The sequence below is a fragment of the Myxocyprinus asiaticus genome, chromosome 11, assembly GCF_019703515.2.
Source record: "Myxocyprinus asiaticus isolate MX2 ecotype Aquarium Trade chromosome 11, UBuf_Myxa_2, whole genome shotgun sequence".
Classification (NCBI taxonomy): Eukaryota; Metazoa; Chordata; class Actinopteri; order Cypriniformes; family Catostomidae; genus Myxocyprinus; species Myxocyprinus asiaticus.
The window spans coordinates 22,814,103-22,886,191 of NC_059354.1; the positions used below are offsets into that span (position 1 = coordinate 22,814,103).

A 72,089-nucleotide genomic window follows, 5' to 3' on the forward strand; every position below is an offset into this window, starting at 1 on the left:
TATTTTCAGTGTGCAGATGTATTGGCATTACTTGTGAGCAAACTTCACCATAACAGCACACTCATTGAAAACACAGCATCATGGAATATTAAAGTACATTGGATGCTATGTGATAAAAATCCACAAACTATTGTGCAGCAAAAGAAATTATGAAATTTCCCTGTGACTGTGACTGAAATTCAAGTTATGAACACTACAGAGGATAAACAAATGTTACTTTGAGACAGTGGTGAATTCAGTCATTTAAAATGGAGAAATAAATTACATTAATGAGAAATGAGTGCAGTAATTCACAACCTGGAGAGATTTATTGCTTAGTAATTTTATTTACAATTATTGCTAAGTTGCTTCAGGTCCACATTCATCTCTTTTTCCTCTGCAGAGGACTTGCAGATACATAAAATAGATTCAACCATATATGAAAGAGTATATAACTAATGTCATGAGTGCTGCTTACTAATCATGCCACTTTTAAATCAATTTGTAATGGATTTCTCCTAAATCATCTTTCCTCTTTAAAACATAAAAGGCACACAGATGAGGTGGTATAACAGGATATTTAGTCAGCAAACCCTTATATAGCAAAGACAGCAGGAGATAAGCAATAGCAATACAATAGCAAATATCTATCATTTTAATATAAATACTTTTAGGACCATACAGATGTCAGTTAAGCCAACCAGAAATCATCAGAATCTTTCAATGATGAAAAAGACAGTGTATGTATCTCTTCAAAAGCATAGTTAATTTTCAGGTACATGCACATCCCTTTTGTACAAATAATTGCTAATACTTTCAGATAAACAGAGCTTTAGGAATCTCACCGACTAATAAGTAAAAAAAAAAGGAAGAATAGAAGCTCACTGAATAATCAAGGCTGGCTAAACCACTCAATGTTCATCACTTCTCCAGCAAACCCTTAGTGTTTACAGGTACTTGTCTGTGATTGGTTCCTCCTCAATCTGCTGCAATACAGCAAGGTCACATGGTGGTGGGCTGCCCAGCTGAAGAAAGGCAAAATATATCATCATACAGAATCGAGATCACTAAGTTAACAGCTCGTAATGCAGAGAGATGTTTGGCTTACTTTTGAGTCGCATATAGCAGGAGTTACAGTAAAGCTGTCGATTTCGTATTCTGACTTCTGCTCCAGCTTCTGAGCCTCCCAAATCTGAATTGCAGTCAATACACTGAAACACGACATTAAAGAACACAGTTAGAATGAGAGGATACTCTGTTTAATGCAGTATCGTACATTCACCTACATGAGAAGAGTGAAAGGGTGCCTGATAGACTTCTAGCTTGAGGCATGACAGTACCATGAGAGGAAATTAAATTGGAGTAGTAAACACCATCCAAAAGGACCAGAAATAACCCGACAACAAGATTAGGAGGAGGACAATGCAGTGTAAATGAGAGAATGTGCAGACACAAATGATTGGCATTTGGAGACTGAGGGGGCTGTGCGAAGCATGATTAAGCTCTAGATTAAGCTCTGAATGTACTGAGTAGAGCCACTGGAACAAATTTGGAGTTCTACAGGGATGGGATTTTTTTTTTTTCTTTTGGCACAGATGCAATCAAAAGTAAAATTTTATTGAAAGAAAATCACAAACATTCCATCTTGGCAGAAATATCTTTGCGTAGTCCTGCCTTTAAATGGCAAAAGATGGTTTGCTCTCATTTGGGAGAAACAAATGATGTAGTCTTTTGGAGAAACTGAAGTCACAGGGCGGTGCTGTCAGTGAAGTCATCCATGAAGCAGATAAAAGGTTAGTAGAATCGGCATTTAGATTCATTGTTGCACACAACATCTATTTAAAATAAAGATAAAAGCAGGCAGAGGAGAGTGGGTTAGTCTTTGATGAAGCCAGGCTGGACCTGACCTCTGAGTAGCTCTGAAGTCTCACCTTGAAACAACTCAAATGATAACAGAGTCCCAGGGACTCGATGATCATGGCCGCTCCCTTGCCCAGTGGTGTATTACAGAACGAACAGATTTTCCTGCCACTCACTGACCTAAATTACAAAAAACATGTTCTGAAGGCCCAGCAACACAGACTTGCTTATCAGCCCATGGCTCGTGTGGAGAACAAAAACAGAGACGATGGTTGACACATGATGGCTACAGGATGGAGGAATGTCATTGTACTTGCATCAACTGCGTTAAGAGAACAAATGACAACTTTCAGTAAGCGAGGAATACCTATTCCGAGGTGGAGCTCGAGGCTGTGGCTCTGGTGAAGTAGTTGATGTGGGGGAGGATGGGGACCAGGACTGTCTCAGGGAGCTCATGGATTGAGATGCCTGCAGAGTGGCAGACCCTGGACGCCCACTATGGTTGGACGAGGAGCCAGAGAGGGCCGAGTGAGGTCGGCTGTAGTCTGGTATAGACGAGGTGCTGTCAGATGTGCTCCATGATGACCTCCAGGAAGAACGAGGCATATCAGGTTTGTCAAGAGACTCGCCCCTGCAAGTGAAGTGAGTTTATCAATGTTACTGCTTAAAGGGGTCATGACGTTCACTTATAATATTAGTTAAGCTTTTTGCACAGTCATATTTGTAAAACATGATTTTCCACCCTCATTCTGACCCTCTGTCAGAAACGCTTGGTTTTGGTGCTGCTTCTCTAAGATAATAAACACCCACTGTTATGATTGGCTCACTGCTCTTGACTGAACTGCCATCTCACTGCTCACCACTACTGGGCAGGCTACAGAAGTGATAAGGTAAAGTAGGTGTTGATGTGTTGTTGTGGAGGTGGTCAGGTGCAAATGTCTACCACAGTGTGACATCACAATGTGGAGGAAGTAGAGAATGAGTTGTTTTGGCAGCTTGATTTCAACAAATGCTCTGTTTGCAGTAAAGAGGAAGTTTTGAGTTCTGAAACTTACAGTATGTTTTTATAGTAAAATGACCTCTTATGTCAACAGATCAAGGAAAAATGTATTCCTCATGTCATTACCCCTTTGAAGCTCAAAATTAACATTAGCTACTTTTTCAATAATGCTTAAAAGCATTATTAGCATGTTTTTAGAAACCAAGTACAACCATTGTTTCCACACCTATTGATCAATTCATTTTCATGATTTTTCCATTGCATGATTGTTGGATAAAGATTTAAAAAAATAATTTTATAGATATTTCACACACAAAGAGAAATGTCTTGCCAATTAAATATTTTAAGGCTGAGCATAACTCGAAAAATGGAAATCGAAATCGAAAACACTATGGAAATTCCCATCTATTTTCCATGACTTCATAACATTTGATTAATTTTCATGTTTTCCCCAGGCCTGGAAATCAAAATGTTCAAGTTCCCTGATATTTCCAGGTGCTTCAAAACAGGGGTGCAAACATCCATACAAATTATTTTAATTATTTAATTATCATTTAATCATTTTGAAATGTCTTCATATACTGACCTCCTGATAGGCAGGCTGAAAGGTTCACTCTCAGTGTTGTTTGAAGTGCTCTGCTGGCGAATCCAGCTGTTGTCTGTATGCAAGGGAGTCTTCTTCTTCATCTCATGAAGGATCTGCTGCCTTTCCACCTCAGCCTGAGACAGTGACTCTTTCTTACCAACTTCACCCAGACCACTGCTTGCTGCTGGACCTAACCAAAGAAAGTTTGAGGAACAAACATCATTATGTAATTTCACATCTAGAGCAACTGATTTCAGATAATCTTTCTTAGATTATATATGTATATATAGAGTGACCCTAAAATGTATTTGGACACTTTTAAAAATGAAAAACCTCACCTAAAAAAGCATAAATGTATTTGCTTTATGTAACAAAATTTTAAATCAAGACAATTATTTTAAAGAAATATAGCACTTAAACACTTCAAGCAGGTTTGTTATGTTTGTTAATAAAATATTCCCAAAAACAGGTATTTGGACAATTTCTGAGAATCAAACATTAGTGGAAGATGTCCATAGTTCATATATCCACTAAAAATCACATTGAAACCAGTTGCTTAAAAGTCTTTGAAAAATGGCTCAAAGTTAGGAACATGACGTGAAATGCCAATTGCTTTCATATTTTGTATCTAATGTAATGACATTCAATATAATGATATTCATACATATATGCAGAACATGAGATTTTTTTTTTTAATCAAATGCAAACTGATCACATGAAAATGACACAGGCTCAATTGTATATGAATTTGCATGATATTGCATTGATCAAATTTGCGTAAACTCAGGTCAAGCTGATTGGTTGGGCTGATTGATTGGCATGGTTTTAAGTGGCCCACTCGTGGCCCACCTCTCTCTGGGTCTCTGTATTTCATGGCATTGAGGATGCTCCTCCTCTCAAGCTCTAGCTCACTTGCAGCCAGCTGTCTCTGAATCTTAGGGTTTTTCTTTCGCCTCATTTCCTCCTCCAGCAGCCATCCAGCCAAACCCCTGTGCCTGCCAAACACACCTGCACAAAGCCACACACTATACAGCACTGTACTGTGTGTCATCTAACTCCAATACACCCTTGCAATGTGTAAGTGCTGGCACATTGACAATATGCTCCTGAGGAGTCTGACACGATCCCTAGCATTGCATTACCTCAGTGGTTCTTTATCGGTCATACGCACAATAGACACACAAAAATGGTTAGATAAAAAGATAAAAGCTGCAATGACCTTTAATATCTGGTTTTGTAACCTCATCAAGCTCTGGAGTGGATTTGGACATGGCCCTGCAAAATAAACCATAAGAGATCATACAATTACACAGACAAATATACAGAAAAAAGATCTTATCAGTTTGTTTGGCAGAAGTAACTTTGTATGGGTGCATCAAGGGTGTGTGTGTTGGTTACAGTGTGAATAATTTACATGTTTCCATTGATCATTGTATAAATATTGCTTATTTTGGTTATTGGGGGGTTAACTCTTCCCATCCCCCCTGGAATCTATGGCCCTGGGGTGCATAGCCTGAGAGCATTGCATTCTATTGATATACAACTTTGTTAAATGCAAGTGCAAACAGTCCTATTTACCTGTGCGAGTAGGATATGTCATGGTAAACATTGGTATAGCCATAGGCGTCCACCTTACTGTGCCCGCACAGCAGAATCAGCAGAGGCAAGCAGATGTTCATAGCAGACATTCATTATAGAAAGACATTAATAGAAAACAAATTAGCACTGTGATTAATGCATGGGTACAAACACAAGCAAACAAGCATGTTAATTTAATCAGGTTACTTTGGCATTTAAAGCAGGACTAATATTTATGAAGCATGCTATGAAAAGCAAAACTGACAAACATGCTTGTAAAATTTCATTTTAATCTGACACAGAACTGAAATATGGGACATTTATGCAAATATCATACGAGCAAGAATGCTGAAATTTAGTACAACAGCATGATTGTGAGTGTGATAGTACTTTTATACGTTTCTGTAAACAAGAAGTTATTATTGACTTATATTTTAGACACAATATGGCCAGTTATTTTGTTTTTGTTTCTTGATCATCAAACAGAAATAGTTGCATAAGAAGCCTAAGTTGCATCTCACAGAACAACACACAGACAAATAATATCAACACTCTTAGAACACCGTTTGTCCAGTCAGATTACAGGACCAGAACTAACTGTTGTATCCACCTTTTTTCTGAACACGGAAGTGTTCCATGATTCATAGTGAATGCCTGTTTTAGTTTTCCGGTCTCCAGTGTTTTCACTTGCATTGGTGTAGGTTAAAAGTGGATAATGTGATGTTTAGCATATTACATTTATATATAAAAAAAAAAAAAAAAAAAGCATATAGCTCCATAGTGCTGATACTGAAGTCTCAATGAGCGTCTTTTGACAGTGCCACACTCAAAGTTTAAAGAGTGGGTGGATGACGTAAAGCTATGAAACGAGGTTAGTTATGTTGATCTACTGTGAGTTATGACAGCCAACAACTGCACAAGTTGAGCCTGACTAATTTTTAATCCAACTAAAATAGTTGTTGCTTTCTGTCTGGAACACTAGTATTGGTAAAAAAAAGAAGAAAAAAAAAAGGTATTATTTGGTAGTATTGGTATTGTAACCTGAAACCAGAAAACAGTTCAGTGGCAATTTGAATAATCATGTTGCCATCCAGTGTTTATTTGCAGTGTTGAAACTCACTCTCTCTCCTCCTGAAGCCTCCTCTGCTCTTCCAGTTGCTTCCTCTCCTCCTCATCTCTTCTTCTCCTCTCTTTTTCCTGACGGAGGCACTCTTCCTCTTCTCTCTTCTTCCTCTCTTTCTCAAGGTGCTCTTGTTCCTCCCTTTTTCTTCTCTCTTCCTCTAAACACTGCATTTCCTCCTGTCTTTTCTTCCTCTCTTCCTCCTGCTGGGCCAATCTGGAGGTCTCAAGTTCTTCCCAAGGAGGAGTAGACTGTCTGTAGGGTCTGTGTCTGTCCGTCTCCAGAGACCTCAACTCCTGTTAAACAAGCATTGTATGAAATATGTATGAATATTTTTTTTTTTGGCATTTATGACACGTATTCCAGAATTATAAAGAATATTTTACTTCGAGTCCAGTATAATAGTTAATGAGGCATCCTTACAACAGTGACCTGGATACAACAATTATAATGTTGTATAATAGAATAATATAAATATATAATTATAATGTTACAGTGAAATGTTATGCATACATCCTCATGGTTTCTGGAGCTCTCCTTCAAAAGGTTCTGCTGGGCCTTTCTCCACTCCTCATCAAGTTTTTCTTGGTCCTTCTTGTACTTCTCCTGCAGGTTAGAAAAAAAAAATGAGAAAAGAAAAACAGAGAGAGAGAGAGAGCAAAAACCAATGATTGTAACTAATCTTTGTCTGAAGCAAAGTTATAGTGTAACTTCAGCATTTAACTGTAAAATGTGATGAATAAGTTGCTCCATCATAGCAGTCAAAGAGATTTCAACATTACAAACATCCATCACCATTAAAAATTAGCTGGACAAGTAATACATTTTTAACATGCACTTAAACAAAGAATAAGAATGCCTTATTTGAAAATAAAGATACAGTATCTACATGATGTATGCCTTGCCTTGTTTTTAGGAAACACAACAACAAATCTCTGAGTTTGCATTCCTTGGTTGGCTGAATATAACTTATCTTCTCTAAAAACTAGACACTATACCTTAAATTAATAAAGTTTATATTTAACTCTATAAACTAACTTCAACTCTTTAAAGCCAAATTCATCAGCATGTACAATATTCACCTGCAGCAAACGCTCCTGCTCTTTCTGCCATTTCTCCTGTCGTCTGTGCTCTACCTCTGGGTCCCAGGACCAGTGGGTTGAGGATGTAGAGATGGAGGGCATGGGCAGCTACAAACAGATAGAACATATTAAATCATCATAATAACATCAGAGAACAGCCACTGGGCAAACAAAATATGCTAGAGATTATTTGAAAGATTATGGGATCTTGATCATATTGTCTTGTCTCTGATCTGGGTTTTTTGTTCAAGGCAATACTAAGAACTAAACTACAAAATCAGTCGTCTTAGTCTCATTTTACATATGCAAATACCAGCTCAATCCAAAATATCTACTACACGTGTGAAGGTTACTGTGTTAGGAGCAACTCAACTTACATCTGATATTGCTGTATCAGAGCCACCTGTAAAAAAACAAATAAATAAAAAAGGAAAATTTTATGATTTTTCTTAGATGCATTTGAAACCATGTTTATTTAGAATGAAACCCTCTGGATTATCAGAGCCTGAAGGGAGTACATGAACAGCATTTTATCTCAATATCCGGTAACATCAAATTTGAAACATAACCCAACAGCATCACAAATAAATGTTAAGTCAGTGATGCATGCAATGACTAGGATAAACACAAGCAAATACTTAAATGATACACAAACAAATCAATTTAACAATGCTAAAACAAATCCCGAAGATAATTAACTTTCACCAGTACCCAAATGCAATGCAATGTCACATGCAAAAGCGCTGGCTATTAGTAAAACCAAACCCCACAGTCCATGCCCAGCACAACATGCACTTTTCACATTCAGAACACAATACCAACACACTCCACACTGGTTATTTATTCATTTCCCTGAGCTGCTCCTATATTCAAGGAAGCACAACAAGATTGAGTGTGAGATCAGAAGGTAGAACAGCCTCATATTACTGTCTGTGTCTGCAATGTTTAATTGATACATGTAGGGGAAATCATTACATAACATAGTAGTGCTTTGTATGTTGGTATGGTTCCTGACATGCTGTCTTGCAGACGCCACAGAGCATGTCTACTAAAGTTACTGTATACAAAAAAATTATGCTCAAATCATCTGGACTCTTTAAGGGGTGTTCACACTGACAAAGCAACCAGAAGTTAATTGTTTTCACTTATTGCAACTTAATTGTTACAGTGACCAAATAGCGATACGTCAAATTTGAGCAGAGTTTAACTTAATAGAAATGAGCAATGACGCATTGCAATGACTACCAACAGAAGTGTAGAAAGTGGAGCTCATGTGATCAGGACCCCATTATGAAGCAGAGAAGTATTGTTGCATCCTAAAGGGATGCATCCTGCTTACTATATGCGTCTTACCAGTAAGTAAATAAATGGACATGATTTATTGATTTTAGTTCAAATAATTGTATTACGTGTAAAGACAGAGACCGTGGCCAATGGTCAAATAAAGTTTACTCCCGAGAGACATGAAATTAATATTGGATACTGTAGTTTACTACGAACTCCTAGTAGCAACCAACAGCTGACTTGACCTTCAGTGACTGTATAGCTGTCAGTGTGAACACACTTTTATTTGGCTGCACAGCACAATAATAGAGAGAACTATTTCCTCATCCATTTGCTGTACTATTTAAAGTACTCAGGGCTACTGTAGACAGCATGCCAGCGCTCGAGATGGAGGTGGACACTGCACACTCAACCCCCCTTTACCACAGAGGTAGACCAGAGAACTGACTGTGAGCCCTGCAGAGCCTGAGGGAAGAGCACAGAGGTTATGAGGGGCTTCTGCTAAAGGGATGAAGAGGATGGCAGGATGAAGAGCTAGCCGTACCCAGCCCCAGAAACACAAAGCCTGAATGCACCAGAACTGAACTGATGCCGTTCTATATATTATGTTACCTTGTTCAAAAAACTCTGATCTCCTTTTTAAGTTTTTCAAAGAAATGGATTCAGATTCTACATGGGGGGGAAAAAAGGTTAGAAGCAGGTAACCTGGGGAACTAGATTTAGCAAATTAATCTTGATATTTAGGTCAAAATATTTCTACAAAACTGTAATAAATGTAAATGTGTATACAGTGATTGCATAGCTTATCTTTCTTTCTGTTTTGTTCAAAGGTTATCAAAATAAAACTCATACACATCAAGCTATTAAAGAGGTTGAATCTCTGAAAAAGATTTACAAATGCTATTCACAAATGGTCAGCACAACATGCATTTACAGGGTTCCCACTCTTTTCAAGGCACAATTTTCCAGGACATTTTATGTGCCCATCTGGTGTAGTATTTAGGCAAAAACACACAAGAGGTCATGATGCGTATTGTGGTTATTGGATGGTTATTTTTTCTGAATTCCATATTTGAAAGTTTAATTAAAATGCTATTATCAAAATGGTGTCTAATCAAATTAAATCATATAAATATTAAATAAATATTTTAATTAATTTCATTTTTCAACATAACAGCATTATTTTTATCAAATGAAGTGCTTTTATACAAAACCATAAAGCACAATCCAAAACAACACTAGAGATATTTTTGTCAAATGAAATGCTGCACAACAGAACATCACAGATGTGAAGTATTGCTTTAAACCATTACTATTATAATTATTACTATTAATTACAGTAAATATTACATTATGGTAGCAATATATTGTTGTCCTTTCCCCATTTCAAGCATCCATTTAAGTCAAGCTTTTATTTTGGCATTTCTGAAAAGTTTCGAATGTTGTTTTTCACCTCTGGATAAGCAGTTTGCAACACTGCCAGTTTGATTATTAATTGTGATTTAATTAAATATATATATATATATCTGTATGTGCTATGCATTTCAGAGTGCTCTGCCCTCTGTCATCTACTACACACACAGAGCATGAGGTGTTGTCAGTGAATGAGCAGCCGTCTTCACACATTAATTTTGAAGGACGCTGCACATGCAGACTACATATTTATTTAATAAAATCGCAGTATTCTGTGGTTTAATAATCACACTAGAAAATATTACGTTTTAGACCCAAATCCGTAAAATTCCGTGACATTCCATACTTTATACACTGAAAACCCTAATAAGTTACCTCTACTCAATTGAGTAAACTCATTCCCCAAAATTATTGAGTACTGGCATCTCCAAAACTTGTGTAATTAAAAATACTTGGTGTTCATATAGAATTAACTTAACTATTTAGGTTAAGGCAACTAGATGCTAGTAGACTTAACTCAGATTTGCTATTTAAATGTTGTTATTTCAATTTTAATTGAATGGACTTAAATTTAAGTCATACAATAACACAGCTTAAAAAAAATGAAGATTATAAATTCTAGGTCAATCGTTAAATATATTTCTCAACAGAAATGCATAGACACCTGTATTTCAGTTGGAGTACTGAGATAATGTGTGAACAGGGTTAAAGTTGACCGAAGTGATGTCATCGCACGAAACAACTTTTTGCAGCAAACATAGATAATACTACAAGAGCAACTAATAATAACTTAATAACAAAATATTAAAATGTCCTCACATGTTCCCTTTGACAGAGGAAACATAATTAAAAAGCACAAGGCATTGTGGGTATTCCCCATAGCCTCAATTCTGTCCTCAAATGTTTAAGTTATTAACACTTAAAATCTCAAGTCTATGGATTTCTAAGAAAAATAAGTTCAAGGAACTTAGATATCTGAGTTATGAGTCCAAAACATGACATTTCAAGTAATGTTTAATTAAGACAACTTTTTTCCAGTAATGACAACATTAGGGTTTACAGTCTAGGTAATGCCATTTTTATGACTGGATTCTGTGATTCAGTCCATGTTTTTTCGCATCGTGGAAATAATAGGGCCCTACACGTGGCAACTGCGGTATAAGCGGACTCTGATCATTGAATTATAAAAGATTTTATTTACATCCCAAGGTGTAAAGGCTGTATCACCACACAACAACTTCAGGGTGTGAATTCATAAAGAAAATCAAATAATTTGCAGTCCGAACATCGTCCTTGCTCAATGTTTACAATTCTGATATTTTTGTTGTTAACACTCCAGCAATGTTGAAACGAAAAAATAATAATTTGCACTGTATCAATACCTAAACTATTTCCTTGGAGCAAAGCAGAGATAACAGCAGATAACCAGGGAACATATGTGACAGGGCTTTGTCCATGACAATCAACCATTGTTGTTGTTTCACAATGCATAGCCGCCGGCATTGACAAAATGTTACCAATTTTTGGTATTTGACACCTATTCCGAGTCCCAATCTTTACCATGTTTTTGAACGTTTGATGTATTCATTACTTTCTGTAGTGTTACAAAGTCCTCATTGTTTGAAAAACCTTGTTAGCATCACAGTCACTAAAGTTTTATTATACTACTTTCTTTATACAATCATTTTCCAGGACTTCTATGTATTTTTTCTAATCATTTCCATGACTTTTCCATGACTGGAAAACTGCATTGCAATATTTCAGGTTTTCCTGGATGAGTGGGAACACTGATTTAATAAAACAGGCATAAAAACATAGGGCAGACTAGAAAAAACTATACAGAATGTTTTCTTGCAATTAGCTGAAAATGTAATTTACCTTTATTATTCATGGTCCCACATTCATTGCCAAAACCACCATTTATCCCATTCGAGCCATAATTCTGAGAAGAAGAAAAAAGAAAACACAAAAGTAAGCCATCTGTTTAGTGAATGAAGCATTAAAATATCCCCAAATACCAGTTGGAAAAGCACAAGCATCATAATTAGGTGATTCACTGTTGTTTTCTCACATTGCCAGGATGAGAGCTGACGTTTACGGCTTTCACGGCGGTGTCCTTATCCAGGATGGTGCTGAGGTATGACTCAGTTGAACCTAGAGGATCCAGACTGGTCAGATTGATGGTCTTAAGGCTTGTGTATGGAAGGGAAGGTAGGTCTCTGCCCCAGTCTAATTGTGGCATGTCAACAAAATCATTTAGTTTATAGAAAGAATTAGCAAGCTACGAAAACCGATGTACGACTACAGACAGATAATAAAACAAAATGGTTCTGGTTAATATTTCTAATTAGTGGGGATGACAGACAGACCACCTTCTCCTGCCATGCAGTCAACAGAATGAGTTCCACACACCAGATTTATCAATAAGTTTACAGATGACCCCTGCTAGCTCTGCCTTTAGTCACAAACCACAAGCCTGTTAGTAAACACTTAAGATTTTCACATCAGTTGCTATAAAGAAGTGTATTTTAGACACTTCAATGCACATTGCTTAGAAAGACATATAAATATATCACATGTTGCCAAAAGGCTAGGGACAGATAAAGGGATAGTTCATCCAAAAAGAAAATTACCATTACTTTCTCATTCCCAATGTTATTCCAAACATGTATTGTTATTTTTTTTCCATGGAACACACACACGCACACGATTTTAATGAGTCTTCACATATTTTCATGTAACAAAATGGACATCTTTAGCATTAAATGGTTCTCCAATGTCTCGTAACCAAATGTCATGATCTCAAACCATAGGCTGCAGCGGAAGTGAAGATTTGCAGTGAATAATGGTTTATGTTTGCTCTGTTCCTCATACAAAGCTGTGTAATGACTTCAGACTACTTGGAATATTGTGCACAGTCATATAGACTACTTTTTTTAATGCTTTTATTTCTTTTTGGGGTTTGACAGTCTGTGGTGACTATGAGCTGTCATTAGAAAAGATCTATGTGAATTCTTAAAAAAAGTTCCAAAAAAAAGTACAGCATACTCATTTGGAATGACATAAGGTTGAGTAAATAATGACTGAATTTTTATTTTTGGGTTAGTAAAATGAAAAGAAATCAGCACCCAGGAAGCCAGTTACACAACTGACAGATGTAAGAAGATACAGATGATATTCAGACTTTCACTACAGGGCCAATCAAAAGCAGAGCAACTTGTCCTTAACTGTACTGTCAGTTAAAATGAAAAGTCTGCAATAACATACTTCAAGTGTGTAATGATGTTATTTCATTAGATTTTACAAGGCCTGTTATGGTCAAGTAGGGTTAAAACAGTCTCTGGCAAATCAATGCTGCTTAAGAAAGAGTGTTGCAATCGATAAGACTTACTATTCCTGCCATGTCTGCGTATGTCCATGAGCAGACTTCCCTTTTGCAAAGACTCCTCCATACTGTTCTTCCACTCAATATAGCTCATGTGTGCCACACTGTGTCCATTCACTGTAAGGATCTCATCTCCAACCTTCACCTGACCGAGCTCCGCTGGACTTCCTTCACACACACACATGCACACATGCACCAAACATGTGCACAAAGAAAAAAGACAGACAAGACTGATAATTATTCAATCTTCAATTAACTTTTCATCTGGATTTAATTTACCGCAGGATAGCTCAACATAGCTCATATCTCAATATAGCTTATGCCAAAGGGAGAATGCAGAAGCTAGAAACTGGAAAGCAGCAATGATTCTTGATTTAGTCAATTAAACAACATTCAGTTTAGCTCCTTAAATAATATGAAATTTTGCTCCATTGCTGTCTGGACATAGAGATTGTTTGAACTAGAGGCTCATTAGAATCAACCTAGAAATAATATGCCCTGTATAGCTCTAGCAATGGCACAACATATGTGTTTTATCAGCAGACATTCTCTGAAGCGGCACACAGAGCCTGTACTGGATGTTTCATTATTTCATTGGGCAGCACATTGTAAGTTGACATGCAACCCTTAAGGAAGTTAACATGTTCTGAAATGTGACATGCTATATTCCATCTGAAACTATTTTAAACATTTAGCTCATTCTTTATAATTATTATGCATGCAGGTTTTATGACCTCATATTAATCCTACATGTAATATTTTTCACACCACAGAATCATTTAAGAGGAACTAGTGAAGGCAAAAAAGTACCTACAAATTATGACCAATCACAGGACCTAAGATTGACACTTTCCCTTCAAACCTTTCTACACATTCAAATACATTTTAAGCTACAATCTTGATGTTGACGTGTCGATGGACCCAACCATGCCTTAACTACATGCTGACACATCTTATGGGCATCCTTTGAGAGAGCATGTTTCAGAAAAATCACCTTGAACATTTTAAAGGATTTTGCAACAATTTATTTTACCTGGCACTACAGATTTGATACTGACTCCTGTAGAGTCCCAGTCAGTCTGGAAGCCAAAGTCTTGGCTGCTGTTGGATTTTTGGTTCAGGCTGATTCTCATGTCACTGTAACTCACCTGCAAGACACAGTCAGGACAGTACAAGAAGCATGAGAACATCACTGTGTGCCAAAGATCATGACAGAGACATTCAAAAAGTTTTTCAATGTAGGAATAAGATAAATTCTATAAAGTAATATGGATGGATGGATGGATAGATGGATGGATGGATGGATGGATGGTTGGATGGAAGGAAGGAAGGAAGGAAGGACAGATGGACGGACGGGCTGTGGGTGCAATGGCTGTTGTCCTTGCAAGGTTGCACGTCAAACATTATTGGTTTTTGTGTCTCAAAACCAAACTTTATAGCATCGAACCAGCACTATAGGTGGCATATTTCATTTGAGAACTGCATAATGATTTGCATGAAATATTTGATTTGATAAATAATGGCCAAGTAATAATTAATGAATGAATAAGGAGTTAAATGTTGGGTCAAAGGCTCCTAAAGACTATATACTCTATATATCGCACAAGTCATATTGACTACTATAATGGTGCTTTTATAGTATTTATTTATTTTTGTTGGTCTTTTTGGAGCTTGATCGTTGTATGGAACAGAGCTGCATGTGTAATGTAGTTGACTGCTGGCAATGGCAATGATGAAGACGATGACGTGAAGATGAAGAACGCAAGTGCAGTTTATTTACAAAGTGAGAACCAATAAACCTGACTACAAAACAAAACATGAACATGGACTAGACTAGGCTTGACTATGGCTTGGCTTGGCTTGGCTTGGCTTGGCTTGGCTTGAGCTTGGCTTGACTTGGCTTGACTTGGCTTGACTTGGCTTGACTTGGCTTGACTTGGCTTGACTTGACTTGACTTGACTTGACAACAGCGTACCAACACATACATTCACATTCAATACTTGACAAAAACACAATGGAAAACATGAGGCTTAAATACCTGGACATGGGGGAACATAAACCAATGAACAAACAGAACTGATAACAATCAACCAATGAAAAGACAAGACACATGAACATGGAGGGAAAACATGAAATCACATGACAAGGAAACAGGAACTAAACTTTTCAAAATCTTAGACATGAATCAACAAAATACACATGACAGCATGAATATTCTAAAAAATTCTCCTTTTGTGTTTGATGGAAAAAGAAGCATGTGGGTTTGGAGAGAATAAATAAGAACTTAAAAGCGCATTGGGAATTGGGCATTCCAAATTGGGTAAAAAAAAAAAAAAAAGCTGTGGCTGGGATGAAATCCCTCCTTATAAGAACAGTTATAAACTGTCTTACCTCATTAGCAGGGCTGATCACAGATGGAGCTTTGGGCAGGGGAGACACCCTGTTGACTCGAGGGACGGGAGAAGGGGTTTGTAATGTCTCCTCCTCTTCTTCATTACTGCTCTGCAGAGGGCTGCCCTGGGAGAAATCATCATCGTCCGTCACATACTGAGCATAGCGGTTGGGAAACTTTGTTTTCTTGAGGCTGTCAGTCTCTCCATTCATGCACTTATGAGTGTCATCCATCTAAAAAGATTTTTGTTGCCAAATAAGAGTTGTCACAAACAATTGCAATTCTTTTTTCAACAACTCATTGCATATGTAATATTCACTACTTAAGATGTATTCATTACTTTCTGTAATGTTACAAAGTCCTCATTGTTTGAATAAAGCAGAACAGATCATGACTTCTGATTTACCATGGGATAAGCCTAGGTTAAAAAAAATCATTTGATTAATTGATTAGTGACATGGTACACTTTCTCAAAATGTCAGACTTTTGTATTGGTTCAGTACTGGTTAAACTCAATTAGCTTGCTTTAGAATTCATATGAGCAGCTGTAAATAGATAAGTACTAGAATGTAAATCCTACACTGTAACAAACAAAAAAGAAAATGTCATTTGAACATGACATGATGTTTGAGACTGAACAGGGCAACTCACCGTGAATGCTCTGGGAAAGGAGGTGATTCGGTTGGACTGTGTGCCGAATGGTCTGGGTGTGATTACAGAGGTGAGCCTTGCGCTATCTGATCTCTGGTAGCTCCTGGGGAGGGAGGCAGAAACTCGATCCAGCCCAGGCTGCTTTGTCTCCATTGAACTGGGCTTATACAAAGAGCTAATGGGGCCACTGGAGTTCTCAACTGGCTTAGTGGTGCTAATTGTCTCCAACTGTTGAGAGCTGTTCAGAATGGTGCTGCTGGTGTTTGGTTTACTGATACTGGTGGGCTTGAGGCTGGTGTTGCTGTTGGAAATAGCTGGAACGGGATCATCCAGAAGGCTTCGGGTAGTTGTTTGGCTGTGTTGAATGTTGTTTGTCATATGAAGAGGGATCTCTGGGCTGGAGCGATCACATTTGGCTGGAAAATCGGTCTGGTCTGATGCCAGGGTGCCAGTGACAGGTTCCTCTTTCATCAGAGATGGCACAGAGGGTACTGAAGGTTTGTCCATAGGGGCGTAAGGGACGTCAATGGTGTAGCTACGTGGTGGCAGAGTTCTGGTTCTGGGCACAGGTTCTTCAAAAACATCATCGACGCTTGTGTTAAAGCTGTTATTGTAGTTGACAAGAGATGCGATTAGATTACACTTTTAAATTGAGCTCAAGAGCAATCAGAGAAAGTAGCACAGACTACATTCTCCATCCTAACAAAATGTACTGATGAAACTGAATAACAAAAAAATAACAAAAGTGAAATCAACAGCTTCTAAAATATTTGAGGTCAGATTTGATCCTAGTAAACTACATTTTATAAATTAAAATTGATTGGCTTTCACCTTGAAAGGTTAAAGCTGTAGTTGAGATAAAATCCCTCCTTGTTTATTGCTCAGGAGTCATAACATGTCTTACACATTTCTTTAAAATAAAATAAAATGCTGTGAGGGAATGTATGTTCACCTCTTATCCTGGATCTCCTTGAAGGTTTTTGATTTCCTGGGGCCGCTGATAGAAGTGATCTGCTCAATCTGCTCTCTCTCCTCTTTTTTCTTCACAATATCAGAATTCACACTCCTGCGTTTGTTCTTCCACCTTGTAAGATCCTGCAGGGGTAAGGAGAAAGACGCTCAGCCTTCATAACTGGAGCACAGGTGCTTTTTCATAAGCACTAATGGTATGAGGGACAGTGCAGGGGAAGGGTAGAGAGACTGGAGGACAGATTGAGGAGTGAGGGAGGACTAGATTTTTCTGGTGTCCTATTTTGTGTCTTTGGCTCCACCCGGCTCCTTTCCCCTTGTGAATTAGGGGCCGTATGTGACCTAAATACTGTACTGAATATCAGCCCAACCACTTGCACACTTACTACATATTATCATCAAAGAGTTAGAAACTATTTATTATTGACATTGTTGTGTGGCTGGAAACAGTTGAGCACTTTATGGCAGGAGCGTGGCTGGACCCCATTTACTGGTTCTGCTGTGCCCCGGTAAAACTTCACCGATAAATCATTAGGGTTTCCTATTTTAAAAAAAGACTGTTGTGATGCCTGTTAAAGTGAAACTTAGCAATCTATCCAATCAAATAGACCCTCACCTTATTCATGTTCAAGTGAGAAACTTGATTATTTTTCTGAACAGTTTTTTGAACAGCGCAGAAGCGCAGCACACTTGTCCTCTCTCTCTCTTCCACAGAGTAGCTGTTGTGCTTGTACAGTGTTGCCAGGGTTGAGCTTTCACACCAAATTGGTGTTGAAATTTGAAAACACAATTGCGGGTTAAAATTATACAATTTAAGGTTGTAGTTTTGGGGATATTTTAAGCATGAACCACGGTCGCCAAAAGGTTTGATGGTAGACAATAGATAATGCAAAGAAAATGTCTTATTCATGTATAACGTTTCCGGGATTGAATATCTGGCAACCGCACCGGTATGCTGTTGTCTTAACAATAAGCACACTGTCCACTGTGCACCAGAATCATCAGAGTCTGCAACATTCTTACACAAATATTACATTTGAGCGCATGATACGTTGTTTTTACTTCCTTTCCAGCTGCAGATGCGGCTTCTGTGCCAAACTTTGCAGCAGAGTAAAGTCAAACGGATTTTGATAAGCATTAGGTGAGTGCACACCCACATTGGTGGATATATTTAACATCAATATTGTTATAATATTGGTATAATTTATCATTTTGGCTTTATGGTACAAACTTTTGGAAAATTAATTTGTTTCACATTTCCAAAAAAAAAAAAAAAAAAAGTTTCAAAAACACCAATTTTTAAAATCACTGTAACACATCGCTGCCAGTGGCTTATAGCTGATATATCTGAAAACTCAGCACAGGTGAAATAGGGGACATAGTGCGTGTGTAGTAATTACATTGCTAAAATGCTATATTAGTGCTTTTTAATGTGTATCTAACATGTGGTATTCCATGTTATTCTATTCTATTAAAAAATGTTAATATTAAATTAAAATAATTTAATAAATCTAAAAAAAGTCTAAATTTATACTACAAGAAGACACGTTTAATTGTATGTCATTCTGTTAAATGTGCCACGTCGTTCAAACACAAAGTCGGCGTGCATTGCAGAGTCTCTGCATGCCAAACACTGCACCACAAACTTTATCAATAGCAAAACCATGTGTTTCTATACTCACATCCTGCCACTTATCCTCACTCTCCTTCAACTGAATGCGCATCTTTTGCAGTTCTTCAAAGCGGACTTCCTTGCTCAAGTTGCTCAAGTTGCTCAAGTTGCTCAAGTTCAAGTTCATCTGATCCTCTGTGATGTCACTCACTGATTTGCTCCTGAGAACAGATTTTTTTTAGTCAATTGTCAGATTAACTGAAAAACAATCCCATGAGGAAAAACTTGCACGCATTAGGATGAAGGAAACGTTTAATGCATTTCAGCCATTCAGCTTTTATAAAGTGCTACAGTTCACGTGAAGAATACATAAATATTGGAAATGTACAAGACAAAGTATTTAGTGTTAGTAAACAGCAGGCATGTCCCAAATATTCTTCAAGCCAAAAGTAGTTGTCATGTGTGACAACTAATGAGTTGTCCCATATTGGCATGTACAGTAACAACTCAATGGGTTCAAATTCCATGAATATTCAATCACTTCCACTCATGTGATTTACCTGTGAGATCACAATATCTCTGCATTACAGAAACAGCAGGACTTCTTGTGTTCTGGATCTTTCCAGAACATCACATTTAATGGAGATTTGGATTAAATTAGACAGCAGTGTGTGTGTGCATTTGTTGTCTCCACTGTTTTATAGTGAAAATAGCTGGACAGCAGCCCATGGGAAGCAAAGCATTGTGGGTGTCAGCGCTTAATGTAGGGAAGAGCAAAACAAAAAGGCTCAGGCAGCATGACCCTACAAATGAGTAAAAATGTGCCATTCCTGCACAAGGCCACAACTTACCCATCACTACCAGAGATGTTCTGATGCAGTCTGAGAACCAAAGAGAACCACATAACACAGTCATATATGTGTGATGATTGACACTTTTGTTTATTGACCAACAAAATAACACACGTCCACTATCAAGAGCGTGATCACACACTGCACACAAAAAATAAAAACTTCTCATAAGCAGTATTTTTGTCTTGTTTTCCAATAAAAATATCTAAACATTCTTAAAACAAGATAAAATTACTTGAAAAGTAAAAACTAAAAGATCACATTTTCAGAGAAAGTGTCTTGATAGTTTCTTTTTTTTTCTTTTCACCCCACTAGCAAACTGCAAAAAAAAAAAAAAAAAAAAATTAAAAACAAAATACTTTTCTTCATTTTTTTTTTTTTTTTTTGCAATCATAAACTTTATCAAGGTTTATTCTGAAAATAAGAAAATACAGTTTGCCAACTGAGTAAAGAAAATAACCTTAGATCAAGATTTTTTCCTCTGAAAATAAATCTTATATTCTTATATCTTATGTCATATAAATATGACTTGTCACGTAAAAGTCAGTCATATTTAACACAATTTTGTTTCTCAAGTAAATTTATCTAATTTTAAGGGTGTTTAGATATTTATTTAGAAAACAAGATAAAAATAAGAAAATTATTTTTTAGTGCACTGGTCCAGTAGTGCATAATGGTTATTTGTTTTACACAGTCATGCTTTAAGGTTCATTCCAAGTGTCACCTGTGCATTCTCCGATTAGTTTTTTATTTTATTTTTATTTGAAAGCAGGTAAAACAACACTGCAACTGGCTGACATTTATCATTTGTGAACAAATAATATTAGCTGTTACCAATTACTTTATGTCGAGTGGAAGGAAGAATGACATCACAGAAAACTTGCAGAATTCCCCACCAATCCTAGTGCGGTTACTCTTTTAAATGGTGTTGCGTTCGATGGACCTCATCAAATGAAATGTTTTGCTTGGAACTCGAAGGCTAGGTGTATTTAAATGTTTCCATGGACACATAAAAGTGTAAGTTCCAGCTTTCAAAGGATCACAAGGCTGTGGGGAATTTGGAGCTAGAGTGGACTGTTAGCTACCTCCTAAAGAACGGATGTCTAACTGGATTATTTATAGACATTTCTCAGGTTTTAACATTCCACCAAAGTTAAGCTGGATACACTTTCACCTTATAACATTGGTGAGAAGCCTCTCACTTAACAGAAAGTCAATCCACTGAACTAGAATGTGCACTTCATGTAGTATCTTACATGATTTCATCACCAAATCTTTCAGTCTTTTTTTATTAACCACACACAAAAATGCATTAGACAGGCAAATGGTAAGTCTCTCGGCAGTAAAAAACAAAACAGTTTTAAGTGTATGGAAAAGTCACATTCTTTGGTGTTGTTGTAAAAAGCGAAGCTTACGCATCCTTAATAAATTGTTATTTATGAAATAAATGATAAATTCAATAAAATCTGTTAATTATTAAAAATATGTATAACTGACCAAATAAATGAACCATTTCTAAATGGTTTTTACACTGTCAAATTACAATGCTAAGAACCACTTGACATTAACACTAGATGTAAAGATTAATCACAAGTGAGTGCCAATTTTGAAGCTGGTCCAAAACATTTAGCGAAAAACACTGAGGGAACCAAATATCTCTCTGTTACCATCATTCATCAAGTGACATGTCTCGTGCAATCAAAGGCAAACCCAACTCAGACTCCAGCAAACATTTGCCAATTCAAAAATTATAGTTAACCTGAGAATGAGAAAAATACACTGCAGCCAAAACCACCATGACAAGCAGACAGCAATTTCTGCAGGCTCAGGAACCTAACCTCTCCACCAACAGTCTCTTCTTGTATGTCAGATGACTGGCCTCTATGATGGTTTGCCATTTCTGCATGTCTTCCTCACTGCAAGAGAAAGGAACACTGGGACCTCCTTGAGTAACAGCTAAACTGTGCCTTGCAATGGAAAGGTTTGCTGTTCCTTGCATATTAAATGCTCTTAGCTTCCTAAGAAGCTTATCATCTGTTTTCAGGTGCTCTTCTACTTCCTGTTTAGTCTTTGGCTTGGGTTTTTTCTGTCTGGTTTCATTTGGGGCACACTATAGCTTGGCCTGCAGTTTTTGTGGCAAAGTCCATGGCTCTGGAATGGGCACAGGGTGATAGTTATCAGGGGCCCCAGACAGAGGGCGCTGATTGTTTTGCTGCTGAACCCTTCGAAAAACCACATCATCTTTTTCCAAGTCAGGGTAAACAGGTTCAGCCTCATGGTGGGGCTGAATTACCACATTAACATCAGCCTCTGATCTACAATGACGGGCTAGGAAGTTACCGTACTTCAACTTGGTCAGGTCGTTACTGGAGTGGAAGGTGCTTGTACGCCGTGTAAACATATCATCATTTACAAAGTCTGGCAGGATGTCCGCAGAAATGTTGTATGGGTCGTTAGGGTGTTCACGCCCAAGGAGTGGATGCTTTTCACATTTTATGAGTCTGGGGCCAAAGGTGGGATCCGCCTGGGCCAAAAATTAGGGGGCCTTATCTTAGGAAGCCCAGCACTCTGCTGAGCAACCACAGGGGGTTGTGTTTGAGAACTGCAGGCGAAAGAAAGGAGAAATGAGTAAAGAAAGGTTTCGGAACATGCCAGGGGACAATAGGAGAATGCAAGTGCACAAATGTGTAAGCAGGCTTACAATAGCAGTGCATGGCAGGAGAATGCAACTAACCATGTGGAATATGCATTGTTTTCCAGTAAAATTTAAAAAATCTTAACATTAAAACAAGAGACAATTACTAGAGGACTAAAATAGCATAAGACGATGAAGAAAAAATATTTGCCAATGGAGTAAAAAAAATAAACTTAATTTTAAGGAGAAACAAGTTTATTTTTCTTATCTCATTGGCAAATAGGTTATCTTCTTTTAAGCTTCTTTGCTTCTTCTAACCTCACAAAATTCTGTTAGATTTCACTGAAAATGACAAAATATCTTGTGCAGTTTTGCAAAGTAAAATTTTGGAAAGCTGCAGTGTATTTTATTATTTGGCTGAATTATGTAAAAATGTATACTAAATTGACAGTACGGACCTTCTCATGTTTTGCATTTAGCTACTAATGTACTTGTGTTGTGAGAGATCCTTATTATTCAATATGATGATTTAGAAAAAAAAGAAAAAAACAGTACATGTTGTAAGTATTAGTTGATTTATTTATTAGAACGTGAGAAGAAGCTGATCGGGGGTACTGAGTCCAGTCCTACTGCATATGTGGCTGTGATAAGGACCTGGCAGTGGAAGTGAGGCTGCTGTAGGTGGGGCCTTCAGGTGCATGGGGGTGATAGGGAGGGGGCTCAGACTGTGTGCGAGAGAAAGAGGGTACAGAGAGCCAGGGACTGACGTCACAGTCTGAGTCTTCTGAGGATGAACCTGACTTCTTGCGGCTGGAAAATGGGAGGTGAAAGAGCACAGAGAATAACAAGGGAGAAAAGTTAGCAACCATCACCAGAAAGAAGAGTGAGAGAAAGATAGTCTTAGCAATCAAATGAAAACTGCAGGTACATGTACAACCTTGCTTTTTTACAGGGACTGAAACTAATATCTGAGCAGCCGATGGACTGGTTTATCATGCACGTCTTAAGAAACTAAATTTCATGGACTTTTTAAAAACAATTTTAAAAGTATTTAAATGTAGGGTTCCCACACTTTCTGAACACTAAATTTCCATGACCTTTCCAGTTGTTTGAGATTATTGGATAGGAACTTTTAAGAACCATTAAAATACAGACAGATTCATTAATGAATCATTCGGACCAATATAAAAACCGATTCCTTGAGAAATAAAACTGACTCAAAGTAAAGATTTGCTCACAAATCAAGATTGAAAATAAGTTTTAATCAAAACATTATTTAGCCTATGAAATACTGTATTTCAGAGCAGAGTATATGTGAAAACCTGTATTTATATTAACAATAGAAAGTTCCATGACTTTTCCCTGACTTCCTAGGTTGTCCATTGCAAACCCTGTGTACATAAAGCACAGCTTTTTTATTTTAAATTTTTTTTCTTTAGGTTTTCTTTTTTTTTTTTTTTTTTTTGCCTCAGTAACAGACAGACCTGAAACCTTGGATCTTTCTATACCAAGGGTGGCGCTGGGATCCAAGTTTGATCTTCTTCGTATGTATATCATCCTCAAGTGTCCAGACCTTGGGCAGAAATGTATCACAAGGCACCATCGCAGAGTGTTGCAGAATCAGGCCTAATTTTCTGGCATAAGTCATCTTGAACAGGGTCAGCATCGCCAAACTCATCATCCTCTTCGTCGGAGTCATCGTAAATGCAGATGCCAGCAGACACGGGCCTCCTACGAGACCTCTGAAGAGGCTGTAACTGACTGCTGCTTAAAAGACAGCCATTTTTGTTACATACTTCCAATGAACAAGGAACATCAAACCATCCAGCAAACCAAAGAAAATTAAACACGGAAAAGTCCACACTATGGTGTGAAATACAAGCAAAACAATGACATCACAGCAACTGAAAATCCAAACCAATTAGAGTTTGCTGAATATGACCTGAAGTTAGCACTGACAACATGCCAAACAGAAGCGTGTCAATGGTACCAGTTTCTGACCTGAGGTGGGTCAGTGTCTGCACATTAGTGACAGCCACCTGGGACCAGGTGCACTGTGGGACAGCAGCTACCTCCATCGGGTTCATGGGTAAGGCAAAGTTGGTCAGCATGACCGGGGAGGGGCTGTGAAATCTACGGCTAGCGAGGTCATCAAGAACCACGTCAGGGTCTGGCCGATCAGCATCTGAATCACTGCCATTATACTCAAAAGCCCAAGAGAGTCGGGCAGCTGGTATGGAGGTCTGGGATTTCATCTTTGTGATAGAGGAGGGATCTGAACCTGCCCTCTCATGACTTTGACAAACCACCAACGGTGGTTAAAAGAGCACAACGGCAAGACTTAATGGGAGAAATAAGCACTGGCATTCAAACATTGAAAACTTCTAATGACTACCATAACATCTCACTCATCAAATGAGGACCTTTTTGAAAATACCTGCATTGCTGGTCACCAGCATAATTTGTATTGTTTTCTTTTTTTGGATGCTGGTAACCAGCATACCTTCATTTGAAGCACACTTTGCTGTCTTTTCAGCAGGGGAATATAATGATGAACATATACACAACCTGTGTTTTCCTAGCCAGCAAAGTGATTGTTTTCCTTCTTAAAGAAAGACTGAACCTACAAAAGGTCACTAAAATAGGTGAGTCATCCAATGAGATTCAATGAGAACAATTAAATCCTAGAATCTCTCAAGTGAATTTCAATAATAGACTTGTATTACCTTGTGAAAGTGCCGTCCTCATCTGTGTACAGAGGACTTCCCCAGCTTCGTCTGTTGTCGTCATTTCGCTCTGCACGTTTCTTGCGCAAGGGTGCTGGAACATAGCCTGACTGCTTGTCCTTGGTGGGCAGGAATTGGTTGAACGCAGTGGTGGTCTTGGGAGTTAAGACCAGCGAGCGGCGATATTCTTTATTCACTGACATCATGAAGCTTAGCTCTGCTTCAGGGTCACTTCCACAACCTGGTGAAACACAGCACAGAGAGAAAGGATTAAGAGCTTATATACTGACAGCCTCATTCACCCTTCAATTTCATTACATCTTTTTATCCATACAGTGCAAGTGAATGGTGACTGAGGCTGTCAGTCCCTAACATCTCCTGTTGTGTTCCACGAAAGAAAGTCATAAGGGCTTGGAACAACATGATGGTAAATTATGACACCGTTTTCATTTTTGGGTGAACTTTCCCTTTAAAACATTATTTAGCATGTTTTTTTAAACCATTTTCCTTGTGGGGACAATTGGTTGTTCCCACAAAGTAGGTGATTTCAGCTTTTACTATCCTTGCTGGGACATTTGGTCCCGCACGCACATGCACTAGTAAACATGGCAGTGGGAATGGAGAGTGAGTCATTGGCAAGTCTGTGGGGAATACGAAAAAATTTCTCACTGGGGTGAATGAGGAGAGATCAGAAGACTAATTAGATCAGCAAATAATTACATCACCACACCAGGGACCATGACTGACTTGAAAGATGCTAATGTCAATAAAACAGAACCATGTGGAAGAGTATAAATGGAGGGGAGTTTAATCTTTCCATCAGAACAGTATCTGCTGAATGTCATAAAAACTCATAGCAAAATGAGGGTTCTCAGAAGTCTTGTTTAATTTGTATAAAGAGATGTAAACAGTATTATTCACTTACCACTAGAGGGCACCACACATTTTTTTAAAGCGACAATAGTAATTTGATAAACTACACTTCAGCTGAAGCAAGAACATGTGCATTTTTATTGTCTGCGGTCAGGTTTTTTTTTTTTTTTACTTGGTACCTGTCAGATACCATAGACATATCCGTAAATTCAAAGTAAATTCTCAATACGATATCCCACCTCCATTTTTCATATAACAACTCATTCAAGTCAGAACACACAAAATAGACTTAAAGGGATAGTTCACCTCATATTCAGTCTTCATTTACTCACCCTCATGACGTTCCAAACCCATATCGCTTTCTTTTTTCATGGAACACTAGAGGAGAAATTTTGAAGAATGTTAATGCTCCTCTTTTTCCCATACAATAGAAGTGAATGGTGACTGGTCCTAACATTCTGCCTAACATCTCCTTTTGTGTTATACTAAAGAACTAACATAATACGGGTTTTTAATGACATGTGGGTGAGTAAATGGTGGGTGAACTATCCCTTTAAGACATTCAATTGAGGAGTTTTCCTCAAGCTAAGAGTCTTACCCTCACTGCTGCCTTTGAGCGTAGCGTCAGAGGATGTGCTATGGGTTCTGGAGTCTAGTGAGTCGAGACTGTCTAGCGAGTCTTCTCTCTTGTGTCCGGCCTGTAATGGGAAGAGCTCTTTCTCTGAGTACCAGCTATCACTACAAGAGCTGTTTTGCACACTGCCCTGCAGTGATGAGCAGTTCTCGAGTGCCTGTCAAGCACAAGGGTGAGTGTGAGGGGAAACAGGCCGCCACGCACGCACACACACACACACACACACACTAAAAACAAACAAACAAAGAAACCACACCATCACCATACAGCCTCCATAAGTACATAGAAAAGATCTTGCTTATGATAATCTGCTGTCTTTTCTATTGTGAGTCATGCCAGTAAAGCCAATCAAGTACACAGAAATGTTTACACTCGTGTGTTATTATAGGTGTGTACATAACATGGTGTGTACTATTGATTCTCAATTGAGATGTGCAAAAACCTAAAGCAGTAAAAGGGATAGTTCACCCAAAAATGAAAATTCTGTCATCATTTACTCACCCCCATGTTGTTCCAAACCAGAATGACTTCTGTGAAGCACAAAGAGATGTTAGGCAGAATGACAGCCTCAGTCACCATTCACTTTCATGGCATCTTTTTTCCACACAAAGTAAGTGAATGGTGACTACCAAGGCTAACATTCTGCCTTGTGTGTTCCACAGCAGAAGGAAAGTCATATGTGTTTGGAACAACATGGGGATGAGTTTTCAGAATGTTCATTTTTGGACGAATAATTCCTATAAATGGCAGTTTTGCATGAAATATATGAAGAATATCAATGAAACTATAAAGTGTAAATAAAAATATAAGAAATAAGCATGATAAAAAAAACTATTTAAAAGCAGCATGTGTTTTTATTATGTACAAAAGACAAAAAAGACAAAGAAAAAAATTAATTGCCATTGCCTGTCTGTGTAATGTAGTATTGGTTAACATTGTTCAATCATGACACCAGTAAGCCTCATTCTTAGCTAGATATTTTAAATATCACAATGGATGGAAAGGCACAGGTCACAGGGTGCAAACTGAGATTTACAACAACAGCTAGTTTACAAGTCTACAAAAATACACCATATTGAAGCACTTCAAAATGACACATAAGAGTAAAGTAAAAGACTAAAGTAAAATCCTGCAAAAGTCTGTAGACATCCTACCTTATATAGTGCTGTGCCAAGCAATCCTTCAAAAGCCTTTAGTTTTAGGTAAGGTCCATTATAAAAAGGATCAGCATGTGCCTTTCTGCCCAACCAATATATGGTGATCAAAACCTAGGACACATATTAACATAAGTATTAGAACATTATTATACAATTTAGTGATCCAATAATGATCCTGGGCTGCAGGAAAAACATGAATTGCACTGTAAGATTTTAAACCATAACATATGCAGTGTTAGTTCAAGATGAAGCCTTTAGAAATGGTACTGCTACTGATTGGATATGTTACATTGACATGATTCTGCCAAAGAACTGCTTAATGAGATAAACAAACAACTACCACCCAAATAGTTCAGCATTAGCACTTACATTTTTAAGTCTCCGGGTGCTCTCTTGACACCTGTAGGGGAGACGAAGTTATTGGTTAATCACTCACTGACTGAAAGAAGGACAATAAAAGAATAATGGGCATGTTTTGGACCTCTGTGTTCCCCAGTGAATGAGCTAGAAAGTGAGAGCACAATTCCATCAGCCTGGCTCCCAGCGGTTCTGTACAAAAGCTCTGCATACACATATTCACTCAAACACACTGACAAACATGCACCCATACTCAAGCCCACACACATGGAAAAAAGCACTCTGTCCTGTGCGAGAGACTGTCCTGCTGTGTAAGTCTGCAACATCAGCCTGGCAGGAGGGATGACTTAAAACAACAGATACCAGGACAAAAGTGGATGACATGTTCTGATTGATGGGTTTGGCTATTCTAGCTGCACCTATTACTAACAGGTGCATAAAATCGAGCATACCATGAAATCTCCTTAGACAAACATTTTTAGTGTGTTCCAGCAAAGATAGTGCCCTTTAAAAAAAGCGAGGTTCATATAGAAATGGTTTACCGAGTCTGGTGTGGAAGAACTTGACTGTTCTGCTCAAACTCCTGTCTTGAATCCCACTGAACACTTTTCAGGTGAATTGTACTGTCAACTGTGAGCCAGGCCCTTACTGATGCTCATAAGTCTAAATTGGAGCAAATTCTGCATGTTCCAATATCTATTTGAAAGCCTCAGCAAAGCAGTGGAAGTTGTTTTAGCAGCAAAGGGAGGACCAGTGGTTTTGAAATTAAATGTTGAACAGGAACACTAGGGGTCAGTGGTGGCTCAGCAGTTAAGGCTTTGGGTTATTGATCAGAAGGTTGGTGGTGCAAGCCCCAGCATTGCCAAGATTTCACTGTTGGGCCCTTGAGCAAGGCCATTGACCCTATCCCCTCCAGGGATGCCATGGCTGACCCTGCACTCTGACCCCAGCTTAGCTGGGATATGTGGGAAAAAAAAGAATTTCACTGTTTGTGCAAATGTATAATGTGTGATAAATACATAAAGTTATTATTAAATTATTAACATGCAGTGTGAGTGTGGTGTTTTGGGTGTCCACAGCCTTGTGGCCATAAAGTGCACTGGTTCAATCATAGTGTTACTGTATTAAACTCTAAATAAAGAATATTTCTATTTCAGGATTGCAAGTCAACATAAAAAAAATAAAACAAATAGTGTTTTATTTATTTTTTAAAAATCATAAGACACAGTACAAAGGCTCGTTGTACTGTTATGTGACCTACTTGTGCCTCACTGGCTATTTATGAGAGCGGTCACCTAAAGTTAGGACCAAATGAAAGAACCATAAAAATACCATATTCTTCCATTTAAAACTTCAATGGCATTTGGAACATGAGATCCTTTACATCCTGTTGTTGTGTGTCAAGCAAAATATTTCCTCTCTGATGTTTTGACACACAACCTATAGTACACCTACGCCTGAAAATAAAATACAATTACAGTTATAACTGGTGAGTGTATGTACCTGACATGAGTGTTTACCAGAACTCTTTCTTTTTGCTCTTTTACCCTGCTGAAAAGACCAGCTTAGACCAATATGAATTTTCATGATGGTCCAAGCAGGGTTATACCAACATAGCCATGTTGTTTACCAGTACTAAATGCTTCTCAACCAGCATGGTCTTTCTAATGAAGATAGTTGACTGAGGCAGGCCTGTCGGTTAAGCTAATTATGAAGCCAGGTAAGCACACCAGCATACTAGCCTCCCTTGCTTGGGACCAGTTACCAAAACACAACATATGCATGTGACCAGCAAAACTGGTCTTTTCAACAGCGATGTTATCACATTATATCATGCTTTATAATGGGCCACACACGTTAAACCATGACAGCACAAAATATAGTAGCTCTCATCTACATATGTCCCATTTCCCTGGAGTTCTAGGTAAATACTATAGTTGAACATGCCTGGGCCGCAGGGCATTTTAGTATCTGGAATGCCTGGAGCATGTCATAATGACATTGGTACAACTGGGAGCACCTGCACTGTGTACATTCCATCCTGACACCAATGTTTCTGAAGCCTGTAGTGAACTTTCTCTTGGTGACATTCACACAGTACTTACAATACTGTTTAAGAATGCATACCAATACATTTTAGCTGTTACAGTCATAGTACAAGATTTATGACAGAAGCTACCGAGTTCAACAGGTGAGAGCACTCAGAGATGTTGGAGAGCGATTATGCTGTTTAGTCAGTGACCTGAGCTTTTCCAAGCAAGTGAACCTGTAGAGCATATGCAACTAGCTGAATTAAGCAAAAGGCGTTCATCGCTCCTGCTAACAATTTACTGCTCCAGTAAAAGTAGTGAAAGGAACAAAGTCCACATTTACAAAGCTGCTGATTTATTTATTTTTTTTCAGGAACATTCTGCCTCAAACGCTAGTTACCTAATGATAAGTTATGAGCCCTGCAAAAGTTAAAGGACTCTTTGTTGGGGTTAGAAAAATTTGGAAGGGAACCATTGTATTGTGAAACCTCATGGGTGTATTTTGGGCTTATGTGATCTGAGGCCTGTACCATGAAGCCAGTTTCGGTGGCTAGCCAGGTAAGTTTTAGTTTAGTTTGCCTCAACCCTAGGTTTTAGGTACCATGAAAGTTGGGCACCTTTTAACGGTGTTCATCGCCATAGCAACTTACGCTACACCACTAGCCTGCTCCGTAGCAGGTTTCATTCTGGATTACAGATCGCTAACAGATGCTGAACCAATCAGCTGTGAGTAAAATGACATCTCTGACGCAATCAAGTCACTCCCCCGTGTCTCTTAAAGCACACTTTACAAATAAAATCTTAGAAATCCACAAAATTGACTCTTCATGATAAATTATTTGAGAACCTAAATGTAGATTTTCAGCAGACAGAGTATTGTATTTTATTTAAAATGTAATTGCTTTTCATTTACCCTCTTTAGCCATAGAAAGAAATATCTTTGAAAATATAATATATTAGGCTATCTATAAACATCCAGTGAGATATTAAAAGCTCAAGATTGCTATTGAAAGGGGTGAATGCCAACCAAACCCCTTCTTCCTTTCATGGACTCGAGATGAACATACAGTATTTTACTTGAAGTTATAATAATATAAGCAATATAAACAGTACACAAAATACATCTTATTGCATACCAGTTTTTTGCATACAGTATTCCAAGTGCTTTTTTTTTAATGCTTTTTATTTTTAAATTTTTTTTGCAAGACAATGTACAAATTATACATCAAAAACACAATGTTATTTTGAATGGTTATTTAATATGGTTATTCACAACATATTATATAAATCACGTGTAATTCATTCATTTACATGTATATTTTATTTCAAATAAAGTGGAAAGAAAGTTAAGGCATCACCTTTTTTATATATATTAAATGAGATATGACATCATACCTCATATTTTAACTAACTGTGTTCAAAAATCAAGAATCTGAAGGAAACAATCTATCTAAATTATTTTATTCTATTTTTAAGCAAATCCCATTTATGCTCACATTCCAGACTTTTATTATAAATTTTAAATGTTACTTTCTCCATTTGTTATATTTCCGAAATCATTTCTCTCCCTCTTTGAAATTGTGGGGGTTCTGGTTTAAGCCCATTTTTTGTAATCTGTTTCAAAGCTGCTATTCTGATTACCCTAATATATATTTTGTTCCATTTTATTTCTTAAAGACAATGGCATTTTACCCAAAATACGTTTTTCTGGATGTATATCTATTGTGCAGTTAAATATTAAATTAACCTGTCTAATCACTTCATTCCAATAAGTTGTCAATTTAGAGTACTCATATAGAATTTGGCTGTAATGAGCATTTTTTTCTCCACAATTTCTCCAAAAATCCCCTTTTGCCATGCTATTGTATTTACTTTGAATAACAGGTGTTATAAAAAATCTCATTTGTAATTTCCAAGCATATTCCCTCCAAACACTGGATTGAGTAGTATGGAATGACAGTATGGAATATGATATTTCTTCCCAGTCTTACTGACTAATTTTTTAATATTTTTTTTATTCATCCTCCCACATACATATAATGTTATTCAGAGTGTCCTGTATATCTCTTTCAAGTGCACTCTTTAAAATTCCTAACATTTTAATTGGATTAGCTGTATGTATCAGTTATATAATTTATGATTGGATGCATTTCCTTTTTTATTTCTTTTACTTCAACTTCTGTTAATAAATATCTTCTAACCTGTAAATAAAAAAAAAAAAATTGTGAATTTGGAAGCTCATACTTTTTTGCTAGTTTTGAAAAGGTATCCATTCCTTTATCAGTGAACAGTTGGTGATATATTTTCAGAACTCTATCTGCCCAAAACTTAAATGTATTATTTAATCTATTTGGCATGAAATCGGGATCTTTAGCAATTTCTTTAAAATTAACTATATCTTTCTTAATATTACTATTTTTCTAACCAAATTCTAAAAGTATTATTAATGCAAATATTATCTGTTGATTTAAAATTGTTGCTTTGTTTGGGTAGGAACAGGGATATACTAATAGGTTCTCCCATTTGATACATTTCCATCTTCCTCCATTTCACTTTAGATTCTTCGTTCATCCAAATCAGAATAGGCTGAATTTGGGCAGCTTTATAATAATTTATTAAATTTGGGATTTCTAGTCCTCCAAGCCTTTTTGACAACTTAAGAATTTTCAGACTAATTCTAGGTTTCCTATTATCCCATATATATTTACAAAGTAGTTTATTCCATTGTCTAAAACACGTTTTGATATATAAATTGGTAGATTTTGAAAAGAAAAATAAACCTAGGGAGAATATTCATCTTTATAGTATCTATTCGTTTTGTAATCAATAGTAGCTTATATTTATTTGTAATAGTTTTTAATGATATATAAAGTTTTCAATTCAAATAAATATAAAAGCTTTTATATTTTAAATAAATTGAAGCTTTTAAAATTAATAAGCCTGTGTATTCTTGTTGTGGGTCTATATGAATTGATGTACACATTGATACACCAGCTTTTTTTTTTTTTTTTTAAATCACATTAAGAATTTGTTTGCAGCAGTCCTCTTGAGCTCTCGTAGCAGCTGCTGTTTCTTCTTGTGTAAATGTCTTTAATTGCTTCATAATTTTACAGTTATCCCTTGTACTGTATAAATCATGTGTTTTAAGTCTTCATGATTTCATGCTGAACTCATGAGCAGTGTAAATACATTTATTTATATATATATAATTTATTTATTTATATTTTTAAACAATGTCTTGTGCACAGTTTAAATGAATTTGAATTCTTATTTTCATAATCATCAACTTTCAGCAGAGAGGTCAGTTCCGCTGAGTCTCTCGTGAGAAGTGAATCGCATTCTCTCACATGACTGGTTGTGCGCTGCAAATGTCACTCATTCATGTGCACGAGCGTGGAATCTAATCTTAAAGTCAGGATTGAAGCCTGAGTTGACAGAGAAAGTTGATGAGCTGCATCATGGTACAAATGAAGCCTGATTGGATTAGTTTGAATTTGTCAACCTGAATCTGATCTTTCAGCGACCTTCATGGTACAGGCCTCAGCTGTTCACTTGCATGAATTTGAGGCACTTATTTATCTAGGCTACAAATTCTCTTTGAAAGCACGAAAGAGGATCATTTTATAACAAGAATAATCTAAAATACAAAGTATTGTCTTTAATATTCTGATAATAAGTAAATAATATTCTTAGTGAAAAGTCTCAGTTTAATTACAAAACAGCAACAAAACAAAAACCAAAACACACACACAAAAAAAACAAACAAACAACAACACACAAAACAAACAAAACACAAAATAAAAACCAAAACAAACACAAAACAAAACATGGACACCTTTAATGCATTTATCACATGGATTTCTTTTAATTGGTGACTCCTATAATAGTACCACAAGATTAGCTAAAAGGAAAAGCTCAAAAATCAGCAAAATGACCATTACTGATCTAATCTGAAGTTAACACTGGGTTATGTTGAAAAAGTGCATTAGTGTTTAACAGCCAAAGCAAAACAAAACAAAAACAAAACAAAAACAAAAAACAACACACAAAACAAACAAAACACACAAAACAAAAACAAAAACAAACACAAAAACAAAAACCACACATAAAACATGGACACCTTTAATTCATTTATCACATGGTTTTTTTTTTTAATTAGTGACTCCTATAATAGTACCATAAGATTAGCTAAAAACAGCCATGGGCCGTGCATTTAAAGTTTAGGCCTTCAGTGCGATTCATGCCATTAAGAAAACACAGTTTCACAATGAATAAGACGCCGTATACCTATCATACATTACGTGGCAGTCAACTAATAATACCAAATGACATTTTAAGAACATGTCCACGCATGAAAGCCAGAACCAAGGAGGTCTAATATGAAGAAAAAGCTCTCTAATAATATTTGCAATTTAAATTTTGCTTGAAATACATTTTGTTTCATCAGGGTATACGGTTACTTTTCAAAACTTGATCCGACACTGAATGCTCAAGTAGCCTAATTTACACTTAGAAAATTCCTGATGTTGCTATATCAATGCAAAAAGCACTTACCAGTTTACTTGAAGTGAAAATCAGTCCTCCTTTCCTGTTTAATTAATCAATCGCACGATCATGCAGAACATCTCAGGTTTTTAAATCCATAAGGATCTCTTTCTCAACGGCAAAACCAGCAGTAATGATAGCCGACTCGTCAGCAAGATCTCACACTCTTCGCTTTCAAATTACATACATCACTTAAAGCGTGATTGCGTCACTCAAGGCCAGCTAGAAGGCCTGGACTGGGACATATCCTAAAGACCACACCCACAAGAACAAATAAATCAATCTGACTAGCTGATGAATCTGACAATCTGACATTAGATGCGCATTCATTTGCACTGTTGAGGGATTCTGTGGAGATTCTGAAGGCCTGACGGGGTGGAGCTCAGACTTACGCGCTGCTTCGGATAACAAGTTCGGCTTCGGGCATCTGAATTATGAAACAGTTGTCACACTTTGCTTGTAAGCATTGAGGAATAAATTCTGATTGGATAAACATTTTGTTTTTTGCTATTCGTTTGCACTGATACATTCTCACAAAAGATGACATCAGCCAGCTGCATTCTTTAATATCCTTGCGCAATTAACTCTTTAAAACAAAAACCTCCATTCTTTTTATGGTTTTAGGCCCTGATGATACAGTCTGAGCAATCAAAGTCACAACAGTACTGTACCATTTCATGAGAAAATTACACCGTTTTCTAAAGAGAGAGACATCCTACATTTCAAAGCAAATTCTGTATATATAATTATCATGTTGGGACATTTATAAGTAGAACACAATAGAAGTTTCTAAATGGTACTTTTCTGTTTTCATACAGTCATCCATACAGTGAGGGGATATCCAAACCACAGAGGCCCATGCAGATGTTGTGAGAAAGAATTTCACCCACACATAATCTAAAATATTACACATGGACAAAGTCCAGCCCTAAGTTACACAATATCTACTAGATATTGAGGATAGATGAAAAATGCAAAAAGATGCGAACAATTCAAGCCCATAAAAGGCCGGCAAAGGCTTGCCAATCCCTTTTGGGTAAAGCAATAAATGACACACTGACAATGGATGGGCAGGTACATGAAACATCAACACCACTCATTTACAAAACCTAATACTAGTGGGCGTGTGTGTATAGCTGGGATATTAAGACCTTACAGCCGGTTCAGTAACATTCAGCTGGTAAAGAATGTTCTGGTGGTTTCATGAATCAGTGCTACTAATGAGTCATGTCAGACTGCATCAATCATTCTTTATACACAGTAAAAGAAACTAAATCTTAACTCTCTGTGATGCATCAAATTCATGTTTCAAAGTAGTCATCAGCTATAGATAAGAATGTAACAAGCCTTTGGGAGGCATTAAATTGAAGCCTTTAACTACAATCCAAAAGAAAACATTGTAAGAATACAATTTTCAGCACCTTTATGAGTGAGTGGAGCACAAATGCAGCCCTTATGTGCCTGTTTATGGCATAAATTGGCTTCATGGAATAGTCTTTATTAGCAAGCTGACATTCACAATCATGTCATTTACAACAGAACGATTCACAATGTACCAGTGCCCACTGTTAGAGACTACACTGATGCCATGCAGTGCTACACACCATTGAGTAAACACTATCATTCTCTGCCCTTCACAACTTAAAAACACTACAGCCTTAAAGTGAATCTGTTACACTATACACATATATAAACACTGCAAAAATAAAATAAAATAAAAATAAAAATTCACTTTTACTTATTTTTGTCTTATTGTCATTAAAATTATCCAAACATCCTTAAAACAAGAAAAAAATTATTGAGAAGCAGAAGGACATAAGATATTAAGCCCACATTTAAGAGAAATACAACAAAATTTGGTGCGGTTTAAGCTTAAAACAAGAAAAAAAATTGGCCAAAGGAAGCAAGAAAAATAAACTTGTTTTCCCTTTAAATCAATTTTTTTTTCTTACCTTTTGGCAAATGTTTTTGTTATAAGCATAAACATTACTAAATTTTGTTCAATTTCTCTGAAAACAACACAAGACATCTTGTCATCTTGCTTTTCAAGTAAATTTATCTGGTTTTAAGAACGTTTAGGTATTTTACTGAAAAACAACACCTTCCCTGTCGTTTATGTTTAATGGATAAGGATTTTTGAAAATCAATCAAATTCAGACCGATACGGCAATGAATTATTCAGACCAATTTGTGAACCCGTTCAACTGATTTAGTGAAACCAAAAAAGGATTTACTCACAAATCTGAAAATTACTAGGGTTTGTGAGCAAGTTTTACTTTACATGAGCAGTATCTAACTGTTGAAATAAGTTAAGAGTCGAGCATAGATAGAAAAATGTATAATCACTATAAATGTCAAAGGGTGATGTTCAAGCAAGACTCCAGATCAGTTAAAATGCATATCTCTATGAATAATTGGAATGCATGAAGCGATAAAATTATTTATCATTAACATTATTATGCAATCGCTAGTAACATGGCAATATGTTCATTGGGAGATACTATAATAAAACACAAAGTTAAGCACAAAGTTCAGACACAACTCTACCTACGTTTCACCATCGCTATGATGACAAGAAATGAAACCATCTGAACTATGACTTAATCCTAGTAATAACTGTCATTCTACCAAAATATGACTCCAGTTTGACATCAGTGTTTCAACTCAACCTTCCCTTACACAACCTACACCAATAAATCTCTATTATAATGTACATTGTTTTTTTATTTAGTCACAGAAAAAAAAACAAAAAACTTACAAGCACTTTGTACACAGGAAAATATTTTTTAATCAGAATTTCTGTCATGTTTTCCATTAAAATATCTAAACATTCTTAAAACAAGATTTTCTTGAGAAGCAAAATTGTGAGATAATACTTATTTTCTGAGAATATAGCTTGAATTTTTTATTTTTCTTACCCCATCAGTAAATGTAGTCTCATAATCCTAAAAAAAAATATTAAAATTTGTCTAATTTATGTGAAAAAACTATTTACCAATGAGATGATAAAAAATAACTTAAAATATAGAAAATTCATTAAAAAAAATTATTTAATAAATACATTTTTTGACAAAGAAAATTATTTTGTAGTGATACTATAGAAAAGCAGTGATAATATAGGCTCAAGATGTAGATACTGTGGACAAGGTTGCTCAATTTGAGAGATCTGGTGTGTTTTTGTTTTGAGACTAGATGCATCAGGCCAGATGATCTGATGCTGAGGTGTTTTTATGGACATTGAAAAACAAGCCATGTTCAGTAACTGAGCAGCTGTCATGTTGAAAGAGGAAGGAGCCGATGGGCAGATGACCTGGAGTTGCTTCTCTCTCTCACTGAGACATTTGCTTTACATGGACTGATGAGTAATAATGAATGGAGACTCTGCTTATCTCAAGCCTTCTGGCAACAGACTGCAACATCTGCTCACACTGCCTTCTGTGTGACTGTGGATATTTGGCATCAAAGTCCACAAGGGCTGTAAACCTCTCCCATCAGTGTGAGAGATCTAAGAACTTTGATGTGGCGTACAAACTGTGCCCTCGCATTGCAGATGGTTTCGTGCCATCTGTATTAAAAGCTGGCGAGAGCAATCTGCATCAGGGATGTGGAACAAGTAAAGTACTCAGGTTCCAAAACGAACCTGTGGATTTGTGTGTCATCGAGGTGTTGGATAAGAGAAGGAGCTATGATACCGTCTGTGCTTGGGCAAGCCAATCCAAAAGAGACAATACTTCTTTTTTTTTTTTTTTTTTTTTTTTCAATTAACATTTTTTATTGATTCATAGACTTAACACAAAGAAAAAAACCACAACATATAATGAATCACATTTAACATTAAACCCCCACTACAGTGCATCTGGAAAGTATTCACAGCGCTTCACTTTTTTCACATTTTGTTGTTACAGCCTTATTCCAAAATGGATTGAATGCATTATTTTCCTCAAAATTCTACGAAAAATACCCCATAATGATCCTCAAAATTCTACGAACAATACCCCATAATGACAACGTGAAAGAAGTTTGTTTGAAATCTTTGCAAATTTATTTAAAAAAAAAAAAAAAAAAATCACAAGTATTCACAGCCTTTGCTCAATACTTTGTTGAAGCACCTTTGGCACCAATTACAGCCTCAAGTCTTTTTGAGTATGATGCTACAAGCTTGGCACACCTATTTTTGGGCAGTTTCTCCCATTCTTCTTTGCAGGACCTCTCAAGCTCCATCAGGTTGGATGGGGAGCGTCGGTGCACAGCCACTTTCAGATCTCTCCAGAGATGTTCAATCGGGTTCAAGTCTGGGCTCTGGCTGGGCCACTCAAGGACATTCACAGAGTTGTCCCAGAGCCACTCCTTTGTTATCTTGGCTGTGTGCTTAGGGTCGTTGTCCTGTTGGAAGATGAACCTTCACCCCATTCTGAGGTCCAGAGCGCTCTGGAGCAGGTTTTCATCAAGGATGTCTCTGTACATTGCTGCATTCATCTTTCCCTCGATCCCGACTAGTCTCCCAGTTCCTGCCACTGAAAACATCCCCACAGCATGATGCTGCCACCACCATGCTTCGCTGTAGGGATGGTATTGGCCAGGTGATGAGCAGTGCCTGGTTTCCTCCAGACATGATGCTTGCCATTCAGGCCAAAGAGTTCAATCTTTGTTTCTCATGGTCTGAGAGTCCTTCAGCTGCCTTTTGGCAAACTCCAGGCAGGTTGTCATGTGCCTTTTACTGAGGAGTGGCTTCCGTCTGGCCACTCTACCATACATGCCTGATTGGTGGAGTGCTGCAGAGATGGTTGTTCTTCTGGAAGGTTCTCCTCTCTCCAAAGAGAAATGCTGGAGCTCTGTCAGAGTGACCATCGGGTTCTTGGTCACCTCCCTGACTAAGGCCCTTCTCCCCCGATCGCTCAGTTTGGCCAGGCGGCCAGCTCTAGGAAGAGTCCTGGTGGTTCCAAACTTCTTCCATTTACGGATGATGGGGCCACTGTGCTCATTGGGACCTTCAATGCTGCAGAAATTGTTCTGTACCCTTCCCCAGATCTGTGCCTCGATACAATCCTGTCTCGGAGGTCTACAGATAATTCCTTGGACTTCATGGCTTGGTTTGTGCTCTGACATGCACTGTTAACTGTGGGACCTTATATAGACAGGTGTGTGCCTTTCCAAATCGTGTCCAATAATTGAATTTACCACAGGTGGACTCCAATCAAGTTGTAGAAACATCTCAAGGATGATCAGTGGAAACAGGATGCACCTGAGCTCAATTTTGAGTGTCATGGCAAAGGCTGTGAATACTTCTTTCACATTGTCATTATGGGGTATTGTTTGTAGAATTTTGAGGAAAATAATGAATTTAATCCATTTTGGAATAAGGCTGTAACATAACAAAATGTGGAAAAAGTGAAGCGCTGTGAATACTTTCTGGATGCACTGTATAACCCTTCCCCCACCACAATTTTAATGAATGCAGGCTTGGTGGTGGGTTTGAATCCATTTGCAGAAGTTTAATATCTGAATCAACAAGCAAAGGGATGGTCAAAAAATACAGGCAAAAGTCGAAGATCAAAAATAGACAGTCCAAATGGGCAATCAAGACAAAAACAACAATCCAATAAACGTGAAGTCCAGTAAACAGGCAAAAGGTCATAACATGAAGCAATCACAATGGCAATGGAGAAAACGCTCAGTAAGGCAGGTAAGACTGGCAATACTTTGCAAAGTAACATTGGATAGGTATGGCTATTTATACATAGCAAACAGGAAATGACTGTAGAAGAAAATGGAGTGTGATCAGTATTCGGGTGAGGGCTCCCTCTGGTGGTTGGAGGAAGCAGATGTTACAACAATCTAGAGGGGGTCCAATAGAATTTATGTAAAATCTTAAATTGCATAAGGCGCACCCTTGCATCTCTAGATGCAGACTTGATGTTTTTTAGAATTCTAGCCCACACTCACTCCTCCAATACCAAGTTTACATTTTTCTCGCATAATCTCTTGATAGAATTTAAAGTTCTGTCCCCCAGACTCTGAATTAGCAGGGAATAATACACTGATGCCTCATGACCTATTCCAAAAGCAGTAATCACCTCTTCCAGAGTATCTGCCACTTTAGGGGGGGGTGTGCTACTCCCAAAAAAATACAGAGCAGGTGGCGCAGCTGTAAATACTTATTGAACTGAGATCTGGGAATCCCAAAAAGTTTAACCAAATTTTCAAAAGATCTCAACACCCCACTCTCATATAGATCACCAAGTGTAGTAACCCCCCCTCACAATCCACTCTAACCAGCAGAAAGGGGACCTATTAAAACATAATTTAGGGTTCAGCCATATGCTTGAGGCAACATTTAAATAAATGTCCGAATTAAACACTCTGGACACTTTTGTCCATACCGAGTGCAAATGCGAGATAACGGGGTGTAACTTAACTTCACCGATTAGTTTGATAGAAAGGCTTTGCAGTGGCGAAATAGGGGCAAGAACTTCCTGTTCAATACAAAACCAGGCAGGGGCTCCCTCAGGTGGAAGCAACCAATGAGCCAAATGTCTAAGACCGAATGCATAATAATAAAACAAAATCTTGTGTAGGCCTAGCCCACCTTTGTCAATCGGCCTATGCATCTTACTTAAATGTAATCTGGGACATTTACCATTCCAAATGAAGGACTTCACTATGCTATCAAATTGCTTTAAATAAGAGAGGGGGACATCTACAGGGAGAGATTGTAACAGGTAGTTATATTTTGGAATACAATTCATTTTAATAACATTAACCTTCCCAGTCATAGATAAATGTAAAGAAGCCCACCTGCCCACATCGCTCGAAAACCTTTTTATTAAGGGGTCAAATTTAACTCTAACCAAATCAGACAAATTTGCTGGGAATAAAATGCCCAAATACTTAATGCCCTGTTTGGGCCACTGGAAGGTGGCTGGCTGGAAAGCCGTTATGGGCAGTACGCTGTCAGAGCCAAAACTTTGGATTTAGACCAATTAACTCTGTATCCTGAGAACTTAGAAAAGGAATTAATAATTCTATGGAGGCAAGGCATAGATCTAGTGGGGTCGGAGACGAATAATAAAATATCATCTGCGTAAAGCAGAAGCTTATGTGCCATACCTACCGCCACCACCCCTGGAAAATCATCTTCCCTTCTTATCGCAGCTGCTAATGGTCCAGAGCAAGACAGAACAATAATGGGGAAACAACAATGTATCCCCTGCTCTGTGACTGTTGTCTCCCGTCATGCTCGTCACCTGCTTGAAATATGCTTTGCTTCTCTCCCATTGTTCATTGTTTTATAATGTATATGTTTCTCAGTTAAATGTTTTCATGTTTAATTTCTGTATAGCCTCCTTGAGCTTTGGAAGGACACTATATAAAAGAAACATTTTATTATTATTTTTATTAATATTATTATTATTAATCACATCTACTGAAACACAAATCATGTCTAGTCTTAAAAGTGATCATCTGTTGGTGGAATGCCCAAACTGCAAAAGCAGGAACTGATTTTACACTTTGCTCTGAGATTAGACGTGGTTCTCAGACGTCTTAGCGCAATGACCAACACATGCAGATAAACCAACACATGCAGCAGGGCGCGCATATAAGAATCATCACTTTCACAATCAAATACACACACAACGCTCATATAACAGCAAAAGCAGTAAGTGAGTGATTATAGCCCATAGGGAGAGGATGAACACTGTTTAATCAGAGTCTCAGTACGGTTGCTGTGGCACAGAAGGTGTGGCGTGGTAACCTTCATGCAGCAAAGCTTGCTTTGTTTAATCTCAGCCCACGGTTGAGCGTCTGATGGCCCTGCCAATTCTGCTGAGCTAACAATGACAAGAAATGGATGGTTTGCATGATTATCAATCCCTCCCTTTCCATATTCAAAACAGTCTTATCAGTATGGGCAGGTTGATGTCACATATTTGAATAATTACTGCATTGAAATTTCACAATGCTTAAAAACACACCGAGATATTGCATTGGACTTCCAGAGTTGAAAACGCCTTAGTCAAATGAGGCGGTTCACAAAAGGATCAACTATCTGAAAACTCAGGAAGAGGACAGTTTAGTCCATTACACTTCAAGAAATAGTTCAGCTAAAAATGAAAACGTATTTACTCACCCTCATGTCATTCCAAACCTGCATGACTTTCTGTATTCTGTGGAAAACAGAAGTCACCATTCATATCCATTGCGTCTTTTTCCATACAATGAAAATGAATGGTGACTGAGACTAACATTCTGCCTAACATTTCCTTTTATGTTCCATGAAAGAATGTCATACAGGTTTAGAATATCATGAGGTCGAGTAAATGATGACATAAATGTCATATTTGGATGATCTATCCCTTTAAAACACTGTTTAGAATTTTATAAAAAACACTTGAACATTCAAGTATATGAAATATGAACATTCTAGGTCACTTGAGTGATCTAGCACTGTTTGTGCCTTTGTTCCCAAATATCAAACAGTGCTTTTGCAGTGATGAACATGTCAGAGCTGGACTGACAGATCTCAACGTCACTGCCTCCCAAAGACACACCTGTGAAAATACTAAACAGGTTGTTCAACATGCCATATATTTCAATACAAGTCACAGGTATGGGCTGATTCAAAACACTGAAACTACAACAATATAGTATTATGTTGCACACACACACAGCATAAACACCTGCATGCCCTAAATCAAACACCCACAGCGCACATGAAACAAATCTTTAATCTCTGCTCAATATCACATTTAGACATAAACACACATGCTTCTCAGCTTCGGTTTCAGTGAGGGTTTATGTTTTAATATGATCACATTATGGTTTCAAAGCCACTCACCTCCTCACCTCTGCCCTGCTTCATTAACTAGCTGTTCAATTTTTCTTCCTTAACTTTCACTTTTCACTGACAAAAAGCTAATAGCGGAATTTATATTGTCTCTAATTCATGTTAACACAACAAAACAAGGTAAACAAATTTGGCATGCAATATCAAAATGTTTTATCAGGTAACCTAAACATGCTTCTAAATACCTGGTTTGATTCAAGTAAAAAATAAAATAATAATATGTCTCAATCAACCTGACTGCATTAGATTACACACACAAAAAGTCATTTTTAAGGGTTAAAATCAGGTAGAAAAAGCACCTCAAGGTTACAACTGCACATTGCCAATTTTTACACTGTCAAGAGCCACACAACTTCCCATGAATCTATTTTAAAACAGTAATTTTCAATACATGGTTAACATAATGCAGTTCCTCTACTTTAATACTGGTTCAGTTCAATTTAAATAGAGGGCTTGGCCATACAAGCCTGTTTTATGAAAGTATGTGGATATGAGAACAGTGGACAATGAGATCTGCCAAAATGACCATGCAGTGAGTCGTAAACAGCGGTCAGACACATGTCCCTTACAGCTAAGCCACAGCAATTTTCACATTGGCAAAGGGTCAAACATTTTACAGAACTTTCTGTTGCATTGTAAGCTGAGAAAATGAAAACTTACTTGACAGTTACACGTGTGGATAAGTCTTGCAGGTCTCCTGGGTGGAAAAGCTGGGCCTCTTTTAGTCCAAGCTTGACACAGACTTTTAGGAAGAGGGTGAGGTTGTCCTGCCGGCAAAGAATATGTGTCCACCTAATGAGTTAGACAGTAATCATATGAGAACTCTTTGGCACACACAGTCCAGAAATCATTGCATCCAAAGTTCAGAGAGTCCTGTGAGCTCACAGGGGGTGGGAGGAGATGAGAGAGGGCAGGTGGCAAATGAAGAGTGATACAACAGACTGGAAGCTAAGAAGGCAGGCAGCCGTCAGTGAGTGACCTGTGCCAATACCTGTGAGAGCAGGAGTTTGCCCTTGGGGCAATTTGGAACAACATGAGGTAAACAATGACAGAATGTTTGAGTGAACTACCCCTTTAAAAAAACTTTGTATTGAATGCAAACTATCATGTCACTGAAGTAGTGTTATGACAAAGTTTAATTTAGTTCTGATTGACCATCTGGATTTCATGCACAGAGTGCACAGCCCACCCCTTCCCACTTTACCCCCTGCTTATGGTTTGCTCTGAAATAATCACGGGGTGCTTTGGCCTATACTTAAACAGCAAACATGCTTATTAGCAGATGGCAATGAAGAGCTAACCACTTATGTTTGACTTCACTTCTCAATCACCTCCTCTCTTAAGCAACTATTAAATCCTTTCCTTCCTCTAAAAACACTATCAATCTTCCTGTTAAACGGTAAAACAAGTAAAAGGACATTTTTGCACACTGCTGATTGATAGATTATGATTTAGGAGTTTGGATAATTGGCATAAAATTTATGTTTTTACCAATAAAGTTCTGCATAGGCATCAATGGTGATATAATTTCATGTCATCTGTGGAATGTTATTTATGTTAAATGTAAATTCTCAAAGTATTATGATGAATTGTATCGCCATAGGTCAAGGTCTGATTTCAAACATAAGCATCAATTTTTCAATAAATAATTAAACAGAATAGGGAATGTTGTGCCAGTTTATTCATTCTAAAATGTAAAACTTTCACATTATAGGCATAATAAAGCAAAAATAATAAAATATAAACATTTAAATACACACTTTTAAGAGCAAACAAGCCTGGTGGTCTGTGGAAAAATGTATTCAGATAATCTGTCCTGCCAATTCTCCATTCATTGTGGTGAGACTTGTTTCAAATATATCCATCCAACTCAATTATAGGGGGTTTATGAAGGGCTGCGCTCTACAGAGTCATGTCTCTGCTAAACCTCAGGGCAAAGCCCAGCCAGAATGAATTTTCTAGTGTGGTCAACCAGTATGCCACACAAGAGTAGGCTTTCTCTCTACAGATTGTTAAAAAGAGGATCGTCAATCCGGGGAAACACAAGGGTAAACCATGGCTCCAGGTTTGATTGAGAATGGAGTGCGAAACTATGGAAAACTGATCCAGAGATCAGCAAAAGCCAAACCCCGAGTAGAACTTTGCAATCCAAAGCCAGAGTAGCTACATTATCCACAAAACCAAAGACATCCACCATTGCTCTAATGAGCCTTGATTTAACTAAATTTAAAACCTGTATAAGAATGAAATTGGGTTTAGAAGGACAGTTCACCCAAAAATCTAAGGTATATCCTGGTCTGTCTTAACACAATGGCAGCTAATAGCGACTCTTTTTAAAGCTTAAAAAACACCTAAAAGTATTCTAAAAGTAATCCATGTGGCTTGTGTGTCATAATGCAACTCTTCCGAGCAATAGGTTATAGTGAGAAACAACCCAAAATTAAAGTCATTTTTCAGTGAAAATCTCAAGGTTTGTTAGCTAGCTCTAGCTGGCTTGCGTATTCATGTGTGAACTTGCAGCGCTTAAAATAATGTTTCATGTGCCGCATGGACTTTTTAAAAGATACTTTTGGGTGCTTTTTAAGACTTTGAAGTGAGTCACTTGCCTTTGTATTGAAAAGATGGGCCGAGATACTGAAATCTTCTTTCGTGTTCCACATAAGAAAGAAAGTTTCAATAATGATTGACTGACGAGTTTCTAGAGAAAGCCGTTTCTTTTTCTTTTTTTTTTTTTCTTTTTTTTGCCATTTTTGACCTAAAATTTACCTTAAGACATGCCAGTCTATTGCATACTGTGGCAACTCACAAACAAACACAAAGACAATGTTGAGCATCATTTAATGAACCAAATAGCTTTCAGCAGTGTTTGATATAATAGCAAGTGATTTTCTAGTACCAAATTAGCAATTTAGCATGATTACTTAAGGATAAGGTGTTGGAGGGATGGCTGCTGGAAATGAGGCCTGTCTAGATTTGATGAAAAATGACTTTTTTCAAATAGTGATGGTGGTTTTTTGGTTTTTTACATCAGTAATGTCCTGACTATACTTTGTGATCAGTTGAATGCCACTTTGGTGAATTAAAATACCAATTTCCTACTTAAACAGCAAAATCTGTACATTATTCCAAAATTTTGGCTACCAGTTTGTGTGTGTATAATATATATATATATATATATATATATATATATATATTACCACTTGCTGGTAGCTCAGAGACAGTTCTTTTACAGACAAACTTTACAATCTCAACCACATTTAGCAAACAAAAATATAGACCAAGCTGTGTTTTTCTTTGTATGCCTTTGCTTAGCTCTTGCCACTTAAGCCCTCAATTGTGAGTTTATCCTTACTGGGTTTTGGGGTTGGAACCATTTTATGGAAATACCTCTGTGATGCTGTTGGACATGGAGATGCTTATCCAGGCTTACCTGAGTAAATAGTTTAAAGGGCAATGGGAAATAAATGAGCTTGCATGTTTTGCATAGATTAGGCCAAAAAGCTTGATAAACACATGGTTTAATTCAAACCCATAGGCCATTTGTTAATGCCCTTGAACTAAGAGCTACTGTATAAGATTTGTATGTTCGTGCATGTGCTTGTGTTAAAAGAATTGAATGATGACAGAATTTTCATTTTTGGGTGAACACTCACCCTCATGTCATTCCTAACCCATATGACTTTCTTCCCTCCTTGGAACACAACAGGCAGAATGTTATGCATCATGTTAGGGACAAACAGCCTCAGTCACTATTCACTTTCATTGCATCTTTTTTTTTCCATACAAAAGTGAAAGGTAACTGAAGCTGTCTGCAGGGCTCCAGACTGTGACTAAATGGTTTATGTGCTGCCGTTTTCTGTTAAGCAATAGCAAAAGGCAAATGTGTCAAAAGTGGAATGAAACAACGCTATCTGCAACCCGGATCAATGGACAGACCAGATAGAGCACAGAGCGGGCACGTTCACTTGCGCTCCGGTCTCGAGCTCTCAACCAGGCAGCGTAAATCATTACAGCACTGCAAGCAGCAATGAAAAGCACAGCCCAAGTCACACAACCCATTTGAGTTTGGCACAGAATTATCTGGTGCAAACCTCTATGAAAAACACTGTGGCATGTACAGATTACATCTTTTAAGAAATTACCACAAATTTACTATAGTAACACTAACTGTATTAACTATAATATTTAAGGCAGAAATACATTCATAATAAATCCTATATTGCTACTATAGCACTATTAAATTTATAACTGGCTTCATTAGGGGAGTGAGGCAATATCATTATTTGATACAACAGTTTATAAATGTTTATATTTTGTATTTTAGTTTTTAAAAGGGTTTAGGGTACTGGTTTTTCATTACATAAATGCCATAGTTTGTTTTATAGAAATCATGTAGAAATCTGGGGATGTAAAATCTGTTCCCTCTCTGTCACTCACTCAAATGGTGTCCATGTAGTGACACTAGGGGTCACCCTTGGGAGGCCCAAACACCTCTGATCATTGTGAAAAGGCTAATGGGAATTGGCGAGTGGAATTTGCATGCCACTTCCCCGGACAAACGGGTATAAAAGGAGCTGGCTCGCAACCACTCATTCAGATTTTCTCTTCAGAGCCGAGCGGTTGTATTCAGTGAGCTGAATTACTCTGTCGATCCATTCACCTCGAAAGCTGTTGGATTTACAGCACATTACAGCGGTTTCTCCCCCTCGTGCACTGGTGGAGTGCAGAGAAGCCCCTGGGTGCTTCAGCAGCTAAGAGAGTATATTCTTCTACTAAAAGAGTGGCACTCACAGAGAGCATCTTTTTAAAGATACCTTTCTGTTTGTGTGTAATTCCTGGTTGCGGTCATTACCTTTCCGCTTCCGACGGCCACAATCGCTGTCTTACGTGCTCGAGTGCTGCCCACGTGGAGACACCGTTCGTGGACGGGTCATGTCCTCACAGAACATGACCATGGCAACGTTGCGGTCACGGCTTTCTTTCGTCAGAGCGAAAGCCACCCCAGCGGCTCCCCGCCTCGGTCCTTTGGGTATGAGGCCGTGTCGGTTAGCACTGGGGGCGATTTGGGGACCCCAATGGGAGCCGCTCCGCCGGGTAACCCCCCCCATGGACTTCCCATTCCCCAGCATGCTCCTTCACCCCGGTCAAGTTCTGGGATGAGACCGCCGGCTCAGAGGATGAGCTCTCAATCACAGCATCGGAGAGCAGGCTCATCCAGTCTGACGCTGAGGACTCGGCTGGGCTCCCACCTTCGGGTGTGGTCGCCCAGTCGCAGGCTGACATGAAGCTGGCGGCCATGTTTGCCGGGGCGGCTGCAAGCGTCAGGCTGGAGTAGAACCCTCCACTCCCCCCTGAACCCTCGTGGCTTGACGATTGGTTCCTGGGCCCAGAGCGCTGCTCACGGCCATGCCCCGCCCCGGTCCCTTTCTTCCCGAAGGTGCATGAGGAGCTTACGAGGTCGTGGCGGGCACCTCTCAATGCCCGGACCCGGTCTCTCAGCTCCTCCGCTCTCACTACCCTCAATGGTGGGGCTGCCAGGGGGTACTCGCCGATTCCCCAGGTGCATAAGGCGCACCTGTGCCCACAGAATGTGCCACCTGGCGGAACCGCCCGAGACTCCCGTCCAGGGCCTGTAGGTTTACGTTGTCTCTGGCAGCTCCGGCCTACAATGTCGCTGGACAGGCAGCCTCCGCCTTGCACGCCATGGCTCTCCTGCAAGTGCACCAAGCCAAGGTGCTAAAAGAACTGCACGAGGATAGGTCTGACCCGGGATTGATGCAGGAGCTGCTTTCGGCGACCAATCTCGCTCTCCGGGCAACGAAGGTCATGGTGCAGACATTCAGGCAGGCAATGTCCACCCTCGTGGTCCAGGAACGCCACCTTTGGCTCAACCTGGTCGAGATGAGGGAGGTTGACAAGGCACGGTTCCTTGACGCCCCCATCTCCCAGGTTGGCCTATTCGGTGACACTGTCGAGGACTTTGCCCAGCAGTCCTCGGCAGTTAAGAAGCAGACGGAGGCTATTCAGCACATCCTGCCCTGGCATGGATCAAGATCCTGCACCCCGTCTGCTCGTCGCCAAGGGTGTCCCCCTGCGGCAACAACACCAGCTCCGCCGCAGCCCACCCTGGGTGATATCAACAGCGCTGTGGATGCACTGTCATGGCAGGTAACGCTCAGGGGAGAGTGGAGACTCCACCCCCAGGTGGTCCAGCTGATTTGGAGTCGATTCGGTCAAGTGCAGGTAGACCTGTTCACTTCCCGAGGCTCCCCTCGGCACAGACGCGCTGGCACACAGCTGCCCCAGGGGCTACGCAAATATGCATTCCCCCCAGTGAGCCTACTTGCACAGACCCTGTGCAAGGTCAGGAAGGATGAGGAGCAGGTCATCCTAGTAGCACCCTACTAGGATGAGGAGCAGGTCATCCTAGTAGCACCCTACTGGCCCACCCAGACTTGGTTTTCGGACCTCACACTCCTCGTGACAGCCCCCCCAGCGAATTCCCCTGAGGAAGGAACTTCTTTCTCAGGGACGGGGCACCATCTGGCACCCGTGACCAGACCCATGGAATCGCCACGTCTGGCCCTCGGACGGGACGCAGAAGACCTAAGTGGCCTACCACCCACGGTGGTAGACACGATCACTCAGGCTAGTGCTCCCTCTACAAGGCGCCTGTATGCCTTGAAGTGGCGTCTGTTCGCTAAGTGGTGTTCTTCCCGATGTGAAGACCCCCAGAGATGCGCAGTCATGTTGGTGCTTTCCTTCTTGCAGGAGAGGCTGTACACCTTGAAGGTGTATGTGGCCGCTATAGCGGCGCACCATGACGCAGTTGACGGTAAGTCTCTCGGGAAGCACGGCCTGATCATCTGGATCCTTAGAGGCACGAGGAGGCTGAACCCTCCCAGACCGCGTCTCATTCCCTCATGGGATCTCTCTGTGGTCCTACGGGGCTTGTGGGGAGCCCCTGGAGTCAGTTGAGCTAAAGGCACTCTCCTTGAAGACTGCCCTCCTGACTGCACTCATGTTCATCAAGAGGGTAGGGGACCTGCAGGCGTTCTCTGTCAGCGACACGTGCCTGGAGTTCGGTCCGGGATACTCTAACGTGGTCTTGAGACCCCAACCGGGCTATGTGCCCAAGGTTCCCACGACCCCGTTTCAGGATCAGGTGGTGAACCTGCAAACGCTGCCCCAGGAGGAGGCAGACCCAGCCTTGTCGTTGCTGTGTCCAGTGCGCACTTTGCACATCTATTTGGACAACTTTAGACACACTGAGCAGCTCTTTTTCTGATTTGGAGGACAGTGGAAAGGGAGCGCTGTCTCCAAACAGAGGATCGCCGACTGGGTCACTGACGCCATCGCCTTGGCATATCACGCCCAGGACGTGCCGTGTTTGTAGAGCTCCGTCACCTCTGGGTAGGACCTACCACGGGGACTTGTCCACATGCGACACTGCCGACAAAACTCGGTAAGACCATGTGACGTATTTCCACACATTTCCTCCCCTTCGGGCAGGGTGTGGTCTCCGCAGTGTCTTCCCCTTGGGAGTGACACCCCCCCGACGTGGACACATATGGCCCCCAGTCGATCGATTTCCTTTCTTTCTGGGGAAAAAAGAGAAGATGCCACGGCTGGGGTAGTCTGTCCCCATTTTTTGGGCAGTCGACTTGTCCCCGAGGTGCAGGGGACTGTACGACGCTCGTAGGGCATTGGGGGGAGGTTTCTGCCTTACACAGTGGTCTGCCCGTCTCACACCGCCAGTCCACGTAACACAGTTCAGCTAGTTGTGGCGTTTCGTATAGCGACCCCTAGTCAACACAATGTCGAGTGAGTGACAGATAGGGAACATCCTGGTTACTTTCGTAACCTCCGTTCCCTGATGGAGGGAACAAGATGTTGTGTCCATCCTGCCACAACACTGAACTACCCGCTGAAATGACCGGGACCTTGTCTCGGCTCCTCAGCACAAAACCTGAATGAGTGGTTGCGAGCCAGCTCCTTTTATACCCGTATATCCGGGGGAGTGGCATGCAAATTCCACTCGCCAATTCCCATTGGCCTTTTCTCAAAAATCAGAGGTGTTTTTGGGACATCGACACAACGTCTCGTTTCCTCCATCAGGGAATGGAGGTTACGAAAGTAACCAGGACGTTCTCTTCTAATGCTCTCTGATTGTAGAAAAATATAACTGGTTTTCTTTGCCTTCAAAATTTCCAAGAGATGACTGAACTTGAAATCAACAAGAGCCTGATGAAAGGAGTCCCAATTCAGTCGCACAGACTCCCACTGTCAGAATAATTTAGCCCAGAGATGGCAAAACCAGGGCCCGTGGACCAAAGTTGGTCCATGATAACCTTTGATTTGGCCCGCCTTGCAAGTACAAGTACAAAATACAAATAAATAATACTATACACAGTGTGTGTGTGTATATATATATATATATATATATATATATATATATATATATATATATATATATATATATATATATATATATATATATATATATAGGTGTGTGTGTGTATACAACCCCAATTTTGAAAAAATTGGGACAGTATGAAAAATGCTAATAAAAACAAAAAGGAGTGATTTGTCTATTACATTCACCCTTTGCTATATTGAAAGCACCACAACTACACATATGATGTTTTACCTTGTAAATTGTATAGTTTTTTTGAAAATATGCAGTAATTTCAAATCAGATGATTGCAACACGCTCCAAAAAAGTTGAGACAGGGGCAATTTAAGACTAATAACAATTTGACGAGTTGAAATAACAAGGCAATGTGAAACAGGAGATGTTAAACAGGTGAGGCAATTGTGTCATTGTACTATATACTGTATAAGGAGCCTCCAAAAACAGCCTAGTCCTTCAAGAGCAAAGGATCGTTCAAGACTTGTCACTTTGCCAGCAGACAGGGTTGGGGAGTAACGAAATACAAGTAACGGGAATACGTATTTAAAATACAAAATATAAGTAACTGTATTCCACTACAGTTACAATTTAAATAATTGGTATTTAGAATACAGTTACATTCAGAAAGTATTTTGATTACTGAAGAGATAACTTTGCATTTTATTGCCATTTGTTTCATTTAATATTTAGTCCTTTCAGATGGAAAAATTTATACATATAAATGATGCGATCCAAAGTGCATTTGAACAGCGGTGAAACACTTTCTTATGATGTGTTACATTCATATGAGCAGAGAGAGAAGTAAGTTTGAAGTAAGTTTGGAGCACAAGAAATAGAAATAAACCTTGTGTAAATTGTCAGCTTTAGGCTAAGTTAAAATGTTATTTCTAGCCATTTTACATGCACGTTACCAGGCACGATCATATTTTTTTATCAAGAAAATTCACGTTGGATCATAATTTCTTTTTGAGAAGAAATTATTAAGACCTTTGATATTAGGGCAAAAATCATATTCTTGATAATATTTTTTGTATTGTTTTCCTGTAAAAATATCTAAACATCCTTAAAACAAGATCAATTTGATTCATCTTGTTTTAGAAACAACACTGCATAAGATATTTAGGTTTTTCAGAGAATGTATTTTTAACATGTGTATTTTGTCTTATTGTACTGGCAGAGTATTTATAGTCAAAACAAGTGAAAAAAATCTAGCAGTGCTGAAGAAGTAATCCAAAGTATTTAGAATACATTACTGACCTTGAGTAATCTAACAAAATACATTACAAATTACATTTTACAGCATGTATTCTGTAATCTGTAGTGGAATACATTTCAAAAGTAACCCTCCCAACCCTGCCAACAGATGCTTCTGCAAATAATCCAGCACTTTGAGAATAATGTTCCCCAAAGACAAATTGGAAAGATTTTGAGCATTTCACCCTCTACAGTACATAAAATAGTTAAAAGATTCAAGGAATCTGGTCAAATCCTGGTGTGTAAGGGGCAAGACGAAAAACACTTCTGAATGCGCGTGATCCCTGATCCCTCAGATGTCACTGTCTTAAAAAACATCAATGGATATCATGAACATGGGCTTGGGATAACTTTAGTAAACCTTTGTCAGTCAGCACCACTCATCACTGCATCCACAGATGCAAATTAAGACTTTACTATGTAAAGCAGAAGCCCTACATCAACACTGTCCAGAAGTGCAGCCGACTTCTCTAGGCTCGTTCTCATCTTAGATGGAAAGTAGAACAGTGGAACTGTGCTTTTTGGTCCGAAGAGTTTTATGAAAAACACAGCCGTCATGTTATCTGGGCAAAGAGGAAAAGGACCATCCAAGCTATTATTAGCGTCAGGTCCAAAAGCCAGTGTTTGTATGGGCCAGGGGTCCAAATGCTTAAGTGTTATTAGAAGAAATGATGATGTTTCACAGTGATAAACACTTGACTGTCCCAACTTTTTTGGAGCATGTTGCAATCATCTGATTTGTGTATATATATACACGTGTGTGTGTGTGTGTGTGTGTGTGTGTGTGTATGTATGTATGTATATATATGTATACTAGCAGCCAAAGGTTTGGAATAATGTACAGATTTTGCTCTTATGGGAAGAAATTGGTACTTTTTTCACCAAAGTGGCATTCAAATTATCACAATGTATTGTCAGGATATTAATAACGTGAAACATTTTCAGAACTTCATAAACTACTTCAGAATTCTCATCAAAAAATCCTCCACATACAGCAATGACAGCTTTACAGATCCTTGGCATTCTAGCTGTCAGTTTGTCAAGAAACTCAGGTGACATTTCACCCCACACTTCCTGTAGCACTTGCCGTAGATGTGGCTGTCTTGTCAGGCACTTCTCATGCACCTTACAGTCTGGATGATCCCACATAAGCTCAATGGGGTCCATAACACTCTTTTCCAATTATCTGTTGTCCAATGTCTGTGTTTCTTTGCCCACTCTAACCTTTTTGTTTTTCTGTTTCAAAAGTGGATTTTTATAGGCAATTCTTCCCACAGGGCTTAATTTAACGAACCAAATAGATTTCAACTGTGTGTGATATAATGGCAAGTGATTTTCTAGTACCAAATTAGCAATTTAGCATGATTACTCAAGGATAAGGTGTTGGAGTGATAGCTGCTGGAAATGAGGCCTGTCTAGATTTGATAAAAAATGACTTTTTTCAAATAGTGATGGTGCTGTTTTTTACATCAGTAATGTCCTGACTTTGTGATCAGTTAAATGCCACTTTGGTGAATTAAAGTACCAATTTCCTTCCAAAATCTGTCCATTATTCCAAACTTTTGGCTGTCAGTGTGTATATATATATATATATATATATATATATATATATATATATATATATATATATATATATATATATAACTCAGCAAAAAAAGAAACATCCCTTTTTCAGGAGGCTGTATTTTAAAGATAAGTTTGTAAAAATACAAATAACTTTACAGATCTTTATTGTAAAGGGTTTAAACAATGTTTTCCATGCTTGAACCATAATCAATTAATGAACATGCACCTGTGGAACGGTCTTTAAGACACTAACAGCTTACAGACGGTAGGCAGTTAAGGTCACAGTTATAAAAACTTAGGAGACTAAAGAGACCTTTCTTCGGACTCTGAAAAACACCAAAAGAAAGATGCCCAGGGTCCCTGCTTATCTGCATGAATATGCCTTAGGCATGCTGCATGGAGGCATAAGGACTGCAGATGTGGCCAGGGCAATAAATTGCAATGTCCGTACTGTGAGACACCTAAGACAGTGCTACAGGGAGACAGCAAGGACAGCTGATCATCCTCGCAGTGGTAGACCATGTGTAACAACACCTGCACAGGATCGGTACATCTGAACATCACACCTGCGGGACAGGTACAGGATGGCAACAACAACTGCCCGAGTTACACTAGGAACGCACAATCCCTCCATCAGTGCTCAGACTGTCCGCAATAGGCTGAGAGAGGCTGAAATGTGGCTTGTAGGCCTGTTGTAAGGCAGGTCCTTACCAGACATCACTGGCAACAACGTCACCTATGGGCACAAACCCGCCTACACTGGACCAGACAGGACTGGCAAAAAGTGCGGTTTTGTCTCACCAGGGGTTATGGTCGGACTCGCGTTTATTGTCAAAGGAATGAGCGTTACACCGAGGCCTGTACTCTGGAGTGGGATCGATTTGGAGGTGGAGGGTCCGTCATGGTCTGGGGTGGTTTGTCACAGCATCAAATGACTGAGCTTGTTGTCAGTGCAGGCAATCTCAATGCTGTGCGTTACAGGAAGACATTCTCCTCCCTCATGTGGTACCCTTCCTGCAGGCTCATCCTGACATGACCCTCCAGCATGTCAGTGCCACCAGCCATACTGCTCGTTCTGATTTCCTGCAAGACAGGAATATCAGTGTTCTGCCATGGCCAGCGAAGAGCCCAGATCTCAATACCATTGAGCACGTCTGGGACCTGTTGGATTGGAGGGTGAGGACTAGAGCCATTCCCCCCAGAAATGTCCGGGAACTTGCAAGTGCCTTGGTGGAAGAGTGGGGTAACATCTCACAGCAAGAACTGGCAAATCTGGTGCAGTCCATCAGGAGGAGATGCACTGCGGTACTTAATGCAGCTGGTGGCCACACCAGATACTGACTGTTACTTTTGATTTTGACCCCCCCTTTGTTCAGGGACACATTATTCCATTTCCGTTAGTCACATGTCTGTGAAACTTGTTCAGTTTATGTCTTAGTTGTTGAATCATTTTATGTTCATACAAATATTTACATGTTAAGTTTGCTGAAAATAAAAGCAGTTGAAAGTGAGAGGATGTTTCTTTTCTGCTGAGTTTATATATATGCCATTGACACAGCTCTTCATTACATTAATTTTAGCACATTGCAGAGTATTGTTTTTTTATATTATGAAATCATAAAGGAGGGGAACCAGGGCAACTTTTATATTTTAATCTATTACGGTTTGATATAATGCAACATTTACTTTTGGCCCACAGCCATCAATCAAGTTTGATTTTTGGTACTTCCTAGGAAAAAGTTTGGGCACTTATGATTTAGCCCTATATGGTGGTAACTGGTAACTTTTTACTTTATATAGATAACCTTCCTGCTGTTGATACCAGTAAATTTACATCTGCATACTGTGGAGTGCGGGGCGGGCTGAGCGGCGACTGTGCGGAGCAAGGCCGGGTTGGACACCTGCAGCGGATTATCTCGCCCAGCTGTGGCTGATTACAGCGTTAATGGGCGAGAGATAAAGCCGCGGCGAGAGCTGCAGTGTCGAAGCTGTTTATGTGTAGTGTTGAGCTGAAAAGCCAATAGAGTTTATGTGTAGTGTTGAGCTGAAAAGCCAACAGAGAGTATGTGTAGTGAAGCTGAAAAGCAAACATTTTGTGTACTTGCTTATTGTGTGCGACTGAAAAGTGCAACAATAAACGTCTACATGTCTGTCAAGCCGGCTCCAGCATCCTCCTTTTCCAAGAACTTCCTTACACTGGTGCCAAAACCCGGGAAAACTGGTGGAAGATCATGCTGTCCTGAAGTCCTCGCTGCTGGCTCAAGAACGCGGTGCAAAGGACACATGACCTGGTGAGACGCAACGGGTTCGCATAGCCATTGAGGTAGCCTGCTGATGAACCCGTTGTGTCTCACCAGATCGCGTGTCCTTGGCACCGCATTCTTGAGCCAGCAGCGAGGACTCCAGGACAGCGTGATCTTCCTCCAATTTTCCCGGGTTTCGGCACCAGTGTAAGGAAGTTCTTGGAAAAGGAGGATGCTGGAGTCTGCTTGACAGACACGTAGGGCAAAATATGCAATATTATTGGTAATTGCAGTTATTCTTAAAAATTATTTCACTTTTTATTATTTGTTTCTTTTTAAATGTTTTCATTTTATTGGCCACAGACCTCCCACCCCTTGGTGGTACTGGTGCCAACACACTCAATTGTTAGTCTGGAGCCCTGTGTCTGCCTACAGAAACATCTCCTTAGAGTAAATGATGACTATTTCTTTGGAGAGCAAACCTTTTAACCCCACATGCTCCAGCAACCCTTCTCTTCTTACAAGTGCATGCATCACTCATAATGCAAAAATCACAATACTTTCTGTATGGAAAGACGGACACATGTTGAGAGTTTTCACTTAAGCAAATGACTCCTGTTGAATAACAGATCAAAGTAAATGATGAACTCTGTGCAACGCACTTCAAATACCCAATTACAGGTAAGCCATTTAGTAAATCATTCAAACTTCTGAACATAAGAGTTTAGGACGCAGAAGACACATGGTCTTAGTCAAGGTGGAATACTACAGCTCAATTCTGCAGAAGTGTTCATTAATGCACATCCAAGTAAAATAAAAGAAACAGCTTACCAGGCCAGCAAGAGGTGTGGATAGTCTGTTTAGTTTCTTAATGATGCCAGATCTTGTTGATCAGACTTAAAAAAAAAAAAATAAAAAAAAAGAAAAGAAAAAAAAAGTCAACACAAACAATCATTGTGTGCCTCCAGTTTTCAGTTTATGGCTTCCTTTAATTTTGGCCATCTGGCTTGAGTTTACAAAGTCATCTAATGCCATGAAAAAGAAAAGAAAAAAAAACTGTTTACTGTGGAATCATACACGGACAATTGCCTCTTTGAAAATAAGTCTAGTTTCGTGAGAAAAACTGGTTCGGAGAAATACCCACACTGAAACAGTGAAGTGCCAAGTCAAAGGTGAGAAGCTGATGTGAAAATGGGTGGGACGGGTGAGTGTGAAATAAAAAATGTGCTAAACTTGATTTCTGACTGTCTTGATTATGTAGCATTATCAACAACATTCCAATGATCTGACATCTAGTACTCTTTAATTACTGAAATGGAAATAATAGAGCTACCATCTTTGTTCCAGATCTAGGCAGGTTTCACAATCAATAAAACAAACAAGAATTTGACAAACACATTTTTTTCACATAGATGCTGTTTTATGAAACAAATTGAAGTATTTCAGAAACACAACATGAGAAATTTCTGCGTTAAAGGTGCACTCGGTAATTTTTTGTTTATGTAGCACTGGTCTATTGCAGTCGTCATGGACTAATACTGACACCTAGTGGTGTGGATGAAGCATCATTCAAATGCAGTAGTTTTCAGTTACCGATGCCATTGTAATAATTCACTATTCAGTCAGCCATTATTAATTTAAACCATTAGTGAAAGTGTCCAGTAACAGGGCGGTTGCTGAGATTAAGCGAGTAGTATTCGAGTGGTCATGTGATCTAGACATGGCAGTCCCCATGAGTGCACTCTCTAAATGTAGAATAAAATGGCTTTTATAAGGTCGCTGATATGACTGGAGTCTTCATCTCATATGAGTGCTCATGATTTCATACAAATGGTCTTTAAATAAAGAATACACATTTCTAGAATTCTAGAAAGTCTAAACAATATGCAGTTCTGGCCATCTCTTGTTTATCAATCAAGTGTTTGAAGACAGTGTAGAAGGCAAATGTGAATCCTGCACAACAACACAGAGATATCTGTTCACACTTGAATTATTTGTACACTATTTTTGCTCAACTTTGCCGTTTTGGACCCAGCGGTAGTTTCACAGGAGTCTTTGTTTAAATGGGAGATCCAGAGTGACAGCATCCTCAGGTAATGTGTGCCTTTGTTCGCTCATGTGGAAACAAAGCTAATGGCTCAGCTCTGACTGCAAGTAAGCAGCATGGGAGAACAAGAGAAGGACAGTGAGATTCTGCACTGGATTAATTAATAATTAATTAGTGTGCTGGTAATTACACCAGTGTGTCAGGCAAATGGTGGTGCTGCAACCCACGCACTGCATTGCCAGTCATCAGCACATGTTGTGTTTTGGATGCTGGTCCCCAGCTTGAAAAGTTGGTATGCTGGTGTTCCAACCAGACTTCTTAACTAACAGCACAGCTTTGTCAGCCAGCTTCAGCAGAAAGACTTAGTCCACAATAACAAAGAATTTAAGCCTGTTTCCCAGTTAAATTACTGAATGACATTTGCTGAAAAAGCAAAAAAGTTATGGCAAAAACACAAGGAATAATTTCTACCTTGTAAGCAATTAAGGACTGAGCTCGCAATACCTCCTTAATTATATATTTAAAAAAGGCTCTAAAAAAACAGAACAAAAACTAGAAAAATAAGTAGAAGTACAAACAGCTTTACTTACTCACACAACTGAACTCCATTTTCCAGAGAACTCCGGAAAGTACTGCTCCCAAACTTCTTAGTAACTGCCTGCAAGAACAGGACAAACACAGGAAGCACCAGAAACCAGTGAGAGGAGACAGAAAGTAAGTAAAGTTGTTCTTCCAAGCTGCAAGTCCAAACGACTAGCACAACAGCAGTCTCTTTTGGAGAATCTTGGGATATTCAGTAATCAGAATGGGAGCCCAGCGGCCAAACCACATAGAACGAGAGCATCTGGAGGAATGTCACAGTTCTACACACAAGCTTCATCCCTTTTCAATGATCTCAAGCAACTCCTGCAGGATACAGAAGGTAGGCAGCCCATTGTTTTTTCTTGCACACAGGGAAGCATTTATGTTGCGTTTATACCCTCAGAGTAGGCTGTTACAATGCAAGCCCTGTTGGTCCACACCTCATATAACGGCTATGAGTAAAGCCCTTTTACCGAAGGCAAACTTTTTCAATTTACAAGTTTAAACATCCACATAAAAACAGGCAACATAGTTTTTATTTAGCTTCCATGAGACAATGTAAAGATAAGTAATAATCTTAATGTGTTATAAAATAAGCCACTGGTACAGGAAGATTCCATTTTGCCCAGGAAATGTTCAGCCAACTGTAAACAACAATGTCATGAAAAATAATGTAAGGTCTATAAAATCTAATCTTTTACACAAAAACAATCAAGTTATGAGGTAAGATGAGGGTTGAAAAAAACAACAAAATATGTATAAAGATACAAAATCTAAAAGACATCAATAAAGTATCACCATTTATCGAAAACATCAAGTCTGTTTTCTTTTTAAGAAAAAGGACACTTTTAAGCTGCTTACTTGGTCAAACCCCTCAGAAGCATGGCATTTATTCAGAGGGCAAGGAGAGCCTTACATGTAAAAGGACACTGGTTGAGAACAGTATTGACTGCAAGATCTGAACTGCAATATGTCTCTCCTATATTGTTCTCTTTATGTCAGAAACAGGGCTTCAAATGACAAAAGAAGACCTGCTGAACAAAAGAAGACCAAAAATAACAGGAACATTTTGGTATTACTGATGTGTGGACAAGCACTATGATTCTCTCACCAGATCAAGTTACACTGCAAATTACAAACTAGATCATTTCTGAATTCTGATCAAGCCTTTTTGGAATTCCAAACAAGGTGTGACCTTTTGACCAAAAATAATTTTAAAGCTCAAAATTACTGCTTACTTTTCGGCTTAACATCCATGTAAACTATCAGTAAATTGTATTCAGCGTCACACTAATCAAAGCCTTTCAAAACTATTATTTTTGCCTAAATATTTTTGGCATAAAGGGGCAAATAACGTCTTGTCGCCTTGATGCATGTTCGTGTAACCATTACAAACTCTCTCTACTATGGACTTTGAAAAGAGACGTTGATCATATGGGGCACATATTACACAGCTTGGTGCAGTAAACATCAGAGTTCAATGACATATGAAATCCTGACCTCTGCTGTTCCTGTCATTGTAATGCCAATGATGGCTTATTGTTTTGAAGCAGATCTCTGCAGCAAAAAACAAATAATTTGAGAGCTTAAGAAAATGAATCACTTACATAGACATAAAAAAAAAAAAAAAATAACAATGAAAAAAAAAAAGAATTACTGAAAAACAAAAAAAATACTTTGTGTTGAAGTAAATGTGGCAGAAAAGATTAAGAGTTTTCTACATTGAATAAGTAAATTCTATATTTGTACTCAATTCAAACATGCAAAAATTAATGCTCTAGCTTATAAGAAAATATTATTTATGATTGTTTATAAATGCATCCTCATGTATCAAACCTTAAGTAGAAAACCTTGTCAGATGTATTCGCTAATTTGAGTAAATTTCACAGGGTAAAAAAAAAAAAAAAGTACATTTTACTGAACTTTTTGAAGTTGGTATTCCCAGCATGCACTGGGCTTGAATAATTAATGAGCTTGCATGGTTTCACTATTTACAAGTTTATTTACACTGTTTTTATTGTTGATTTTGTTGTTACATTTGGTAACTTCTTGTTTTGTGAAGTCTGAAGTTAATTTTCTACTCAAAATTGCCTGTTCATGAAAAAAAAAAAAAAAAAAACAAAAAACTGTTGATTTTTTACCATCACCGTGTTTTGTGCACCAAGTGTTGAGGTCTGCGTGCGCAGCTCAGTATCTTATTATTATTGCCATTTATGCAATGTGATGTTGTCTATACTACACTAGATGATGGGCATTAAACTTTTTTAAAGAAGGCATTGTACAGTGTGTTCTCCTGTAGTACATGATGACACTTGTGTTTATAAGTTCAAAGTATGAAATGTTCCAATAAAATGTTCACTTAAATTTTACTAAGTTTTTATTATTCATCAGATTTGTAAGTAAAAGCTAACTGAAATTTTGAAGTTAAATTTACTCACTTTCATCAATACTGTCATGAAATTAAGTACATTTTACTTAATTTTATATCATTAAAATCTACTTCAAAAAACTGCAAAAACTTGCAAACTAAAAAATCTTACAAGCCATTTTTTTATTTTTATAATATATGCCTGACTAATGCAATTTAGATCAGGGATTGCCTGTTTCCTTGGATTTGCCAACTTGGATTGCTACAATTCATAATAAAAAATAATTTTAGAGAAAAATGAAGTATAAGGAATATGTTCTACTTAAGCTACATAAAAAGGTTGGAAAATACAACCATTTATATTTCAGTAAATCACACAGAGTAAATCTTAAACTCCTCCTATTTCTCTCACATGCCACCCTCTTCACTACCAACAACAAAAATAATGTTTCTGGGGTTTAATACTAACTACTTGTTCTTCAAGCTTACATTTTGATCATAACATTGTTTAAATAGCAGGTTTCGATGATGTAATTCCAATCTGCACATTTGCACAAAGATATTGTTCCTTCATGAAGGAGCAATGAGGCATTCTAAGTTGTTTGGACACACGGAATGCTGCACATTGTTAATTGTGCTAAAGTGCTTTAATCCTTGCAAGCAGGGTCCACTGAACATGAAGGAATATTGTGACAAAACGCTCAACAAACCATTTCTGTGGTCGTTTTAGGGTTAAAAGAACAGACAGGTATACAGTCACTAAAGGATGCTATAGCTATTAGTTAACACATACAAGAACATATAGGTAAGCAAACAACTTAGCAAAATCAAAGATTTACATTGTTTACAATTTCAAAGTACTAAATCAAATTGTTTATTTACAATTAAAAATCTGAGCTCTAAATCAGATTGCCACCATTTACCTCAATAACAATGACCACTATTTGGAGTTGAAGAAAGACATATGCTACAATAAACATCAGTGTGACCGTGTAACACTATCTCAACATACAGACTCTAGCATTCAGAGTCGTTTTGTTCTACAACGTAACTGACGCACAATCATACCTCAAACATGAATTGTGAAACTGTATTGAATCATACTAATTATACTGAATTATACATACTTTTGTAAAAAACACACGGCAGCTTAAAAATTCAAGTTTGAGGTATGACTGTGTGTAATTTATGTTGTAGAACAAAACATCCACGTATCATTAAGTAATGTTTTACACAGACCTTATTTTACTCATAGGTTTAAACACCCCATTATAAAAAACCATAGGAAAATCCATGGCGAAGTAGACTTGCAGCTTCGCCTACAAATTGACGTCAGGGCTGAACAGCTCTATATTCTCATTTACAGACGTGCTTTACAAAACTGCCGGTTTTCTTAAAGAGCCAGTACTGCTTTTTAGCACGTGTTCAACAAATCAATGTAAATACTTAAATAGAACAAATTATGCACGTAAACAATAAACATGTAACAAAATATATAATATTTGCAATATATTTATTGATGGAATACATGGATTTGTTCATTTTAAAAGCTAAAATGTGACCAAAATGATGAAAAACTAATCAAATATACTCTCCAAAAAACGCTGGGTTATTTAGTTTACCCAATAGCTGGGTTAAACATATGGGGTCATTCTGTTGGGTTATTCCTAACGTTTATTGGGTTGTTTCTATAATAACGTACCCAGTTGGGTTAAAATTGGTCTCGCGAGGACATTTTAAATTTCGGCGGTCGACCAGTGCCACTGCCAACAGAAGATACAGAGGTAAGTTAATAATATTACATTATATTTTAACGCTTTTCGTTTTCTTTATCAACATACAATAATAGCTGATTTTCCATAATTAAATAAAGTAAATAAAATAATTAAATAATTTCCCTTTACGATTAATTTTGGGTCTGCTGTTTTGCTGCTCACTTGGCTACCGACACCAACATTTGCTATAAAGCCAGCCTATTTTAAACTGTGGCGTAGAAACTATTAATTGGGATGCTCCCCCTCACTTTCTATGTTCGTCCTGACACTTTTTTGGAAATCATACATAATATTTCATATATTTGGCTGACGTGCAAAGAAACTGTAAGACACCTTGGCTTTAAGACTCACTATCCAGTGTTGTGGCCACGGCACAGTTTTTCATCAACTGAAAGTATACTGTCATATTTACAGTGTAACATTAAAATACTTCAAAGTGGAAATATGAAACATTTTATCTAGAAAGTTATATCTGCAAGGCACTAAATTATATAATATATAAATTGGACTTAACAAGATAGTATTACACAATAGCCAGCATCTACATGGCATTGGGTGATAGCCTAATCAGAAGCCACTTTTCAGATCGCCCTGCGCCCCTGAATTCACGACGGGTATGACTTTTTTCACGTCGTGACATTTATCACTTTTATTGTGACTTTTTAATGCCAAAAAGCAGCAACATTTTGATGGTGTTCTTTGACCATTGCAGGAAGGTGCCTGGCTCATTTTGTGATTGCCTCATTAATGAAGCCCATTGCTAGAAACTGAAATTACAAGTTGTTAATTCACTTTATATGAACTATATTTTTAAAATAGGATGTGATGGATTTCATATCAAAATGAGTCTTGTTGGAGGTTTTGTTTGCAGGTTTGGCTGTACTAGTTGTAAGGTCACAATGTCCTCACTAATATATTGAAACCTGTCGAACAGTGACGTGAGCAGGAACCCACTAGAGAAAAGGCTCATAAATTGGTCAAATGATGCTTATCTTTAAATATAGTGATGTGCACAGCTTTGTAAGATGGTTAGATTTAATTTTGTGTGATTAGCCTGATATGAAAACAATGGAAGTCTATGAGAGGTCCTCACTAATACAGTCAAACAAAGCAGTGTGTGTTGGTCATATATTCTTCTTAATATTTTTGTTTTCTCTTTTCCAGAGGAAGAAATTGACCAGCAAAGCTTTCTACTTCTTGACGAAAACACCATAACAGCACTTATACCAAGAATTGGCCAACGAGTGAAGTTTATAAATTATTTCAAGCAATTGCGTACTGTAAGTAACTAAACACACAATGCCTTTCACATGTTTCAAATGTAAAAAATCAACTTCAAACCCCAAAGAATACTTCTTACATTCATGGCATTAACAGTTCTTCAATTGTTTTCTGTTGCTGTGAGAGCAATTGCGGTAGAACATTTTCATACATGTGGTCTTTCAAAAGACATCTGTTGAGAGATCACATGCCAGCTGATGACAGGCAAACAAAAGAAATCTTACCATCTATCTCTATGAATTTTCACATCAACATACTGCTCCTTCCACTGCTGTGCACATATCAGACACTGAGGATGTGGGGACAGAAGAAGAGTGGGATAACTTTGATAGGGAGGAAATAACTAACCATTTAACTTTGTTTCTTGCCAAGTTGAGAGCTAAATCTTCACAAACTTATTCTGCCATCAACTTTATTGTCAAACAAACTGCAAGTTTAATTACAGAAGTAGTTGGAGGTCTACAGGAGAAGACAATGTCCTTGTTTCAACGATTTGGACACCAAGATGACCAAGCAGTGGAGGCATCCCCAGCCGCAACCCCGGACACCCACACGCCGTTGACCCCCCCTGCGTTACAGAAGATGGGGACTGCGGACGACCCCGAGGCATTCCTGGACCTGTTCGAACGCACTGCCGAGATCTGGGGCTGGCCGCTCGGCCAGAGGGCGGCCCAACTTATTCTGCTATTGTCCGGGGAAGCCCAGCTCGTGGCTCAACAACTGCCGGGACGAGCCTCCTGGTATGTATTACATACATCAATCCATTGGTAAAACAGTAAGAAGCCAAATGGAAGACAGCTACCATGGCTTAAAGTGCCTTGCAGATTTTTTTTTTTTTGGAGATTAATCCATTGTTCTCTCCTTTTAATGTAAAGACACTCTTGGAGATGTTGCATTAAAAACCCTGCCAGCTAATCTTCATCGCTGTACAAAACTGGTAGCAAGATGAATCAGCTTTCTTACAAGGCAAAACAAACATTTGTTGATTTGCAGCCTGTAAGTACATAATTTATGTACTTAATTTATGACAATACATTTTTGGGTATTATTTGATCCTGCGTATGTGTGTGTAATGATGAGTCAACGGAGTTGAGATCCATGTGCAGCTTTAATAACAATAAACGTAGTAATACAGACAGGCAGGGGTCAACCACCAGCAATAGTAATATCCAAGGCAATCCAGAGAGGTAGTCAATAAACAGGCAAGAGGTCAGGGCAGGCGGCAGACAATCACAGGTTATATCCAGGTAAACTAAGCAGTAACAGTAGGCAGGCAGCAAAAACAGGGTACACAGTCCAGGACCATACACAGGAAATACAATAAACTTAGATAACGCTCAGAAATGTCAGCCAGGGCAAAACAAGCCTTTGCAATGTGTGAGAGTGAGTCTTAAATAGCTGAGTAAATGGGAAACAGATGAACAGGTAATCAGTGCCAGGTACGGGGATTATGGAAAATGGAGTTCAGAGAGTCAAAGTCAATACCTCTGGTGGTGAGAGGAAAGAACTACAGAGGCGGGATTCGTGACAGTGTGCATTTTTACCATTTTAAAATTCTGTTTAAACGTCGGAAGGAACATCATTCAGTATTTGGAGGAAGAGGAGCAATGGAGGCAATTCCCTCATGTCCTACAGCTTGGAGATAATGTCAATTGCTCTCAAGCCTTTGTTCTGCACTCTGACCCCAGCTTAGCTGGGATATGTGGAAAAAAAGAATTTCACTGTATATGTGCAAATGTATAATGTGTGATAAATAAAATTAAAAAAAAAAATAATTATAATTATACTGTAGGAGGAATGGCACTGGAACAAGACAGTCTTTTACAAGCAGCTGATACATGCTTTAAATTATTTTATGTAATGGACATTGGGTATCCCAAGCCTGCTGCTGCTGTTTGGCAGTTTCTACAGCACACAATATATTCTGTGCCAGGAGGTGTTCCCTCAACACACTGTCACTTAATTAGGCAGTTTGTTATTGGATAAGCTGGACTAGGTTTGGTTTGTTTGTTTGTTTGTTTGTGGTACCTGATTCTTGTCAATTGAAACAATTGCAAGTAACTTAATTTGTAACACAATGTATTCTGTGCCAGGAGGTGTTCCCTCAACACACCGTTGCTTGCTTATTTATTACTTATTTATTTGTGGTGGTTCTTGTAAATTGAAACATAATTTGTAACACAATGTATTCTGTGCCAGGAGGTGTTCCCTCAACACACCATTGCCTTTATTACTTATTTATTTGTGGTGGTTCTTGTAAATTGAAACATGATTGTAAGTAACTTAATGATAAAAAGGAAGTAAATTGATAACACAATTGCAACCATTTACTTAATTTAATGAAAATGTTTGCAACTTTTAATTTAATGGAAATAAAGCATTTTCAAGATATTTGTAACTTGTGCATTATAATTTATTTACACAGCAATAATAATGTCAACAATAATAATAGTACCAATAATACTAGGATGGTTAAAGCAACATTTTGGCCCCAAAAAATAAATAAATAAAACCCAACAAATTAGTTATTTTATAACCCAATTTATTGGGTAAAACTTGCTACCCAATGCATTGGGTTAAAATGACCCAACAATGGGTCGGTGCTATATCAACCCATCATTGGGCTATGTGTTGGGTCATTTTTAACCCAACTGATTTTAGTGAGTAATTCTGGTTCTGGTAAAATTACCAATATTAGCTGGGAGAATTTATTTCAAATGTAAGCAAAACTAAAATTATAACTGAAATATAGCCTACCCATATGAATTAATATCAAATCGGAATTGAAAGCTTGTGAATCGGAATTGAAAATCTGTATCAATATCAAGCCCTACTTTTAATGATAGCATTCTATTTGTCCTGGTGTGTAGTAGGAGCTTTCCAACATCTTGACATTTGCAAAGTCACTTGTGCCAACCAACTTCAAATGTTATTGTGGGTTTGACATTAACAAGCTGAGAACTAACCAGAGAACTAACCAGGAGGAAAAACAAGAATGTTCCTGCATGCAGTCATGGTGCTTGGCAGTGGAGGATTTAGGCATGGGTGACATGGGCAGTTGCCCAGGGTGGCACGAGGCACCCACACAGACAACCCCCAACACCCCCCCCCCCATTCCCAAACTCCAGATCATTCAACTGACCAAAACACCCGACCCTTTTCACATACACACATAGACACAAAGACTCCCAGAGCTGCTCAGTGCGTCCTCATGACTGACAAAAAAAAAAAAAAAAAAAAGCAGTGAAAAACTTGCATGCTCAATTTAAGAGGGCTGCTGAGCCATTAAGAGACCTTAAATCTGAATATAAGCAAATTAAATACTTCACAAAAACAGGGTGTTTCATTGAGCCTGTGGTAGAGTATTTTCCAGGAGTATCCTATTGTCAACGGCATGACTCTGCATCTCGCATGGTTAAACAAATGCCAGTACCTGATTCATTTCAGTATATTCCATTGCATCCACTTCTGAAAAAAGTCCTTGAAACCCCTGGAACAATGCAAATCATCACTGACTATCAGAATACAGAGTGTAGTGTTGGGGTATTACAAGACTTCCATGATGGTCTACCACCCCTGGTGTTCGCTAGTTCGAATCCCAGGGCGTGCTGAGTGACTCCAGCCAGGTCTCCTAAGCAACTAAATTGGCCCGGTTGCTAGGGAGGGTAGAGTTACCTGGGGTAACCTCCTCGTGGTCGCTATAATGTGGTTCGTTGTCGGTGGGGCATGTGGTGAGTTGAGCGCGGATGCCATGGTGGATGGCGTGAAGCTTCCGCACGTGCTATGTCTCTGTGGCAATGCGCTCAACAAGCCACGTTATAAGATGCGCAGGTTGATGGTCTCAGACACGGAGGCAACTGGGATTCATCCTCCGCCACCCGGATTGAGGCAAATCATTACGCGACCACGAGGACTTAAAAGCACACTGGGAATTGGGCATTCCAAATTGGGTGAAAAAGGGAAAAAAAATCAACAACAAAAAAAATGGGTGACATGGGCAGTTGCCCAGGGTGGCATGAGGCACCCACACAGACAACCCCCCCGACTCCCAAACTCCAGATCATTCAGCTGACCAAAATACCCGACCCTTTTCTCATACACACAGACACAAAGACTCCCAGAGCTGCTCAGTGCGTCCTCATGACTGACAAACAGTTGCGTTGTTTTGCCCCCACCCGTATTCTGGCAACTCCCGAGATTGATTTATTTAGATGATTGGACGAAAGTTGTCTATACGTCACCAGCTTGAAGACGCCTTTTGATTGGATGGTTATCGATAACTTCTAACTAATGGATAACTTTTTCTTCTGAAGCTTTTCGTTCCGACAGTCGAAAAACTATTTGTGTTTTTATTTTTATTAAAAATAAATGGCTGAATAAATGTAGGCCTACTGGGAAGAAAATAGTTAGTTATATGTGACATATCACTTTGTCCTGAACAAGAACGAGTAATATAAATCAAATTTTTTTTGTTTTTGTTTTTGACAAACTGCTTTTGCCTAGCTCCCACATCTATGGTTTCATTGTATGCCAAATATAAGAATATAAAATATCAAGGTAACCACCACTTAACATGAGAATATGTATTTTTTTTTTTTTTTTATAATGATCTATTTTAAACTATTCTAAGAATACTGTGTGGAAAAGAAATACATTACTGCATAAAGATGGAATGTGAAGAAATTCAGTTTAAGACAGAAAAAAGACCCATATGGAAATGTTTATTTTTATACTGAAAAATAAATAAATAAAAAAAAGTCAGGTCCTATAGTTAAGTGCCTATAGTTACATAATCACCCATTTATCTAAAAAATTAAATTAAATTAAATTAAATAAAAATAATGTATTTGTAAAAGTGAAAATAAACAGTTGTTCATTTCCATAGGGGAGGAAGCTTAAATATGAAGCCAGGCAGCAGTAATGTAGCCTAGATAGTTTTTTTTAGTGAAAGTCCTGACTGCAATATTGCTAAGAACACTGAATTGATGGTAAGCACATAGCTACCCTTAGAATACTGAAAATAATTATTTCAAGGTAATTTTATAAATTTTAAAGCAGAACTTGAATTGATTGAATAATATATGGAGACAGATGCATTATTATAATTTTAAGACAGCAAACAACATTTTATTTTACAGTTGACAGTGAATTTCTCACTTTTCTATAAGCTAAGAAATATAAAAACTTAAATTATTTCTTACCATATTAAGACAGATAAATAATACAGTCCTTTTTCTACAGTAAATCAACACGTTCACTTCCACTATAATAAAAAAAATAAAAAAATAAAAAAAATAATTGACTTAAATATAGATCTGTTTCTCACCCACATCATATCACTTCTGAAGACATAGATTTAACCACTGGAGTCTTATGGATTACTATTATGTATGCTGCCTTTATGTGCTTTTTGGACCTTCTGAGTTTTAGTCACCATTCACTTGCATATGGACCTACAGAGCCGAGATATTCTTCTAAAAAAAATCTTAATTTGTGTGCTGCAGAATATAAAGTCATATACACATCTGGGATGGCTTGTGGGTGAGTAAATTATGAGAGTTTTTATTTTTGGGTGAACTATCCCTTTGTTCTAAATGTTCATTTTAAATAATATTCTTTTTAATAAACATAATTTACATGAATTTTAATGTCTTGATATTAAGTTTGCTACAAAAACACACATCTTGATCATTTACTACACATCTTGATAATTTAAGTTTAAACGTAGTTAAACATTCTAAATCATGATAACTTATAGAAAAGTAGTAACAAATTATGTTACATATCATATATTGAGCTGTATGGAATATACTGTATAGTAAATAGGTCTATCAGTTGTATAGGACAGAAAAGAGTAAAAACACACACACGTTCATACACTGGAAGCTGCGATGTTACATCGCCCCCATTATAATATTAATCGACAGAGGAGTAAACGGCTGATTTTAATGCATGTGATAATTTTGTCTTGTCTAATGTTAACCATTTAAAATTCACACTGAACATCGAACTTAGTGGCTGTTTGTTTTTCTGCAACTTACACGATATGTCGTCCCTCTGTTTATGGTAACTAAAACTATATGAACGACTTCTCAACTGCCCAATCGCAGACCTTTTGTAAGTAGCTCTTAGTAGCCAATCCGAACGCAGGAGGCGGGACCTGCCAGAATACAGGTGGTAAAAAAATAATGCCAACCCGTTAGTCATTCAGATCCGACGCTAAAAGCCACATCACCTTCCTTTGCAGGGGAGCAATCAGCTCGGGGGGAAACTGCCCTGCCAACTGCCAAGGTCCACTGCCTGTGACAATGAACCAGTGTGCATGTGTGAGAGACTGATGTCACAGTGATTCAGATTCACCCCTCATGAATTAAGAACAATATTTGTTCAGTTACAGCCAGTGCTTCGGCCATGCCATCTCCCGCTGAGAAGGGAATTCACAAGGATAGAAAAATCCTAATTATTTACATCCTCAAAAGGCGGTGGGATAAACCCAGTAAAGCATGTGAAATTTGTTTCAGGAGTACTTGATTTTGTGATACTTGAATTTCCACTTTGAATTTGATGCAAACAGCAAATAAATCTGTATTTTGATTGTTTAATGCAGTGTACACACAGTTAGAGAAATAAGACGCAACACCAGTCTGATACAAAGATATCAAAGCAACTAAAATAGAACATAATCACACACCCAACATTTGTTGACTGAGAACAGGAGGATAATAATTAACATGTTCAAATCATGGAATATTCTAATGGGAAGAATGACATGGTGTAATGAAGTACAATACTGTTACACTACCACCAAGTGTGACCTTTAGTAGGATAAAAAAAAAAAAAAGCTAGTTAAATTCTCCACAAAAACTCGGCAGAAATTATTAGGCCTATTATTTTTTTTCAAACTCAAGTAGCCTACAGAAAATTATCTGAAGATAAACACAGACACTAATGATTTACCTATTAAACACATAGCTACTAGCTTAAATTGTCAGCTT

The 72,089-nt window shown here is 38.3% G+C and overlaps 1 protein-coding gene and 1 long non-coding RNA gene across 2 annotated transcripts; both read right to left on the minus strand.

Moving 5' to 3' along the window:
* Positions 1 to 302: 302 nt before the first annotated feature.
* Positions 303 to 28,789, minus strand: LOC127448091 (LIM domain only protein 7-like). The gene is made up of 27 exons (XM_051710378.1): positions 28,688 to 28,789; positions 28,158 to 28,188; positions 27,786 to 27,899; positions 26,596 to 26,788; positions 25,125 to 25,365; positions 19,764 to 19,793; positions 18,983 to 19,133; positions 17,284 to 17,426; positions 16,332 to 16,935; positions 15,680 to 15,913; positions 14,321 to 14,435; positions 13,294 to 13,455; positions 11,974 to 12,131; positions 11,781 to 11,844; positions 9,102 to 9,158; positions 7,583 to 7,608; positions 7,206 to 7,313; positions 6,637 to 6,729; positions 6,124 to 6,419; positions 5,004 to 5,060; positions 4,645 to 4,700; positions 4,275 to 4,433; positions 3,426 to 3,615; positions 2,207 to 2,470; positions 1,911 to 2,019; positions 1,088 to 1,190; positions 303 to 1,004 (listed from the first exon to the last, which is right to left on the minus strand). Exons 5-27 carry the CDS (start codon positions 25,328 to 25,330, stop codon positions 982 to 984), a joined length of 3,408 nt encoding a protein of 1,135 aa, XP_051566338.1. The 5' UTR covers positions 25,331 to 25,365; positions 26,596 to 26,788; positions 27,786 to 27,899; positions 28,158 to 28,188; positions 28,688 to 28,789; the 3' UTR covers positions 303 to 981.
* Positions 28,790 to 44,226: 15,437 nt separating this feature from the next.
* On the minus strand, positions 44,227 to 59,760 carry LOC127448094 (uncharacterized). Its single transcript, XR_007898456.1, has 3 exons — positions 59,679 to 59,760; positions 57,873 to 57,937; positions 44,227 to 44,357 (listed from the first exon to the last, which is right to left on the minus strand). It is a non-coding gene; the product is annotated as an uncharacterized LOC127448094 (long non-coding RNA).
* Positions 59,761 to 72,089: the final 12,329 nt, after the last annotated feature.

Bases quoted from the DNA above. Each gene is read 5' to 3' on its own strand.
- LOC127448091 (XM_051710378.1), bottom strand. From the start codon at position 25,330: ATGATGTCAGTGAATAAAGAATATCGCCGCTCGCTGGTCTTAACTCCC. The intron at 11,845-11,973 runs GTGAGAAAACAA...TCTTCTTCTCAG, and splicing joins TCAGCTCTCATCCTGGCAAT to AATTATGGCTCGAATGGGAT. The intron at 2,020-2,206 runs GTATTCCTCGCT...TTTGTAATTTAG, and splicing joins CGAGCTCCACCTCGGAATAG to GTCAGTGAGTGGCAGGAAAA.